At 37.5% G+C, this 72,089-nt stretch overlaps 1 long non-coding RNA gene across 2 annotated transcripts; it reads right to left on the bottom strand.

Moving 5' to 3' along the window:
- Window positions 1-17,515: 17,515 nt before the first annotated feature.
- LOC109098170 lies at window positions 17,516-38,131 on the bottom strand. Of its 2 annotated transcripts, none has more exons than XR_006161467.1 (3): window positions 37,841-38,131; window positions 36,586-36,675; window positions 17,516-18,903 (listed from the first exon to the last, which is right to left on the bottom strand). It is a non-coding gene; the product is annotated as an uncharacterized LOC109098170 (long non-coding RNA). The 2 variants fall into 2 exon arrangements; XR_002019264.2 differs by lacking the exon at window positions 17,516-18,903 and adding an exon at window positions 35,869-36,140.
- Window positions 38,132-72,089: the final 33,958 nt, after the last annotated feature.

The raw sequence follows: 72,089 nt of genomic DNA, 5'->3' as shown, positions 1-72,089 counted from the left end.
TCTTTCATTCAAAAACAGAAAAACTCACTGTATTACTCGCAAAGTGTTTAGGAAACATATGTGAAAACCATTGTTATTCATTCATTCGTTCATTCATTTAAAACTCAAGGTAATTTCTTTTGGTTGTGAGTTTAAGGGAGGCTACCCGGGAAATGTTTGGGAAACCTTTTTGGAAACAATTATCATTGTTGCAATTCCATTTAGAATCACTAATTTATGATATTTGAAACAAACAATTTCATCAATTGTAATGACCAAACTGCATAACCCACTGGTTCAATTTATGATATTTGAAACAAAGTATTTTAGCCAGTGTGATGTCCACATTGCTTTACATTGGCCCACTTCCTATGGACCTACCTGTAGACTTTACTGAAAGCTTGCTATTCTGAGCACCCTTGATTAGATGTGGAGATGAACCTCTACTGACCTCCTGATACACCCCATTCCCCCTGAGGACTTCCGAAGACCTCCTAGTCAATAAACAAACACTGCTGATTGATAACACACACACACACTCACTCAAATAATGCCCGACTGTATCTAACCTTGTTTTGTCTTGGTACTCTATAGTCAGTCCTTCTCACTACAGACAAACACAAACACACAAAAGATCTCTGTATCATGACTGTTGTCATGGATTCCTACTGAGGTACACATAATTACTCTTGTCTTAATCACACTCTTTTGTCTCCAAAGCGCATTCCCCTGATGGGTAATGAGAGAGGGCTGATCCCTGAGTCACCCTCTCTGAGAGAGGGCCTGTAAACTTATATAACTAATAAAGGGCGACTCAAGAAAACACTCGTTGCTCTTAAAGGCTCACTGTGGCTGAGTACTGATGGACAACTTTATACTAAGAGGGTATTGTGTGCATTTTTGGCCACAATGCAAAATGCTTGCAGAGCTCTGGGGATTTAAATACAATCACTTTATGCCATGGTTTATTATGGCCCACATGCACTGAGGAGCAGATGGAAAGGCCTGTGAGCCACCTAGAGCATAAGGAAGACAAGAAGACGAATGGATAAACTGAGGTTTCCCTCTCATACACACATGCTTGTGTTTCTGCCCTGGCACCTGAGAGCGTTTAAAAATTACTATGATTTGTGTGTGACTGCTTAATGTCTTCACCAGCTGCGCGAGCTGCCCAGGGGGTTGTGGGATATTGTGCACCGCTCCACATTCCTGCAGTGTGAACATACGCTGATATAATGGCTCATAAGCATTCACAGGGAATCTAATATCACACATGTCCATTCAGAAGAACAAACAAAGTTTGATTTTACAGAAAGAGAATGTGATATAGACATGGTTAAGTACAGCAAAAATTGTGTGCATGAGGCAGAAAGCTGTGGAGCGACGAGCACATGGAGGTGTAACTGAGAACATTTAACATCAGACTGAAAGTATGTTCGGTTGTATGTGTGTGTTTGAGAGAAAATGACACTTACAAAGTCGTATTATTGGATGTTCACAATAGTCACACTGATATTGCTGTAATGGTGAAAAAAAAGAAAAAAATAATAATAAAAAAATAAGCAAGAGATTTCTATTTGGCCATCAAGTTTCCTGAGACTGTTATTAGACTAAATGTGCAATTCTTTCTTTATCTTGGTGGGGAATTGCCTCTTTGTAAAACTTAATTTTTACACAATTACATTTGAAAAATATAATTTTTATTTATTTATTTTTACCTTTTTTATACAGTTGTATTTTTGATCAAAATGCAGTATTCATAGGAGACTTCTTTTAAAAAAAAAAAAAAAAAAAAAAATTCTTACCAACCCCCATTTTATTTATTTACTGGTCTGTTTATTATTGGTATACTGGTGTAAAAAAAAAAAAAAAAAAAAAAAAAATATATTAACCCTATTGATTATTGTGTTCATTTAGTGAAAAACATTATAAAATATAATTGTATTATTTTTAATTTTATTTAATTCATGATATTATTATTTGTTAAAGTAAAGCATACTTCCACACTTAATTACAACACAGTTTTAACTGCATTTTAGTGTGATAAAGACTTTAGAGAACCCTGTTTTAATCCAGTAAAAAAAAAAAACAATAAACTTTTTTTAAAAAAAAAAAATAAAATTAAATAAAAATAAAAAAAAATCATAAGGTTTTTGCCTGCTTATAAACAAACAGAAACCTTTACAGCACTGACATTCAGACAAAACTTTGCCCTGTGACCCCCTCCTCTTTCCTGTTATTTCCCTGGGTGTCTATCCCACCCCCAAAGTCCAATTAAGATTTCCAAAATCCTCACGAAGGCTCACGTTACCTCAAGACAACAGGACTGTGCTTGAAAACAGGCAGACAGGCAGGGTTGAGAGCACAGGGATGTGATGCATTTGAGGGTAACTGGAGAAGCTGTAGTGTCTTCTGTCCCTGAGCAGAGCCGCTCTGCAGAGTCATGCCCAGCCAGCACTGTTAAACTGAGGATGAGTAAAGGTGATGAAGATAAGCAGCTGACATGACATGTCAAACAGTGACAGCAGTGTTGTGCACTGCATATATCTTTTTAAGCACATTTCAAAATATTTCAATAATACAGATGGATCATTTAAAGGTGAGTGTGTAATTTCTGGGAATACAAAAATAATCAAAGTTTTTAAACAAGTTCCCGTCTTCCACTGGACAGAAAACCAGATTACTCCACCCCCAAACTCACATGATTGGTCGTGCCAATGTTGCTGTGTTGGACTGACATAATGAAATCATTAAGGATTGCAATTTGTATAGCAATGAATTAAGGGTTTTATAATGCACATCAGAAATGAAAGCTCACAATGTGTTGCTGAAATAAGATTAACATACGATGTGTGCAAGCTCAAGTGGTTTGAATGCATAAAGAAACTGAAGAGCACTTGTGTCTCTGATTCCCATTACAAGATTCAAAGCAGCCATTTCCTGGCAATCATGTGGTCAGGCAACCCATTCCTCTTCTCCCCACTTCAGGTGAACAGAATTTCATTCCAACGGCCTTCAGCCCCAGCAACAGAATGGCTCATTTCCAGTTAGGAGAAGAAATTCCGCCACACACAGTTTCCAACGTCACTACACAGAATTCCCACCGCAACCAACAGACAAAGAAGAGCGAATGGTTTTAATAGAGGGCACATATGCAAGGTCAGATATGAGCCAATGTGGCAGTCAGCAGTCAGTTCCAGAAGATGATTATCACTGCCAAAATAATAACATTTAAGATTTCTGTTGGACTTTTGTCATCACCGCATTTGTCCATACATTACTTTTAGAATACATTATTCTAAATTGTCCTTAATTTAGGAAGGAAGGAAGAAATAAAGAATTGAATAAAAGAACAGTATTTCAGACACCACAAATTTCAATTAAGGCTAGAATACACTACACTTCTTTTAAAATGTGAACAGATTTTAAAACCCTAGGCATCATAGACTTTGTAAATAGTCACAGAGGAAAAACTGTCTTTCATACACTAAACAACTTAGGATCAAACACTACCAGACTTTAAAGTCGTTCCGAACACAATAAACTCCTTGTTGTGAGATGATGCATGAAAAATGAAAACAGTGTGTGTTCTAAAACTTGCTCAAAATATCAAACATGTTTGATAACCTCAAACTGCATGCATCCATAGTAAGAATCTATGATGTGACCATCATACACTATGTGATTTTCTATGAAATCTGTCAACTCAAATCTGCAGACTGGCTCTTACTTTCAGCAACAAGCATCAACTTGTCGAGACTATAAACCGGGGCAGAAATCTGGACAAAAGTTGTGTAGTGTATTCCACCCTTTAGGATATAAAAACCTGCTCTGGGTGTTTGTGCACTTGGATACTGTCACTTCACTCACTTCATAAAATTTAGGTCAATTAAGTTTTTATTCCTGTTTTATTTATGTCGATGTCACAACTTGCAGACAACTGCTAAGCAAATTAAAGCTGCACATGCTTGTGGCTCTTTAGCTCCTCCCACGGCACACCTCCAGGAGCTCAACTGTTTTTGAAGAGAAGCGTAAAGCTGTATCTTTCTTTTATCAATATGATAAAACTAAAGACTCTTCGGAAATATGAAGGCTGCAATACTACTTTAGGTACTCAAGATTAACATGAGATTGGCAGAAACTGTGTGTGTTAAGTCCCCTTTAAAAAGCCATTAAAGGGTTAGTCCTCCCCAAAATGAAAATTGTAAGTTATTAATGTCAAAATTTTCATTTTGGGGTGGAGTATCCTTTTAAGATTGTACTAATTGTACTACTGTTATATAGCCAACAGGCAATTTGAGTTGACCAGTATGAGCCTGAACTGATTTTGGCCTGATATGAAATCAAATAATAAAGTAATTTAGCACATACTGTAGATTAAGAATGGCCAGAGTTAAACAATGAATAAATTATTTTATAAAGCACAGAGTTAAATACTGTAAGAATGAATAAAAAAAAATAAAAATAAAAATAACAATCAAGTCTTAGAATGCTACACTAAGCATGCAGTGCTACATTGCTACACTCTGTCACTCACTCCTCTAATTGCTTAACAGCATGCAGTCAGGGGCTATAATTGGCCTAAATGACTATGTGCTCAGCACTAACTTGAAATAGCCCATTAAAGAATGATTATTTGCTAAGCAATGTGACTGACGGTCTACTGTATCTCCATTTATAATGTTCTGCATCTCAGAGTTTGTCCTCAACCCTCTACTGAGATCCACAAAACTGAACTAATTGTCCAGAAGAACTGTTTGTTCCTGACCTCGCCATTTTAGGATCACCAAACTGTGTTTGTGCAACAGGCTGAGAGCTCAGTATGATCTCTCAATCATCATGTCAAGTTTCAATGCTAAGGGTTTAGAAATAGCAACAGCTTTGCAGATTACTCGTACAGTATCAGAGTGCCATCTAGTGGTGGTTTTACCTGTCAAATTCACTCATCTGGTGCTTAATCAACAGAATAGTAGTAGTAGTCCAAGAAGTAATTCTTCAGAAATCTGAAAGTACACATCAAAACCTCTATGGAATCATTTAGAGGGCTCTGTTGTGAGGCAAAAAAGGAGATAAATCAACAGTTGACACAACTCTAAAAAAGAAGGCGCAATAGTGTCTAGATACGGATATTTGAGTAATACATGTCCTAACTGAACCCGGAAAGCATTAACGTGATGGTTTTTGAGGAACTTTTGCAACCAAGATATGTCACCCCTATGAACCATTAATCAGTAAACCATACACAAACATGAGTGATAGGATGCATTAGACAAACTGAGACATTTGGAGCAGTGCTACTTCATTGTTGCTGTGTGTGTGTGTGTGTGTGTGTGTGTGTGTGTGTGTGTGTGTGTGTGTGTGTGTGTGTGTGTGTGTGTGTGTGAGGCGGAGGACAGACTTGTATAAATCCTTCCATTGTAACTATATTTGTTTATGTCACACATACAGAACAGGGTTTGCCACCTTGACCTCATTAACACACGGCAATCAGCAACTACAGCAGCAATGCTGATTGCTGAACACACAGAACACCAAAACAAATAAACCAGCTGATAGTCACAGACAGAGGTGAAACGTGTGGAGGGTCAGAAGGGGCTAGGACTGATGAGTTAGACCCACAGACTCTTGTTACATGTGTTCTTACATTCTAGGCAAACCCTTACTGTGGTGATACCCAGGTACAGATGGTATCAGATGGCCATATAGTGATACTGAATGTTTACCATAAACACAAAACAACAAAAAATAATGTTTTTTTAATGATTTTAACAAAAATAAAATTTAAAATATAAAAATAGAATAGAATAGAATAGAATAGAATAGAATAGAATAGAATAGAATGTTAATTTTACTGTTTTAATATATTTTAAAATTTAAATAACTCAATTTAAAGCATAATTACCACAATCATCACTCCAATTTCACAGGAAAAAGTTACATAAATATAACTATCATCCCAATAAACATTTCTTATTATTATCAGTGTTGAAAACTGTGACTTTTCTTTATCACTTCTTTGATAAGAAAGGGAATTCAAAAGAAAGCATTTATCTAAAATATAAATCTTTTGTAAGATTATTAATGATTTTACTGTCACTTTAATGCATCCTTGCTGAATCAAAGTATTAATTTCTTGAAATAAAAAAAACCTTACTGACCACAAATTTTTGAACGATAATATAATATAATATAATATAATATAATATAATATAATATAATATAATATAATATAATATAATATAATATAATATAATAACGTCTGTGTGTGTGTGTACGATCATTCACCTTCTAGTAAAATATACTGATTCCTCTCTAATTCTTCCATATTTTACCTACAAGAATATCCTGTAGTTCACAATGACAATAACTTTCCATACCAATACCATAAAACAGCACATGCCCACACACACGCTTATTCTTCACCAGTTCCACACTTTACATGCTTTTGACACAAAGAAGCAAAAAGTCGGCCACAAATCACTCTTGCACCCCTCAGAGACAAAACCCCGTCATGCCCTGTCTCCTCCAGTGGCTCTGGAGACCCGTGCATCCTGGGGGTCTTATGTAAGACCTGGCAGCCCAGCGCGGCCAGTCTTCGCAGGCCAGTGTAAGCTTGGCACGGTCCCCGCGCTCCACTGCGGGGGAAAATAAACCATGGATTGAAAGCGCAAACAGTCCAGGTCAGCAGCAGGGCCTGGCCGTTATTAAAGCATGTTTTCCCAGCATTGATGGATGCGGTGCAGTTATTGAATGGAGAACAGCGTCCCCACCCTGAGCTGTGGTTGCCACTCGTGCGCTCTCTCACACACAACCACATGCCACACATGCACTTTATCGGGGCATGAGAGTCAGGCGGTCACCCGACATACATTTTATATACGAGGTCTGGTGTGTGTCTACTCATAAACCTTGGTTACCTAATCTGAGTGTAACAAGTTCCCTCATTGGGCTGCCAAAACCTAATGATTCATCACTACCATTGAAGGATAGGCAGAGATACAGGGAGTCAAGGGGGAGGGATTCTTCCTCTATACGTGTTGGCCAGAACCCAAGAACATTCTGTACAATTCATGAGCGGACAGGAAATGGCGTATACATTTTTACACTCCTTTTGGTTCAAGCCTGCAAACCCGCCTCCCCAAAACACACACACACACACACACACACACACACACACACACACACACACACACACACACACACACACACACACACACACACACACACACACACACACACTATATATTGTACACCACTTACAGATGCTAAACACTACCAGCTGTAAGCCATTAATCCAACTGAAAAGAGAAAAAGAGAAAGCCAGGAGTGAAACGGGAAGAGAGAGAGAGAGAGAGAGAGAGAGAGAGAGAGAGAGAGAGAGAGAGAGAGAGAGAGAGAGAGAGAGAGAGAGTCTGTCACACCCCTAAACCTTCGATCTAAAGCCGTGTTCCTGTCCTTCAGGCAACAAACTGTTAGTTCAACAACAAGTCTGAACTGATTTTTTGTCAGTTCATATTAATGCGCTACACTTCAGGGAACTTTCTTAGAAGCCTCTATTTAATTATACTTGCAATCACACTGAGGCAAAGCACAACTTGTGTCTGAAACACATTCCCATAGGAAAGTATTATGGCTCAGGGTTACTCTTTCATTGCTCTGGAGGGCAGGTGATGTTCCAAGTTATGATTCAGTTCATTTTTGACTGCCCAAAACGCCACTGGATAAATAAAAGTAGACATTAGTAGAAAAAGTAGAAATAAGAAAACAGTTGACTTTAGTGTATAGATATGTATTAAATATTTAGATAAAAATAACTTCTTTTGTTTCCAGAAATAAGATCTTTAAGATCTTTTGTGAAAACTCTAGAGGAGACACATGACATTTTTTTAGTTTTACACAGTCAGATGTCTGATTATCAATATAAAGTCTGGTCCAGTTATTCCAGCCAAAGATCACCAACTTATACACAAAGTAATCGTTTGACCAACTTGCATAAAGCAAAGTTGACCTACATAAAGCAAACCAGTCACAGTTTGTTTTGTTTTTATGTGCCATTTAAAGGCAGGCAAATCTTAAATATGTATCAACTACCACAATAAAAAATCAGTTCAAATCATTAAAACACAGTGTTTAATAAACCACTGTGGACCAGCAAAATTAGTGGGTAGATCTTTCATAATTTCTTTTGAAACAGTTTATGCCATTAACCTGACAAACAAAACAATAGTCCACTAAATAGTCTGGTTGTTATTATTATGTTTTTTCCCCTTTACAATTACATTAATTGCTGCTGAAAAACCATAGTATGATGCAACATTTGAGAAATGAAGTATAATATTTCCCCAAAGCCATAGTAACTTTGTTGTTTGAAGAAAGTTGTTTTGACGGTGTAGAACTCACTCTTCATAAATGGTGCTTTCATTCTCTAGACAGACTAAAAGACGTGGAATGAAATTTGTATGCATATGGAATAAAAGATAAAGAATGTACTGAGAGCTGAAGTTTCAGCCACAAGACTTTGTAATTCTGTTTGTGAAAATTTGTTAAAACTACTGTATGTATTCAAGAATCACAGAATTGTTGAACTGTGTTGGTAAAGACGAAACTTGTAACCACAGTTGACTAATAATGGACAATAACAATGCTTTTTGTATAGACTGTATATTGTATAGTCATAAAGTCTAGGTGTGAGGTAACTAGTGTCTTTTCCCATGAAGAAAATCTGAGAATCAGGAAACAGAGTAAAAAGTCTCAATTTGCTCTCTTTTTAAAGCTGTAAAATCTAATCTCTTTTTTTTTTTCTTTTTTTCTGGAACTTAATATTTATGATAAATCAAAATTGTAATTAACCAGTGATAATAGAACTAATTGTTTTTACAGCATTTTTACAGCCCAGTATCCATGTAAATGCTTGAGGCAAGTCTAGCAATATCTGTGACAAGTTTGGCATGATTTATTGTGTAATTTCAATGAAACAACTTACGCAATTAGGCCTGAAATAAACCCAACGACTACTCCCTTCCACTATAGTCTATCACCAGCCTCCAACAGCACATATGTGACTTAAATGGCATGCATTCCAGTTCCTATAACTACCTAACTTAACTATATTTTCTCTCTCTTTTTATAGGGCAACAGTTATTGCAATCATTCCTGCTCTTCATAAAGGAGCATTGATTTTCAGGCTGGAGTACCTCCTGCTTTAGCTTTTGTCCAGCTTGTAAAAGTCTGTGTTACAGTAAAGCCGAATAATGTGGAGTGTTGTTCAGGCCCTGGCTGGACAAGCCTAAGACAACTGTTCCGACTCCTCAGAGACCAACTCAGCAGAAACCTGAGCAATTAAGAGGGAAAGAGTGAAGTTTGGATCAGGCAAAGTCATAAACTCCACTTATGAAATGTTATGAAGAGCTATGATTCAGATCCAGTATATGAAAATGAACTATATTTTCAGGCCTTGTCAAGCCAGTTGAACGAGGTTGTATAGCTGTGACCCAAGCAGGAGAACGACCAGAAACAGCCTTAGGAAATGAAAAAGAAATTAAAAGTGTGTGTGCTACATTCATTGAGTGCTAGTTTTAATGTATTTGGATTTGCACAGGTTTATTTGTTCCAGTGGAGGCACAATGACTATGGGTTTCTTGGATGGAGCATTTGAAGAGGCAAGAAAACTTCTTTAAGAGCTCTGAGGGCAGTCAAGTACTGAGAACACAATAATGCTCTGTGAAACATCCCGTTCCTGTCCTTCATCATATTCGGCACTCTTTATATTTTCAGTCGTTGACTCAAATTTATATTAATACAGTTAGCACATTCAGGAATGTAACATATGTTATGTTTGATTTGGAGAGCTTCACATCCTTAGGTTCACATTGAAATTGATGTTTATTGAAGGCTTCTTTATAGAGCTGACCTTTTTCCTGGGCTGCAGATGAAAGCTCATGGCAAGTATATGTGTGTCTAACCACATCATACTGTATGTGTTCTGTGGGTGTAAGAGAGAGTTTCAGTCAAAACGTGTCAGTCAAAAGTTGTGCAAATGAAATTGAAAAATGTACGAGAAAGGATTTCTTGGAACCTTAATTTAAAATGCCTGAAACTTCTGTAGTGCTTTACAATTTCCACAACAACCCTCGTTAAAGGATCTATTATAAAACTGCTAGTTTCAACTCTACACTCTTAAAGGTTCCAAAAGTGTTTTCACTGCCATTTCGGGTTCCCCAATGAACAGTGAACAAACAACAGATAATAGTTCTTAAAAGAACCATTATGTATATATATATATATATATATATATATATATAATATATATATATATATATATATATATATATATATAATATATAAAGTAGTCAAATATACACAACATTTATTTTTAAGATTACTATTAGAGTAACTATTTATTGCACAATAGTGTTGCAATATGATATAAGTATTCCTGTTGCAATATGGTTTAGTAATCACTTTGGTATACCACAACTGATATTTCTCCTGTTAAAACTTAAAACAATTAGTTGGGATATATATTACAAATTTATATATTTAAATATTTGCATTGCTGTAAATAAACATATACTGTTATATTTACGTATATCTGTATATTTAAATTTAGTTTCATTTTAATTTTACTTTTTAATCTACGATTCTACATCCTCTTTGTTACCTTAATTAAATCAATTCTAAATGCCACATGAACCTGCATATTTTCACTTTGGTTCCATAATGTGAGGATGTAAGGAATGCTGTACATATTTGTTACTACATAAAGTTTTTTTTTTTTTTTTTTTTTTTCATTCATTCATTCATTCATTCATTCATTCATTCATTAATACATTTAATGGTAAATTTGACTCTGGGGTAAAACTAGTGTGTGTGTGTGTGTGTGTGTGTGTGTGTGTGTGTGTGTGTGTGTGTGTGTGTGTGTGTGTGTGTGTGTGAAAGAGAGGTTAATCATGTTCATGCAGGCCCCATGCTGTGCAATAGAAGTGTGGGTGTGGTGAAAATCATGATTAATTGAGGTTTAGTCAGATAGAACAATAAACATGGGAGGTTGGATGGTTCAGATCACTTCACAAAGAGCAATTCAAAAAAATTTAAACCTTCTCATTTAAGATGGCCAAAAACTCCCTTCACAACATTTGTGTGAGAGACATTGATTTTCCTTCCTCGTAGAGTGTGTTATTTCAACCTGAAGGCTGTTATGGTAGATGACTGTCGTCATTTCGTTTTGCAACAGATAAATATTTGCAAGTGTGCTGTGCTAACACACCATCTCTCGCTCCCGTACTCACACACACACAAATACATTGACAAGCTGATTGCTGCTCTGAGTTATGGCCAGAGAACTTTGAAAGGAACGTCATTTGCTTTTTTCAAAGAGATTATAAAGACATCTTGGCAGATTGTTGGAGAGACATTTAAAGTTCTTCCAGATGGTCCCCTGAAGTCTCCTTAAAAGACCCCATTGTTTTATTGTTGCAAATGAAGTCAACTTCAATTGAATGACACGGTTGATGAGGCGTCACGTTTGTGTGTGTTTATTTAGAAAAGTGGGTAGAAAAGTTAGCTTGTGTTGCTTGTCACATTTGTTACACAACCTTAAATGCCGTTTTTGTCATACCAGTGGAGTTTCACATTTGGTCATGATACACAAATCTGAATAATTAATTACGTTCAAAAGTGATTTTAAGTTTGATATCCTGCCATAGCAGAAAACCACTCCCTTTCTCACTGTTTGTCAGACAGGCTTCAGTTTACCTTTCTTCTACTGTTTGCTTTGGATCAAGAGTCAAATGATTCACAATGTCAGTTTGAAACGTCTAGATTGACAAATGTGTTTAAAGTCTGTTGAACTCACAAACTATCAAATAAACACAATGGACTGGCTAATGACTGATAGGCCAAGGAGTACCCATAATTCAGCTGTGATTTAAACACTTCACCCAGTGGCTTCTTTCACAGCCTGTTATAGTGCCCCAGAGGAATTTTTTTATTGCTCAGAGTTTGCTCTTTCATTGCTCAGGAGACTTAATGGATTTCTTAGTTGTGTTTTAATGATCAGCTTTGTCTTCGATTTTTCATTTTAAGTGGCCTTATGTAAATAAAAAATACAAAACAAATCAGACAATAGTTACTGTATATAGGGCTACACTACCATTCAACAGTTTGGTGTTGGTAAGGTTTTGAAAAATATTTTTAAAAGAAATCTCTTATGCTCACCAAGGCTGCATTTATTTGATTAAAATGCAGTAAAAACAGTCATATTGTGAACTATTATTACAAATGAAATAACTGTTTTCTAATTTTCAACATCATTACTCCAGTCCTCAGTGTCACATGATCCTTCAGAAATCATTCTAATATGCACTTATTTGAAATAGAAATCTTTTGTAACATTATAAATTTCTTTACTGTTGATCAGTGTAATTGTCACAGTTTGATAGTAATGCGTCCTTACAGATTAAAATGTGTATAAATTTAATGTGGATAGAATGGCTCAGAAAATTTGTCCATGGGAGGAATCATGATAAGAAATGTTTGAGTTTATATTTTATTGTGGGTGTTTCACTCTGCAAACTGCAATTTATCACTCATAATTTGTGCAAAAATGACATAAAAAAAGAACTAAACATTAACAACACAAAGTTAACATAATAAAGAGATAAAAGTTATTCCTTATGTGTGTGCCGAAGAATAAACTTTGAATAATTTACTCCCCCATGTTTTTTTTCCTCCATGTTGCTCCTCGGTCGCTGGAGAATTAGAGTGATACAGGACTCTCCCACAGGTATCATTACCACCATACTGACCTCATTACACGCACAAGTTCAGCCCGCTCTCTCTTTCTGCCTGCTCTCTGTCTCTCAGTGCATGTGGAGGGGGTTGACATGTCAGTAGGCCCAGGAGGGGCTTTTGGATAAACCAGAGAATATGGAACAGCTCACAACGTCAGAGACAGTTGTGTCATTGGCCTGGACCTTGTCACATTCACACTGCCTTACAGAACTCACTCACTCACACACACACACACACACACACACACACACACACACACACACACACACACACACACACACACACACACATACAGCTGGTGCATATCACCTCCAGCGCTGTGATTTTCCCACACAAAGAAAAAACTTTTCTTTATCTGTTTACATCTGCCGAGTCAGATGTTATTGTTTCTATCATTTCCATCAATTTCACTGTTGGGTGAAGCAGATATTGCGAAATAATGTTTGAATGTGTTTGCACATGTTCATGTCAAATGACAGTTTCATACTGATGGCCTAGAAAACATCTCAAGATGTTAATCAAATTCAAACACTGCACATTTTAGCCAGTCAAAGAGCAGCAGATGAAGTCACATAATTGACCCTAGGGCAGACGGCGTTTAATTAATTTTAAAATAAATTTTTTTTTTTAATAATCATGGCAGCAATAATTAATTACATGATGGAGAAGAGTGTTATAACAGGATATATATCCAAGGTCTAGTTATGCACATTTTTAACATATCTAAGAGCTGATTCAGGTTTTTTAATCAAAGTGGTGGGTTGATGTTGAACAGTCCCTGTTAAAAGTGGTACTGTAGATAGTGATAGTCTGGCACTTCACACAACATCCATAACCATAACAAGCCTGTAAACTGGATAACAAACACACAAAAAACAAACAAACAACACACACACACACACACACACATATAAACACACACACACACACACACAAATATATATATATATATATATATATATATATATATATATATATATATATATATATAATTATAACAGTGTATTCCATTAAGTTACAAACTCACAACAAGAAGAAACTAAATTATTTACATAAAATATAATCTATATTATTTACTAAATATAATTGTATTGTTTATTTATTTATTTATTACTGGATAAGGTAACAGTTTTACCACCTTTTTTTTCAGTAAAAATTACAAACATTTGCAGTGTACCTAGTAAGTTATGGTGTTTTCTTAAGTAAATAAATAATGTAATTAACCCCAAGGGAGTTTGCAATTTCTTTATTTTCAGTAAAATGAGAGGATTTTAATTGGCCATTGATCAGTTATCAGCCACACACACGCACGCACACACACACACACACACACACACACGCACACACCAAAAATGAAAATAATTATTGGCTTATCAAAATCAGCGAGGATTTTAAGATCTGTGCATCTCTAAAAATATGAATGAATGAATGAATGAATGAAGTGGAAAAATAGCACAGACATGTGCGTGCAAATAAATTATGTTATTAAATCATAACTCATTCTTAGTGAAATTGTGAATAGAATGTATCCCATATGCAATATATCCCCCACAGCCTCATTTTCATTCACATAAAATTAAATATTGTGTGTACCATTTAGAAGACACTTCACCAGCCAAGAGGCTGAGTGTAATAGCACGTTCCCTAAAAACACTGGTTATACAAAAACATACACCAACACAGCCATGCCACATTGTGCTTGTGTAGTAAACAGGAAATGGGTGAATAGCAGTCTATATCACAGGATTCAGGTCTTACTCATTAAGCCTCATACAACAAAGAGGAACAATGAGTCATGAAGGCAAAAGCCTAAAAATAGACCCAATCACATGACTGTGTGTGTCTTTAAAAGCTGCCTCTACTCTCCCCTGGTGGCCTTATGTATCTCTCTGTGTGTGTGTGTGTGTGTGTGTGTGTGAAGCAAACTTGTGGTTTCTCCAAAGAATGGAGCAATATCCTGTGTCTGTGTGGGTGTGTGTGTGTGTGCATGTTTGTTTTTTCACTGTCTGCAAGTAGGGACGCCACAAGCAAACTTGTGGTTTCTCCAAAGAATGGAGCAATATCCTGCAACCCAGCTGGCTAAACCCTGCAACGGGACGGGAAGAGGGCAGCGTGCCTGTGAATTCTGAGAATCCCCAGCTATCACACTCTCATGGCTCTTTTAAACTGAACCTCCAGCGTAGCCTTGACCAGGAGAAATCAACCTCGTCAGATCCATTTCACTATATGAATCCATAGAAACATTTCAGAAAAAAATCCACTCTATTCATATGAAAATTGAGCCTGTTTTAGGACCATTTATTACAATAAAATATTTAGATAGATATGTATTATTGTGTGCATTTGCTGTTTATATAATATTATAATACATAAACCATGTGTTAAATAATATACAAAATTATTAACAGGATGAAGGTTGACAAACTGACACTGAAAAAAAGGCCAAATACTCCATTTGTTTTATTACCAAGGGACAGATAAATTTTGCCCTCTCTTAAAAGTAGAGTTTATTTTGCTATCCTAACTATGCATGATTATACGGTTAGATGAAATTAATTATTAGCATTTAGCTGTGTTATTTCCCTGGTGTTTATGAACCCATCAGAACAAAGATGTGATCCATAGTTAGGTCACGGCCCACTAATTGAGAACCACTGCTCTGTTTTGAACAACATGCCCACTAAAATAACTGCTAAATTCCATTTATTATACGATTTACTGATACTATCTATAATTATGTGTGCAAGTCCAATCAGGACACATCTGCATATGGTTAATGGATTTATTCGGAACTCAACAAACCTCAGAGCATGTCCTAAATATTTATATAGTGGACCTCATGCACCCTGGACCACTTTTTATTTATTATTATTATAATTTTTTTTTTTATTATTGTGAGTATCCACATACACCCACATCACTCACCGTTCACTCTAACAGTAGTGTACGAATAAATAACAGTCTAAAGGCCTGTTCACACAAAGAAGGATGACTATAACAATAACTAATGTCTCCATCCTCTAAAGGAATAGCCGAGTCCAAACCACAACTATAACGATAGTGACAAAGGAACAATATCATTGAAATAACTTTGTGGAATTCATTGGTGTGGATGCTAATACATTTATCATTTTAGTTTTTGTACTTTTGGTCTTTATTCTTTCTTATTCACTTGACATCAATATATTTTGTCTGTATTCACTTGACACTGTATGTGTGTGTCTCTCACTGTGTGAAGCCAGCAAACAAAGGCTTACTCTGATGGAGATAAGCTGAGGTGCATGTTCACATACACCACTCATTAAAGAACAAGACTGCCATAAAACACCTAATCCTCCGGAGATTACATTTGAGTAAACTCCCCGAGCCTTTCATTTCTAGAGCTGTCTGCAATGCAGCACATTTAAAATGTCTTTAAAGCTTTATTTGACCTGTGACTTAATTCACATTAAGTCTTTCATCTAGTACCATAAAAAGTATTTTTTCCTACCTAGCAAAACAAAGAAACCTTTATATTGAAAAAAAAGGAACCTTAAAATGACCCCATTCTGATGGAAAGGGACAGAAATGCTCAAGGGCCTCCAGTGTAAGTGTGAAGAATGGTTGAACAAGAGCCCTGCATTTCAGCCTGAGCCCAATTGGGCATGTCTTATTTATACATCCCTAGGGCTGGGCTTAGGGCCAATATTCACGTCATATGCAGGCCGGTCATTGGGCATGTTTTAGGCTTCTCCTTCTTTTTATATTTTAGACATTCATCAATTAAGGTGATGGAAAAGAAACTCTCAAGACTGGCTCGTATTGTGTTTAGCGTCCCCAGTGAGCGTGCCTGCAGCACAGCTGGTAGAGTTATAGAAGAAAGGAGCACTGGATTAAAATTAGGCTGCCCCCGACTAAAGATTTTTCTAGTCTCGGGCTAGGGTCTACATTTGAGGCCTGTGCAAGGCCGACTGACAGAAGGAGAGACATTTTTGAGAAGGTTGTGCAAGACTATGCAGGAGGGGAACAGATGTGTTCTTTCAAAACAAAAATAAGCCTTCCAGTCCAAACCTAAGCTCAAGTCTGTAAATATTGGTTGTTTGGATTTGTTTATTTTTCTATTTTTTCTGACAGATGTTAATGGAGAGAACAGCCGAGCTACGTACTGATATCTTGTCTGACAATTTTTATAAATAGTTGAGCAATTCATTAAAACCTAATGTGTCCTGCTGATTGTAAAAAAAAAAAAAAAAAAAACTTCCCATTGTTTGCGTATGACTTTTGAGCTCAGCAGAACCTTATTTCAGTGAGATACTAACAATCAGAATGCATACTGGGAAGGAAGAGCACCTTGTCATCTGACTGGGGGACAGTTCCAGTGTTTATCCGCAAGAAACAGTCTACAGGTGATGTGAAACAGCCTGGAAACTTTAATTTAGTTGATCTAGCTATATCATCAGGTCAGAAGATTTTATTTCTCTTCAGCTATTGTAAAAGGCAGAGTATCTGGAATACTAGCTACATAAGGGAGCATGAGCTATAGTGGAGAACATGCAAATTGGCATACAAGATCACAAGGCCTATTTTTTTTTTTTTTTTTCTGTGATTTCTGTCATACAAACTGAAAATCAATCCAACATCATATATATATATATATATATATATATATATATATATATATATATATATATATACAGCTTTTGGGTAAACGCACAAAAATAGACATTTTATTTGAATGGTTATATTTTAAATGTTATGTGCTTATACAGTTTATTCAGTTTTGGCTAAAACAGTGGTTTGATATTTTGTATGTTACCTTTTATATTCTTGTTGTTTCATAATTTTTGTGCTGAATAGCCTGTAGTAGGCAAGTTCCCCTTGTGACCAAATTGGTTTAAAAATATTGCTGACCCCAATTTTTGGAAAGTAACTTTTGATTAAAGTAATACTTCTTTTCTGCAGCGAGTAAAACATAGGCTCTCCCAATTTCACCATTTTATCTTCTTTAAGCATGTTTTTTTATCTCTCTTTTTCTCTCTATCACTCTTGCTCTATGTGACCCCTGACCTTTAATAAACAATGGCTGAACCAGAGTATGTGAATAAGTGCAGTGTGTATGTTTGGCTAGCTCTCGGTCTCTGTTGATACGTGCAGTGCGAGGGGGAACTTGCACAGCTCGGGTCTTGTTTACTCTGAATGTTACCCGCCGCTGACGTTTAATGTCATCAAGGGTTTTCTCTCCTCAGACAGGCTTTACATAATTTGCGAGTATGTGTGCGTCCTTGTGAAAAATGGTGGCTGCACTGTGAGGAAACACAGGCATTTCGCCCACCTAGCATAAACTGGTTTAAGGGTCATTTTTAACATATTAAAGTACCAACCCACTTGAGTGGTTATTGAAGCACTGCTTATATACTGTACCCAAAGGTGAAATTCAATGTGAGATCTATAAAGCATCTGTTAATTAAATTATAGCACACGACAGAGCTGGATGTCTTTAATCTGTTACAGCTGATATAAAACACTTGTGTGATTCATTCTAAACTAAGTCAATGTTCTTGGCCAGGGCGCCCAGTGGAAAACAAAACTTGTTTTATTAGTTTCATCTATGGAGATGTGATCATGTTATATCCAGGCTTAAGAGCCCTGAGAGATAGTTGTTTTATTTCCTTGTCTTCCTTGGGAAGAGGAAAGGTCAAGGGTGCTATAATATATAGCCGAGCAGTGAAGAAAAACAAGAAAGAGAAATTAAACCGATGAAAAACACAACATGTGATGTGAAGCTTCATGGTACAATTCATGTGTGATACATCATTCCATGCAATATACTGTGCTACTTAAAAACTAGTGCAAGAAACAAAACAGTCCCCCTTCACTTTAGTCTCCAACGTTCCTCCACTCCATACTCACAGACTTTGCAAAGAATTTATTCGCTGATCAACATCTGCAAGCAGTTTAAGCTGTTGTTTGAACGGGCAAGCCAGGCGGTGCTCAGCACTGTGTCCGGGTCACATGATGGGGTTCAGAACATTGTTAGGAGGTGCAGAGAGAACCCTGCCGCTGGTGCTGAGACCCATTTCATGCTCTGAAGCATTTTATTGTCCCCTCTGTACTTCTCCAGCTCCCAAGTTCATCAGCATCAGAGACGCTGCCCTGAGAAAGAAATTATTTTTCTTTTAAGAGAGTTTCATTCCCTTTAGTGAATTTGTCATGGCTTGTTCTAAAGCCCAGGATATGTTAGCAGTGGTTGTGATGGTGGTCAGTGCAGCAGTGCTGATGTACTAATGTTTGGATTTGACATCCAACATGACGAAAATGGTAAGGTTGTGCACAGGGAAATATTAAATTTTTTTTAAACAGCTTGCTCTGACAATTTGTTGTCTTCAGTTTGGAGGACATAGTATGTGGAGTCTCTATCTTCTTCTTATTTTTTCTGTATTCCATCAGTCAACAGCTATAAAGTTGGGACTTTTTGTTCGTCTTCACAGTTATACTGTGTTCCGAAGCCACTGTGTTGACAGATCCTATATTTTGCTGCCACACCACACTCTGTTTTTGTTCATAATACACACTAACAAATGGGATATAAGTATGTTTTGAGCTTCTATTTGTCTAAATATATTACATTACATTTAGAATATGCATTTGACAGAGGATTTTATCCAAATCAACTTACAGTGCATTTAAGGTAGGCTGATACATTTTATCAGTTTTTGTGTCCAAGGAATCGTGACTTTTGCATTGCTGGTGACATGTTGAGCTACAAATGTCAAATCTAGTTTAAAATTATTATTGTTTATAATATAGTCGCAACATAAGCTAATTGGAAATACATGCTTATGGCAACGTTTCTGCAAAACTCAAAAAAACTTACCTATACATCAATGCAGTTTCCAGTTGAAATGAACACTAAAGGCAGTAAAACTGATTTTTTGTTCCTAATTTCACTCTCCAATAACACAGAAAACAAACACTCCCCTATTTTCCTAATTAATTTTGGGCTCCAGGAATGTGGATGGGAACCACTGGCCTATAGCACAGAAAACCTACATTCCTGGTTGTCCCCTCCTGAGGACTACACAGACTGAGACCACAAAAAAGTTTAATGGATAAGGTCCCAAGCCTGTCTACATGTGTGATGAATTAGTCACTGCATGCATAAACTAGTGCATGGAAATTTGGCTTGTTTAATATGGACAATGCACGTAAAAAAAAAAAACTAAAAAAAAAAAAAAAAAAACTTATAAAATACAAAATGTAAACATGGTGGAATGTATGGGAGATTTGAAATGTGGAAAGCGAAACTGCAAAATGGACCAACAGGCATTCAATGAAGCAGGTATAGTCATGTTTGCTCACATCCCTGTTGAATAACGTCTGCGTGTGAAGTACAACTGAATCTCTAGGGTTATTACAGTTGAGTCTAACTGCATGTTCTATAATTGCATGTTATGGTATGTACATACAATGAGAGCTGAGTTGTGGCCTGTGGCATGTGGTTATGTGTTTGTGTAAGATGAGGGAGCTTTAAAAAACCTGTTTCAGCAGCCTTGTTCAAATTGTATGCTGCATACTGAATTCCTCTAAATATCGATTCTAAGTGGTGGGATGGTAAGGATGGTGTGGCTTAATGGGTCGCTGTAATGATGAGAATATTGGCACAAATTGTAAAATGTAATCATTGAGTCTTTAAACAAGACTCCAAAGGGACTGTCCCTCTAACAAGTGTACTATAAGTCAATGGTTCCCAAACTAGGGGCGCTAGCCCTGGGGGTTATACAAAGAGGTGGTGTGCAAGACTAAGGGGTAGTGTACTGTCAGCAGCTTGTTCTTCTGACAGTATGAAGCCAAACAAGTTATGCAGAGACTTCACATCACACAAAGAGAAGCCCATTGAAGTTGATTAGTTGTAGTGCTGTATTAATTACAATGTTACAAATAAATACGATTTTGCAAGTAAGAACATAGAGTGTCTTTAGGTGGGTGAATGAAGGTGGGGTCCTTGTAAATATGTTTCCTCTACAAAAGGGGGGCCTGGCAGAAAAAAGTCTGGGAACCACTACAATAAGTTGCTTTGCATAAAAGCTAAATGGCTGCTTACTAAATTTTGTACATTTTAGAGGAGAAAGAGGAGAAAAGTTATTTTTACAAATTAATGTATTGGGCATGCTACTTTCACATCCACTTTAAAACAGGCTTAAAAGCATGGTCACATTAGTGAAAACTTTGGTGAAATTTTGTTGCCGGCAAAAAAGGGTAAAATGTCCATTTTCAGTGGTGTAGCTGTCAGTTTGTCAACATGGCGATACTGTGAGACCAGCTTCACTAAAATTCACGATTGCAACTCTTTAAGCAACCTAATAATTCACAACATCCACACATACAGCCACTTCCTCTTTTCAGTCCTTAGTTACCCCATCCCCCCATACAGCCACTTCCTCTTTTCAGTCGCTTCTTGTTCCCAAAAGACAGAACAACCCATGCCAGCTCACCCAAACCAGCGCCACTGCTCTGCCAAGGAAATCACTGTCAAAACAAGATTCACTATGCACCAGTCAGAGACGTCTTCCCGTGCACACACACAAGTAATTTCACCACAGGCCAAGAGGTCTCAACTTCACACAGTGGGCAACACAAGCTGAGTGATTCTGTGCTGTGCCAAAACTAACCCGTCTTTTCCACTAGACTAGACCAAGCAGTCAAGCAAGGCGCTGCTGTTCCTTTTTTTACATCAGAGACGGGATACCTTGAGTGAGTTCTGGCAATCTCAGAAAAACAACTTCTGTCTAGCAGTCTTTACTTGTTCACCATAAATACATCTAAGTGAGCTAGCAAGTGCTAACACTGTATTTGGTTAGCTTTACACCCTCTGAGAAAAATGTTTAGCTGGATTTGCAGTGGGCTTTCTCTGAGTGCCCAATATTTTCCATTTCTGTTGGCCATGGCGGTCTGAGCTGTTTCATGCTGGTACTGATCTGGTGAAAGTCTTGGTGGGCCAAGATAATCTTTCTGATCTGGTTGACCAAGGGAGGTTTGCTGGTTAAAGTGGTTGAGCCTGGATTTTAATTGTTATCAATTACTCGTTCTCATGTCTTTTCAAACCTTTATGACTTACTTTCTTCTGTGGAATAAAAAAGGAAACTAAATTGACAAATAGATGTTTGAGTTAAATTTATGAACTGAATCAGACCAATTTGGGAATTAATCGGTTTCGTGATCCAGACCAAATGATTCATACAAAAAATATCAGATTCAAAAGAATGATTCATTCATAAATAAAGCATTGCTACTTGTTTCATGAAAAATTTAAGTTCTGTTCTTCACAGTTAGGTAACGTATAATATGGTTTTAGAAGACTTGGACTATTGTAAATTGATTTACTATCCAGCTCCACTTTATATTAGATGTCTTTTACTGTTATGTACTTGTGAAATAATAAAACAAATGAATTTTTAGGGGCCATGCACCAACTCAAGGAGAATGTCTTGAGAATTAACAGCCTGAACTTTCGTAAAATTCTTTACATGCCAAACATGCTCATGTCTTCTAACCAAATGAAGATGGTTTCCTGGGATCTCAGCACATAAAGGGTGAAAACTTTGCTGTTGCCGACTTTGCTGCAACTACCGGTGATGGATTTTCAGGACAGAAAATCTAGGCCTTCTCCTTTGTAATTTCCTCTCTCAAAACTGATACTATAAGCCTGGTATAGACACAGGATGTGTGGGTGAGTCACAATGTACCTGTGTAAACTGTGCCTTTATAGGAGTTTATAGACTGTGTGTGTCTGTGTACCTAATATTCACTTTGTTATGGGGACTAAATGTCCCTACAAGTACAGCAATGCCAGTACATTTTGACCTTGTGGGGACATTTTTTTTTATTTCCCCATGATGATAAAAGCTTATAAATCATACATAATTAAGTGTTTGGCAAATCTGAAATAGCAGAACGTTTTCTGTAAGGTTTAGGGTAAGGGTGTGTGTGTGTGTGTGTGTGTGTGTGTGTGTGTGTGTGTGTGTGTGTGTGTGTGTGTGTGTGTGTGTGTGTGTGTGTGTGTGTGTGTGTGTGCCTGGTGGTGTTGTTAGAGGCCATGGGCAATGGTCAGAAATGTGGTGTCTCATGAATGATGACCCATAAGTAAAAGAGATAGAAAGAGGGCGAGAAAGAGATGGACTTGGGATGAGAAGTAATTGTGGTGAAAGAGTTATATAACAAGAACATACAGTCCATAAACACTTTTCAACACAAATAAAGTAACTATGGACAGAGTAGACATCATATTAAGTAAGTTCTTGTTACATTTTCACAGTATGTGTTTTCCAGAGTTAATATAAATATAAAATGTAGTTATTACATTGAAGTTATTATAGTTATTACATCAACATTGTATTTTAGGAAGGAGACAATCATATTTTGCAGCACTTGGTATTAAAAGGTTTGATAAACCTCCTTTGTAGTTCATAGAATAAGGAGAAGTAGAATAATGGTATTACCATGGTACTGTTTTAATGTCAATGTCAAGGTTGTCATCAGAGGGCACATCATTGACCCAGGTCCATTATAACTACTTGTTGGTCCCAATGAAAAGGTCTCACCAAAGGGGCCATTCACACAGAACATGTTTTTGCATTTAAATGTAATAATAATAATGAAAATAATAATGATAATGATAATGCTATATACATACATACATATAATAATGATCAAACACATATATTAAGTGTCTACAAACATTCATTTTTAATGAACTAAATATTAGAACTTTATATACACCATTTCATTTACACTGTGTCATGAGCGTGAAGCTGCAAAATACATGAGACATAAGTGCAACGATCAAACACATCCGTTTGGCATATGTTTACATAGAAAATTATGTAAACACTCCTAACAGCCCCTAAATGTGAATTTTAGTGACAACCCTGGACATGAATATTGTAGAAAAGAATAGGAAACTCAGCATACTTCAAGCACATAACCAAGTGCATATGATTACTAACTTAGACTGAAGCACGAATAGCTTAACCTGCTAAGAATTCTGTGACAAGATGGTGCTAAAATATCTGTCATTTGGGAGAAAGAGAAACACAGACAGAGTGAGAGAAAGAGAGAGCTATGGAGAAAGAGAGAAAGAGAGAGGTCTGTCTTTAATGAAGCCGCTGAGTTTGTTTGTCCAGCCACCCAGGGGCGAGCCTGAGATTAAATCATGAAGGATGTGGTTGGATGTCTAATTTTACAAAAACAAATGTTCTAGAAGGCTGTGTTTACATTGGGCCAGAACTGGAGAGAGGGAGGACGGGGCAGGACTCCTGACCGACTTCACTCAGTACCAGCAATAGAGGCTTATTAGTCTACTGCTAACTTTAAACCTGCACCAGACCCAGCCACTAAAAACAGTGGAATTAAGTTTGTTGACGTTTTTGTAAATGTGTGTATAGTGCGCACCATGTGGGTTTATAAAGGCATTTTAGTAAGCATGGGAACTGAGAAACCATTTGACAGCTTTTGCATAACTTTTCATCTTAAATGTACATAAATGTGTCCATCACACACACGATAACATAATCATGTTAGGTTGACTTCCATTTCTTTCAGTGTCCTGGTCAGGATGGTTCTGTTTCTCTAAAGCACTTCCATCTTCAATAATATGATTATGTTGGGAGCGATGCAGGTTAGGTAATTAAATAAAAGGACTGTTAAACAGTAAGGGCAAATGTTGAGTCAAATATTGACTTCCAGCTCCAACAAGGGTGTGTTAATCATGATCAGGACCAGGGCTGTGCACAGCGGGGTGGGCCCGGTGGCTAGAGCCACTGCACCTTTGCCCTCATCGGCTGAGGTGCCCCCTTACCAATCCCCCATCACCTAAGCTCAAAGCTCCAATAAACCGCTCCGCTAAACACCAACCCACTCCACCAATCCCCCCCACTCCACACCACCACACAACATCATCACCCCCAACTGGAGAGTGCAGTTTCCCAAAGGAGACCACAGTCCCCGATGCAATACCAGGTAGATGCATTACGATCCACATTAGACAGTGGTTGATCCGCTAAATTAGTAATTAGTTGGTAGTTTATTTGTTTTTGTTTTTGTCAGTAAAGACTCGGCCTTCTATACTGTAAGTGTTGTACAAAATATCCAAGTTTTTAGAATTAGAATGTCTAATCAAATTATTGTACCTGATCAGATCTAATATAGATAATACCAAATTTGCTGTTGTTGGCACACTTGTAGACAAAAAAAAAAAAAAAAAATGCCTTCACAAAAAGAAGACACAGAGAGAGAAAGAGCGAAGGGAGGTTGCTAAAGACAGTTCATTATTGCAAACATGAACACAAAGCTCCAGCAAGTCAGCAGGTAAATCATCATATAGAATATTTAGCAGTCTGTCACACTTTAATTCTTGTAATTAAGTATATTTCTTATTATAATCACTTGTCTTGATACTAGTAATCTATAACACATCATTTTTTTACAATAAAAACATTATAACAATAAACATATAAAAATATAAAAAAAAAGCACAAAATCACTAAATTAATACTTTATAAAGTTGGCTTGAGAAAGCCAACTTACTGATCTACTATTTAAACTTATTAAGTTGGCTTGAGAGAGCCAACTTACTGAAATTGTACTTAAACTTATAGTGATTATTAAGTTGGCTTGAGAAAGCCAACTTACTGAAATTGTATTTAAACTTAATATTATTCTTCTTCTTTTTCTGAGACTAAAATTTCTGACTCTAACTCCTCCTAGAGCTTTAACTCTACAGACTCCAAACTCAGCCCAGCTCTTCAGACTGATCTGACTTAGTGTGCTATATCTTTTCTAACTGATTGGACTTACGGTTTTCATAAAAATGAAGATTAAAAAACATAAAAATCCCATAGACTTTCATTGACGGAATGTTCAGATAAGCCAAGCTCCAACTGTCAAAATTCAAATCTAAACAAACTGAAGCCCATTAGACTCAATCAAGCTTCGCTTCTATGTACTATTTCTAATCCATTTAAACTCATTCAAACTCATCTATGTAATATTTCTAATCTATCTATCTATCTATCTATCTATCTATCTATCTATCTATCTATCTATCCTAGCAACATGCTAATAATGTTATAAAACATGCTAGTCACATGCTAGAAACATGCTAGTGACATGCTAGTAATTTGCTAATCATGCTAGCGACATGCTAGTCACTCACTAATCATGCTAAAAACATGCTAGCGACATGCTAATCATGCTAAAAACATGCTAGTGACATGCTAGTCACTTGCTAATCATGCTAGTAACATGCTAGTCACTCGCTAATCATGCTAGAAACATGCTAGCGACATGCTAGTAACTCGCTAATCGTGCTAGTGACATGCTAGTCACTTTGCTAATCATGCTAGAAACATGCTAGCGACATGCTAGTCACTTGATAATCATGCTAAAGAACATGCTAGTGACATGCTAGTCACTTGCTAATCATGCTAAAAACATGCTAGCGACATGCTAGTCACTTGCTAATCATGCTAGAAACATGCTAGCGACATGCTAGTCACTCGCTAATCATTGCTAGTAACTTCCTAATCATGCTAGAAACATGCTAACGACATGCTTGTCACTCACTAATCATGCTAAAAACATGCTAGTGGCATGCTAGTCACTCGCTAATCATGCTAGAAACATGCTAGCGACATGCTAGTAACTCGCTAATCGTGCTAGTGACATGCTAGTCACTTGCAAATCATGCTAAAAACATGCTAGCGACATGCTAGTCACTCGCTAATCATGCTAGAAACATGCTAGTGACATGCTAGTCACTCGCTAATCATGCTAGAAACATGCTAGCGACATGCTAATCGTGCTAGAAACATGCTAGCGACATGCTAGTCACTCGCTAATCATGCTAAAAACATGCTAGTGACATGCTAGTCACTCGCTAATCATGCTAGAAACATGCTAGCGACATGCTAGTCACTCGCTAATCATGCTAAAAACATGCTAGCGACATGCTAATCGTGCTAGAAACATGCTAGCGACATGCTAGTAACTTGCTAATCATGCTAGCGACATGCTAGTCACTCACTAATAATGCTAAAAACATGCTAGCGACATGCTAATCATACTAAAAACATGCTAGCGACTTGCTAGTCACTCGCTAATCAAGCTAGAAACCTGCTAACGACATGCTAGTAACTTGCTAATCATGCTACCAACATGCTAGTCACTTGCTAATCATGCTAGAAATATGCTAGCGACATGCTAGTAACTTGCTTATCATGCTACCAACATGCTAGTCACTTGCTAATCATGCTAGAAATATGCTAGCGACATGCTAGTAACTTGCTTATCATGCTATTGACATGCTAGTCACTTTCTAATCATTCTAGAAACATGCTAGCGACATGCTAGTCACTCACTAATCGTGCTAAAAACATGCTAGTGACATGCTAGTCACTTGATAATCATGCTAAAATCATGCTAGCGACATGCTAGTCATTTGCTAATCATGCTAGAAACATGCTAGCGACATGCTAGTCACTCACTAATCATGCTAAAAAACATGCTAGTGACATGCTAGTCCCTTGCTAATCATGCTAGAAACATGCTAGCGACATGCTAGTAACTTGCTAATTATGCTAGCAACATGCTAGTAACTAGCTTATCATGCTAGAAACATGCTATTAACTTTGCTAATCATGTTAATGACATGCTAGTCACTTGCTTTATTAACCTTCTTAAACTTTTCAAACTTTTCAAAGTTTTTAAAAAGTTTTCAAACTTTTTAAACTTTCCAAACTTTTCAAACTTTTTGCTTCAGGCTTTCTCAAGCCAACTTAAAGTTTGTCTTGACGAACTTTTTTATCTAGTTATTATTATTCTTCTGAGACTAAATTTCTGACTGCTACTCCTCCTAGAGCTTTAACTCTACAGACTCCAAACTCAGCCCAGATCTTCAGACTGATCTGACTCGAGTTGCTATATCTTTTTAGACTGATTGGACTTACGGTTTTCATAAAAATGAAGATTAAAAATCATAAAACTCCCATAGACTTGCATTGAAAAGCCTCTGCTCACCTGAACATTCCGTAAACTCCAACTGTCAAAAATTCAAATCTAAACACACTGAAGCTCATTGGACTCAATCAGACCTATCCAACCAACCAACCAACCTATCTATCTCTCTATCTATCTATCTATCTATCTATCTATCTATCTATCTATCTATCTATCATCTGACTATATCTATCTATCATCTGACTATATCTATCTATCTATCTATCTATCTATCTATCTATCTATCCTAGCAACATGCTAATAATGTTAGAAACATGCTAGTCACATGCTAATCATGCTAGAAACATGCTAGCGACATGCTAGTAACTTGCTAATCATGCTAGTGACATGCTAGTCACTTGCTAATCATGCTAGGAACATGCTAGCGACATGCTAGTCAATCGCTAATCATGATAAAAACATGCTAGTCACTTGCTAATCATGCTAAAAACATGCTAGCGACATCCTAGTCACTTGCTAATCATGCTAGAAACATGCTAGCGACATGCTAGTCACTCGCTAATCATGATAAAAACATGGTAGTGACATGCTAGTCACTTGCTAATCATGCTAGAAACATGCTAGCGACATGCTAGTCACTTGCTAATCATGCTAGAAACATGCTAGCGACGTGCTAGTCACTCGCTAATCATGCTAAAAAACATGCTAGTGACATGCTAGTCACTTGCTAATCATGCTATAAACATGCTAGCGACATGCTAGTAACTTGCTAATCATGCTAGTGACATGCTAGTAACTTGCTAATCATGTTAGCAACATGCTAGTCACTTGCTAATCATGCTAGAAACATGTTAGCGACATGCTAGTCACTCGCTAATCATGCTAAAAACATGCTAGTGACATGCTAGTCACTTGCTAATCATGCTAAAAACATGCTAGCGACATGCTAGTCACTTGCTAATCATGCTAGAAACATGCTAGCGACATGCTAGTCACTCGCTAATCATGCTAAAAACATGCTAGTGACATGCTAGTCACTCGCTAATCATGCTAAAAACATGCTAGCGACATGCTAGTCACTTGCTAATCATGCTAGAAACATGCTAGCGACATGCTAGTCACTTGCTAATCATGCTAAAAACATGCTAGCGACATGCTAGTCACTTGCTAATCATGCTACAAACATGCTAGCGACATGCTAGTCACTCGCTAATCATGCTAGCGACATGCTAGTAACTTGCTTATCATGCTAGAGACATGCTAGGCACTTGTTAATCATGCTAGAAACATTCTAGTGACATGCTAGTCATTTGCTAATCATGCTAGAAACTTGCTAATCATGCTAGCAAAATGCTAGTAACTAGCTTATCGTGCTAGAAACATGCTAGTAACTTTGCTAATCATGCTAATGACATCCTAGTAACTAGCTTATCATGCTAGCAATATGCTAATCACTTGTTTGATTAAACTTCTTAAACTTTTCAAACTTTCTAAACTTTTCAAACTTTCTAAACTTTTTCAAACTTTTTAAACTTTTCAAACTTTCTAAACTTTTCAAACTTTCTGTTCAGTCTTTCTCAAGCCAACTTAAAGTTTGTCTTGACGAACTTTTTTATCTAGTTAAGTTGGCTTGAGAAAGCCAACTTACTGATCTACTATTTAAACTTATTATTATTATTATTATTATTCTTCTGAGACTAAATTTCTGACTGCTACTCCTCCTAGAGCTTTAACTCTACAGACTCCAAACTCAGCCCAGCTCTTCAGACTGATCTGACTCGAGTTGCTATATCTTTTTAGACTGATTGGACTTACAGTTTTCATAAAAATGAAGATTAAAAATCATAAAAATCCCATAGACTTACATTGAAAAGCCTCTGCTCATCTGAACATTCCGTAAACTCCAACTGTCAAAAATTCAAATCTAAACACACTGAAGCCCATTACACTCAATCAGACATGCCTTCTTTGTACTATTACTAACCCTTTCAAACTTATTCAGACGCATCTATCTATCTATCTATCTATCTATCTATCTATCTATCTATCTATCATCTGACTGTTTCTATCTATCTATCTATCTATCTATCTATCTATTTATCTATCTATATCTATCTATCTATCTATCTATCTATCATCTGACTGTTTCTATCTATCTATCTATCTATCTATCTATCTATCTATCTATCTATCTATCATCTGACTGCTTCTATCTATCTATCTATCTATCTATCTATCTATCTATCTATCTATCTATCTATCTATCTATCTATCTATCGTCTATCTATTCTATCTATCTATCTATCTATCTATCTATCTATCTATCTATCTATCTATCATCTGACTGTTTCTATCTATCTATCTATCTATCTATCTATCTATCTATCTATCTATCTATCTATCTATCTATCTATCTATCTATCTTTCATCTGACTGCTTCTATCTATCTATCTATCTATCTATCTATATATCTATCTATCTATCTATCTATCTATCATCTGACTGTTTCTATCTATCTATCTATCTATCTATCTATCTATCTATCTATCTATCTATCTACCATCTGACTATTTCTATCTATCTATCTATCTATCTATCTATCTATCTATCTATTTGACTATTTCTATTTATCTATCTATCTTAATCATGCTAGCGACATGCTAGTCACTTGCTAATCATGCTAGGAACATGCTAGAAACATGCTAGCGACATGCTAGTAACTTGCTAATCATGCTAAAAACATGCTAGCGACATGCTAGTCACTCGCTAATCATGCTAAAAACATGCTAGTGACATGCTAGTCACTTGCTAATCATGCTAGAAACATGCTAGTGACATGCTAGTAACTTGCTAATAATGCTAGTTACTTGCTAATCATGCTAGGAACATGCTAGTGACATGCTAGTAACTTGCTAATCATGCTAGTCACTTGCTAATCATGCTAAAAACATGCTAGCGACATGCTAGTCACTTGCTAATCATGCTAAAAACATGCTAGCGACATGCTAGTAACTTGCTAATCATGCTAGTCACTTGCTAATCATGCTAAAAACATGCTAGCGACATGCTAGTAACTTGCCAATCATGCTAAAAACATGCTAGTGACATGCTAGTCACTTGCTAATCATGCTAGAAACATGCTAGCGACATGCTAGTAACTTGCTAATCATGCTATTCACTTGCTAATCATGCTAAAACATGCTAACGACATGCTAGTAACTTGCTAATTATGCTAGCAACATGCTAGTCACTTGCTAATCATGCTAGAAACATGCTAACGACATGCTAGTAACTTGCTAATCATGCTAGCGACATGCTAGTCACTTGCTAATCATGTTAAAAACATGCTAGCAACTTGCTAATCATGCTAGAAACATGCTAACGACATGCTAGTAACTTGCTAATCATGCTAGTGAAATGCTAGTCACTTGCTAATCATGCTAGAAACATGCTAGCGACATGCTAGTCACTCACAAATTATCCTAAAAAAACATGCTAGTGACATGCTTGTCACTTGCTAATCATGCTAGTCACTTGCTAATCATGCTAAAAACATGCTAGCGACATGCTAGTCACCCGCTAATCATGCTAAAAACATGCTAGTCACATGCTAGTAACTTGCTAATTATGCTAGCAACATGCTAGTAACTAGCTTATAATGCTAGAAACATGCTAGTAACTTTGTTAATCATGCTAATGAAATGTTAGACACTTGCTTTATTAAACTTCTTAAACTTTTCAAACTTTCTAAACTTTTCAAACTTTCTGTTCAAGCTTTCTCAAGCCAACTTAAAGTTTGTCTTGACGAACTTTTTTATCTAGTTATTATTATTCTTCTGAGACTAAATTTCTGACTGCTACTCCTCCTAGAGCTTTAACTCTACAGACTCCAAACTCAGCCCAGCTCTTCAGACTGATCTGACTCGAGTTGCTATATCTTTTTAGACTGATTGGACTTACGGTTTTCATAAAAATGAAGATTAAAAATCATAAAAATCCCATAGACTTACATTGAAAAGCCTCTGCTCATCTGAACATTCCGTAAACTCCAACTGTCAAAAATTCAAATCTAAACACACTGAAGCCCATTACACTCAATCAGACATGCCTTCTATGTACTATTACTAACCCTTTCAAACTCATTCAGACTCATCTATCTATATCTATCTATCTATCTATCTATCTATCTATCTATCTATCTATCTATCTATCTATCTATCTATCATCTGACTGTTTCTATCTATCTATCTATCTATCTATCTATCTATCTATCTATCTATCTATCTATCTATCTATCTATCTATCTATCATCTGACTGTTTCTATCTATCTATCTATCTATTATCTGACTGTTTCTATCTATCTATCTATCTATCTATCTATCTATCTATCTATCTATCTATCATCTGACTGTTTCTATCTATCTATCTATCTATCTATCTATCTATCTATCTATCTATCTATCTATCATCTGACTGTTTCTATCTATCTATCTATCATCTGACTATTTCTATCTATCAATCTATCTATCTATCTATCTATCTATCTATCTATCTATCATCTGACTGCTATCTATCATCTGACTGTTTCTATCTATCTATCTATCTATCTATCTATCTATCTATCTATCTATCGTCTGACTATTTCTATCTATCTATCTATCTATCGTCTGACTATTTCTATCTATCTATCTATCCTATCTATCTATCTATCTATCTATCTATCTATCTATCTATCTATCATCTGACTATTTCTATCTATCTATATATCTATCTATCTATCTATCTATCTATCTATCTATCTATCTATCTATCTATCCTAGCAACATGCTAATAATGTTAGAAACATGCTAGTAACTTGTTAATCATGCTAGCGACATGCTAGTCACATGCTAATCATGCTAGAAACATGCTAGCGACATGCTAGTCACTCGCTAATCATCTATCATCTGACTTATATCTATCTATCTATCTATCTATCTATCTATCTATCTATCTATCTATCATCTGACTGTTTCTATCTATCTATCTATCTATCTATCTATCTATCTATCTATCTATCTATCTATCTATCTATCATCTGACTGTTTCTATCTATCTATCATCTGACTATTTCTATCTATCTATCTATCTATCTATCTATCTATCTATCTATCTATCTATCTATCTATCATCTGACTGCTATCTATCATCTTATCTATTCTATCTATCTATCTATCTATCTATCATCTATCTATCTATCTATCTATCTATCTATCTATCTATCTATCTATCTATCGTCTGACTATTTCTATCTATCTATCTATCTATCTATCTATCTATCGTCTGACTATTTCTATCTATCTATCTATCTATCTATCTATCTATCTATCATCTGACAATTTCTATCTATCTATCTATCTATCTATCTATCTATCTATCTATCTATCCTAGCAACATGCTAATAATGTTAGAAACATGCTAGTAACTTGTTAATCATGCTAGCGACATGCTAGTCACATGCTAATCATGCTAGAAACATGCTAGCGACATGCTAGTCACTCGCTAATCATGCTAGCGACATGCTAGTAACTTGCTAATCATGCTAGAAACCTGCTAGCGTCATGCTAGTCACTCGCTAATCATGCTAGCGACATGCTAGTAACTTGCTAATCATGCTAGAGACATGCTAGTAACTTGCTAATCATGCTAGAAAAATGCTAGTGACATGCTAGTCATTTGCTAATCATGCTAGAAACATGCTAGTAACTTGCTAATCATGCTAGCAAAATGCTAGTAACTAGCTTATCGTGCTAGAAACATGCTAGTAACTTTGCTAATCATGCTAATGACATCCTAGTAACTCGCTTATCATGCTAGCAATATGCTAATCACTTGTTTTATTAAACTTCTTAAACTTTTCAAACTTTCTAAACTTTTAAAACTTTCTAAACTTTTTCAAACTTTTTAAACTTTTCAAACTTTCTAAACTTTTCAAACTTTCTGTTCAGTCTTTCTCAAGCCAACTTAAAGTTTGTCTTGACGAAATCCACTTCTTACTTAGTATATAATGTAGATTTATGCTGTAAAATATTAAATTGAATGTCTAATACTTATAGGGGAGAGTGGGATAAGATTATCCACTTTTTACTATTGTGGTCCTCAAGATAAGGGAAAGTGACACAGAAGTACAATGAAAGTATATATCCTATCCAAATGAAAGTATTCCTGTAATTTTAAATAATCAGAATGTATCTATGACAAAGGGTTCTAAAAATATGGCTTCTTATAAAAAAGTGTTCCCATGGCTCAGTTTGGGGTGCTGAGTCGAGTCAGTGGGTAAAATGCACCATCTGGGTGTAAAATGACCATCTCACTGAATCTGATTCAAACCCATGTGAAGTAAATAATAATTTAAGAACTAATTTAATAATTTCCTTTTACACACAGCCGTATTTATTTTCTTAAAGTTAACTTTAACAACATAAAACCAATCAAATGAAATTTAAATTTCAGTATTTAACTGTTTGCATTTCTGAAACAATATGTTGAACACCAAAGTTATAGCCTTCCTAAAAACAGACTACACAGAGAGTTTGTTGGCCATTAGTGACTACAGGTGGAAAGATATTTTTATTTATTTATTTTTGTTTGTTTTCATAGCAATATCTGGCAACACTGCCAGAGCTTAAACTGATAGTAATCAAAAGAGCCCACAGACATGTTATTGCAGACAGGATATCACATTCGGTAAGGCAAACACAAATGAAAAAAAAAAAAAAAAAACCCTCATGATATTATCTGTCAGAAACGTTATCAACGCTAGTGCAGAGATCTGTAGAACAAGTATGTTACGTATATGCTAAATTAAATAAAGTTAAAGATAAAGTTAAATTTTCACAAAGTTGTGCATTCATAAGGGCACTAGACAAAGTTATCATCTATATAGACAAATCCGGCGAAACACGGAAGTAAAGCAGCGCCGCCATTACTGCGTGCCTTGCTGCTAAGGAAGTAGCAGAAGTAGCGTTAGTCCCGTAGGCGACTGTAGCAGAATATAGCTGTACAAAAAGTTATTTTTATTTAGTTTTTTTTTTAGTACGTTTGCTGTCCAGTGATGCCGAGAAGAGTGTGTTGTGTGGTTGGCTGTTTTAACAACAGCACAAAACTACAGGCATGGAATAAACCCGTTTGTGAAATCCACGAACCTTTGTTGCACATTGACTGCTTATGTTTACGGCCATACGGATTACACAGAGTTCTTTACTATTAGCTAGAGATGATCAGTTCAGGTGCCGCTAGGGATCTGTCGCGTCACGTTTACAAGCACCAAAACGGTATTCATTGTTTGAATTTCATAATAAAATTGACAGAATCTGAGAGCTGAGATTATCTTTGTCCGTGTCCTCTTTGCTTCGCGATTTTTCTGTGCGTGAGAAAATGGATGTGTGGCGTGAGAGCGTGTGAAAAGCGTCAATTGCGTGTCTCACATTTTATTGCATTTGTATTAGTTTGAAGAGTAAAAAAAAATCTGTGGGTCTTAACGCAATTACAATCGGCAAGTCGGTCGGACAAAAAGGGGAAAAACATAATTAATTGGGTCAGTCCTAAACTGACAGGGTCGGTCAGTTATGGCAAACAAGAATATTTTTAAGGATGGCCTAATAGTTATTTGAAACTTGTGAAGCTTGTGAACATATTAACAACACAGCTAGTAATGACAGCGTTCGGTTTTATTTTTTTGTTGTCATCAATTAATACACTTCTTAATTATAATACATTACATATTTATACATTATTACATTATGTTGTCAATAAATTACCTTTATCAGTAAGTTTTGGCCACTGCCTGACATCATCTACCCAATTTTCCCTTTCACCAGACATTTTCTTTAATGAGCAGGATCCGCTTTCATTGAAATGTCATTAGAGGGCACCGGCAAGTGTCACACCGTCACACCTCGCAGGCACGCAGTAATGGCGGCAGGCAAGAGCCATGTTTAGTTTAATAATAAACACCCGAAAAATACAACAATGGTTATTAATTGAAACTTTAACAGTAATAGGCCTATGTATTTCTGATTGAATAATAAACACCTGATAAAATTATATACCCCTAACCTAAAGTAATAGTGCAATGTGATATAATTGAACAATGCTCATTCCTCCAAAACAGAGAAAACATCTTTCACAAAGATCTACATATCTGTCTCTTTTAAAGTGTTTAGTGTGCATAATGGGGTTATTATAGCACAATTCCCACCTAGACCACATTAATCTGCAAACCCTGGCTACGGCCGTGGTGCCTTTCATTCCTCCAATGTGTTTCTCCCTTTCACAGTCTAACATGGTCACATGACAGTAAAAGTGTGCAGTTCCCAAGATGCAGGGGGTGGGTCAACTTGACATGATAACAGAAAGAACATATAATGTGGTATACATCTAGAATAGCTTTAAATACATAATACATGATATACAGGTTTCAACAGAAATGCCAATATATTTTAATTTATTCAATTGCAGGTAGCATGCAATTGTATCCAAACAAACAAACAAACAAATAAATAAATTCTTTTAAAATATATTATTTTGAAGTATATATTTTTTCCTTAATAAGTATTTAATATATATAATATATATACAGTATACTAAAGTGTACTTCTTTACTTCTTTTTCACAAGTGAAATAACTCAATGAAAAGCTCTTCTACATGACAATATTTAGAATTGTTTTGCTGTGTGTGTGTGTGTGTGTGTGTGTGTGTGTGTGTGTGTGTGTGTGCGTGCACGAAACCGACACCTACGTGTGTTTACTGCGTGTGTTTATGTCCTCTAATGAACAGTTACCTGATCCTGCTGCCAGTTAGTCCTCTACCTCCAGAACACCTCCTGTCAATCATCCACCCATATGATAGACATTCTGACACACCGACTATTCTGGAGATAATGACAGGATATCAGGTAGTAGAAGCACACACACACACACACACACACACACATGCATGCAAATACACACACTCCCATTTTATACACACCAATGCAGCTGCTTTTATAAACTCTCTTATAAAATAGAAATACCTAACTCTGAATTCTGATTGGATGAGTTGGATTTTACCACTGGAAAGGTGATTTTAAGGTCAGTGACACTCATTTTGTATTAATATTTGTTTTGCATTAAAATTAGTTTTAACATTTCGCATTAAAGAGCATAAAAGAAGACTATTCTGACATCGTCAAGAAATAAAGCCTTTATGAAAATATTGACATGTATTTAATTATTTACATCAGTAATGTGTAATATCAGTAATATCAGTAATGTGAATGAACAACATGCAGAAACATCTTAATAAAACTTAGTTCATGTGAGTTTTATTTAACCTTTTGGTCACACTTTAGTTTGGGGACCAATACTCACTATTAACTGGCTATGACTTTTGCCTCAATAAACCTTTAAATTATAACTTATAAAAGTAAGTTTGTAAGTTGTTAAGTTTAGGTGTGGGAATCTAAAACGGCATTAATATGCACTAATACACAGCCAGTATGCTAGTAATATGCTTGCTAATAAGCAATTAATTAATAGTGAGAACTGGTCTTTAAGTTACACCAAATTGTTTAGGTTAGATTTGTTTCCATTTTCAGATTTCTTTATCTTGGATACTTTTCCACCTGAAATGACAATCAAAATGATGAACTTTGCAACATTGACACAGTTGTTGAACTGAACTGTAACAACACTGAATTAAATTGAGCTACATAATGACACTATTTATTTCTGTATAGCTGCTTTTATAGCTGAAATTGATTATAACTGATTGTTTTTACAACAGTAACACTATTATTTATTTTCTGTTTATTAAAGTGAAGCTGCTTTAAAACAATCTGTGTTGTATAAAGCACTGTAAATAAATGTGATGATTTGACTTGACAAATAAGAAAAATCACAGTGTGCTTGAGTAAGAAAATTACGTACATGTGCTGTCAGAATGCTGGACAACTTTGAAAAGCCCAATATTGAAACAGTGAAATCTTCATTCCACTGCCAAACACACAAACTCACCTGAACATTCAAGCTATTTTGACCTGAATTCCCCCCACTCACCATGGTGGTTTGAGTTATATCCACTTGCCCTTTTAGCTCACTTACAGAGATATCTCCAATCAGGCACGACTTGCTGCAGAGCTCCAAAAACCACAAGAGTAATCTGGATCCCTTTCAAGTATTTCTCCACCCCTTAAGTGCTACACAACCTCATACATACACTACGCTCATGCACCCATCTTCATCAAGCATACTGACTTGCACAATATTTTACAATTTACTAGGCCGTTGCTTCAGACACTATGTATTTCAGGGGCAGGGATCTGCAGAAGCCGCAATCCACTGGCAGGTTATGTGAGCATCCCAAGAATGTCACGCACTTGGTTGAAAAAAGATTTATGCACGCTAGTGCACAGGCAGAAAACCAAGGTGCATAAATACAAGCAGTGGCGTAGCAAGTCAGCCCCGGGCCCATATGCAAAAACATCTGTACCCCAAATGTTATAGGTTAATGTGGGCTCCAGCGCTCCTTACTTCTGTCTTTTCTGAGGTAAAAAATAAAAAATAAAATAAAAAATTACATGAATATTCACAAGTTGTTTTATTGACAAATGCTTGGAAATAATATTTAATGTTTTCAAGTCTATTCATTATTTGTAGTGTGCCAGCCACCCAATTATCGCAATAAGTGTGTTTTGTTACTTTTAATAGGCCTATAACACAAATCATAGCCTTTAAATTGTCAATTTTATGACAAAATACAAACAATAAAAGTGTTTTTCTGTGGCGTGAGACCGCTGTATTCACCTCAGTTCAAGCGGCATGTCAATCAATCATCTTGTTCCTCTTTTCTACTAGTTCCAGCACAAGATAAACATTAATTAAAAATGAATTAATAAAACACAAGATAAACTTGAATGAATATCAGAAGACGTGTAGAAAAACTTAATAAAATGAATGTCTCATGTAATTGATCAATCAGTTTTTCAAAAATCATCAATAAAACATCTTGTGAATAGTCATAACAGTCGTAAAATAACATTTACCTCGGAAACGGAAACGATATCACTTTACCAACATTGTTTTATTATTTTCATAAATCAGTCAGGCAACTGCATGCAAGGTCAAAAAACGCTTTTGTTTTCTCAAAATTCATTTAATATCACCACATTTTCCAGCGATTCTCAAACGATTCATTCAAAGCAGTTCAAAGATTCAGTCTCTCTAAACCCCTCCTTTCCGTGAGCCTGCTCTGCTCTGATTGGTCAGATGGCCTAGACTGTTGTGATTGGTCTACGGCGGTGTCGGAAACGATATGCCTACTTCAATAGTTCTGTATTTTGAACGCTCTATAGAAAATATAAACATCTATTTTTTATCATACTTACAGGTTGTGATTCAGTGGAGCAACTGTTCAAAATTAACAGGATACTGATCCATCTTTCAATAGCAAGCGTTTTGTGAATCCCATGTTGAACTCTTCGAGATAAGAGAAACAGTCGTCAGTAGAATGATGTGTTTGTGGGCAGGGTCAGGTTGTTTGTGGCCGGCCAACATAGAACATAGGCGCACATTATGCAAATGTGTTACCCCATGATGTGTAGCCGTCACAGAAGTGGGATTAGAATTACTAATGACTCATCTAGGCGGTACTGAGTCAGTTGTTTATTTTGGGAGACAATAACTTTAATTATCGTGCACTTTCAGCTTTACAACTTTGCAGATCATTTACATTCACATACAGCTACAATAGACACTGCATGAAAGGCATTATTGGAAATGGCATAATAGGGGCACTTTAATGCAAACACACTCTTGGCAAAGCAGCCCAAAACCCACATGGACAGAAAGAAATAAAGAAAAAGAAAAAAAAAACTACTCACTCATTTTAGTTGTTATTAATTTAATTTAATTTAATTTAATTCCCCAGGCCTTTCTTTTGGGAAATTCATTCACAATGTCCTTGGTGTTTAATTTAAGGCTTTGTGTATTCTCAATGAAAAGATTGCCTACTTTCGATAGTATTTCAATAAAAGATAATTAAAATGAAAGAAAGATAATTAAAATGGTGCAGGTGTCGCTGAAGCTAAATTTTATACAGTTGTAATACAGTCTTTTCAACTAGCTAGCTACCAACCTCACACAGGTTTTTTTTATTATTATTATTATTATTATTATTATTATTATAAAACATGTGAGAGTATATATATATATATATATATATATATATATATATATGTGTGTGTGTGTGTGTGTGTGTGTGTGTGTGTGTGTGTGTGTGTGTATATATATATATAGACGTTTACTGGCATGGCTTAAAAAGTACAGATTAATTAAACATAAACACCTCATCACTGTTCATGTATATACAGGAAAATCAAGTCAAATTATTTCATCATCAGGTTTGTTTAAATTAAAGCTAAAATCAACCTGGGGCGATTAATCTTTGAAGTGGATTCTGTCTCTGAAGAAAAACAAGTGATAGAGAGCAAATCAAAGAGAGTTATTAGTGAGTTGCCTCAGGTATGCATTTGCAACCTGTTACTAACTGAATGGGGCTTTTCGTTCTTTGAGATTTTGAAACACTTTGGTTTGTTATGATGATATCCATGAATTGACTGATTGGCCTGTGGACCACCCATTCAACGGAAACCCAAAAGACCAAATTACAGCTGAGTGCTAAGAGATGAATAGGAAGGTTCCTCACATGAGTTGCAGTACATCAACATCCCACAGAGGTTACTGTGGAAACCCGGGCAAAATAAGCGGTTGTATTGCCCACAACAAACAAAATACCACTGAGGGAATCCTGGTGACAAGGATGCTGGGAAAACGATTTATCAGAAAAACAAATATAATACGTGTAAGCAACAAAGGTAAGACTCTCAGCCAAACTTGGTATTAATCTTGATGTTGAAAATCTAGTAACCTATATCCAATAAAATCCTCTCCAAAGCTAAAATAAAACTGAGGGGTGTAAAGCTCAAAGTATACTTCAGTTTTGACATGCGAAGTGTACTTTGGGCTTATGCTTGGCATATGCATGCAGTCGATGTCATGTAACCTTTCAAAGTAGACTTCCTTTGTTAGTATACACACTAATAAGTTTGGTTACACTCTTAGTCCTCTTTATATTCTACTAACTGTAAGTAACTTTGCAACTACATATTAACTAACTCAGGTGAGATGTACATGTAAATGTTACTGTACAGTTTGTAGAATGTCTAAAGTTGACAAAATAAAGTGTAAACCAAAGTTTCATCCTTGTCCTGTGTCTGTGCTATTTCTTTCCAGAGTTTATAAGTGATAAACATGAAAATTTAATACATTTGAAATGCAAACTTACAGTACATCCAAAAGACTCACCCCCACCCCCAAACTCTAATACAATTCCCTGTAACACTAATATGAAAATTATACCCGTGTGAGACACCTCCAGAGGTTCAAACAGACGGGACTGGAAATCACATCACATCACTGCTGTCGCTGTTTTCTCTCACAGATAAGGCAGTTCAAGGATTGCCAATCAAAACACATTTTACAGAGCAGGTCCGACCAGTTTGCTGGCAAATTTTGCTGTTGCGTTTGTCTGTCTTTTCTTTTTGCTTACTTTATTTGTTTTGTTTTTTCCTCTCCGAATGGAAATTTTGAGGTCGATTGGGTTTGCCTGTTCTGCTCCAACAGCTTGAATGAAAAGCGGGGGAGGGGTGGGACACGGTGAGACTTCAGAATCAGACCCATCATGAGGGGCTCCAAACAGCTCCCATGTGTTCCTCGTTGCGGCTGGGCATGAACGGTAAATGGAGCGGGACGAGAGCTGGCGCTGGGGCAGACACACACACACACACACACACACACACACACAGACACACACACACACACACATATGGTCATCACTCCTTGCTTGTGTACACATGAAGGATCGAGTCTCTATACAGATGTAGCCAACATAACACACAACGCACTGCTCACTCATCTCCATTCATTTTATATAGTATTTTATATGAGAATGGCTTTTTCTTTCATGGAACATAAAAGGAGACATTCTGAAGAACTTCTGAGCTGTTCTTTTCCACACATTAAAAACCAGTAACACAGTGTCCAAAACCTTATGTGACAACGCATGCGATAAAAGGTATCTTTTCCATGTTAATCAGAGTTTTTGTTAATCTGATTTTTTTCCCTTTTTGGGTTATAGGAGGTCCTCCAGGTTATTAGAAGGTCATAATGTAATTGCTCATTGGTGTGTGTGTATATATACATATATTTCAAGCTCTACGATAGTTCTGCATAAGGAACAGGCAGTAAAGCTTGTCATTGCTTATTTACATTCAGTAGATGCTTTTATCCCAGAAGTCATTTATAAACTAGAAACATTGAAACAAGGAATTAATCAGAAGAATCAACACTATTTGCAGTACACAATGCTTGAATATAAGCCACATTAGTACACATACTAGAACAAATTAGAGGAGTGAAATGCAGGAAAGAACATAATGAAAGTCAAAGGGGTCCTGTGTTGTTTGGACAGGAGAAGTAAAGTCATATAGGCTTTGAATGGCATGAGGATGAGTAAATGATGAGAGTATTTTACGGAGCCCCTAAAGGTTCCCAGACTAATAGAGTTTGAATAGTTTTTTTGTTGTTGTTGTTTGTTTTAACTTCCCAAATCAGCCTCATTAAGTAGGGTGTTTAGCTTTTCCACAAAGGCAGTCAAGGGAACAAATGTATTACTGTAAACAAAAGAGGTGAACCTTGCCATGTTTGCCCCGCCATGAACACCAAAAACCTTTTGCTTCATGCTGGTTGAATGTGTGTGTGTGAGGGGGAGAGAGAGAGATTGTAAGTATGTGTGTGTGTGTGTGTGTGTGTGTGTGTGAGGGGGAGAGAGAGATATGTAACTAACTTGCAGTGTGGGAAAAAAATAAAATAAATAAAAAACAAGAAAAAAAAAACCTTCCATATAAACATATCCAATCGCTTCATTCTCTCATATTCCCATCATCCATGTGGAATTTGGCTCTGTATGATACACATACACACACTGTCATGACTGGCATATCTGTGCTTTTCAGTGTGTCATGGGACGCTTGGGCTGAACACTCCTATCCTCACCTAGGCTTCATTTATTTAATTAAAATACTGTAAAAACAGTAATATTGTAAGATATTACAATTAAAAAATGAATTTGTTTCTATTTGAACATATTTTAAAATTCATTTTATTCCTGTGATTGAAGCATTTAAGCAAGAGGTCCTGACTCTCTGTGGTCATTAAAAATCCCATGGCACTTCTCGTAAAGAGTAGGGGTGTAACCCCGGTGTCCTGGCCAAATTGCCCCCTTGGCCTTTGTCAATCATGGCCTCCTAATAATCCCCAACCACTTGATTGGCTCTGTCACTTTCTCTCCTCTTCACCTGTAGCTGGTGTGTGGTGAGTGCACTGGTGCCGTTGTCCTGTGGCTGCCGTCGCATCACCCAAGTGGATGCTGAACACTGGTGGAGGTTGAGGAGAGACCACCCACATGATTGTAAAGTGCTCTGGGTGTACAACAATACACAATAAAGCGCTATATAAATGCATCATTCATTCATTCATTCATTCATCATTACTCCAGTCATCAGTGTCACATGATCCTTCAGAAATCATTTGAGTATGCTGATTTGCTGCTCAAGAAACATTGCTTCTTATTATCAATGTCTTTGTTAGTATTCTTAGATTAACAGAAAGTTTAGAAGAAGAGCATTTATTTATTTATTGTTTTCAACAATATAAATGTCTTTACTATCACTTTTGATCAGTTTAACGTGTCCTTGCTGAATAAAAGTATTAGTATTAGGTTTAAAAAAAATGTGTCCATTTACTGTATAAACGTGTATGTTTTCTTATTTATTTAGTTATTTATTTATGTTTACTCCCAAAAACAAAAATTAATCATAAATCATAATCTTTAATCTACCATACAAACCATACAAAAAAAAAAACAAATGGTCACCATGGCTGTCAAGCAAGATAAGTCGTATTGTCGTAATAAGTTGATAAGTCGTGTTGATAAGTCGTATTGGCTATGTTTATGTTTTCCAGTCATGTTCACTGCATAGAAAATAGCAGCAGCTTGTACTTTCTTAAAAATTTTCCTTTTGTTTTTCATGAAAGAAAGAAAAAAACACGTTTGTAATGACACGAGGCAGAGTAAATGATCACAAAACTTTCATTTTAAGGTGAATTATCCCTTTAAATGATTAGAAAAGTTCAAATGAAACAAAGCAAATGGGCCATGTTCTCTGAATTAATTCACTCAGTGGCTGAAATGACTCATAGATCACAGATAGAATAACTCATTTAGTCATTTTTATAAACCACTGAGGTCATTCCAGACAATATCTACAATTCTTTGAAACTTGGCGCATGAAACTCATATATCTCTCTAGGCTTCAGAGAGTTCCTTTGATGTTGTGTTTGCAGAAATATAATCATTGATAAAGTTCATTAGATTGAAAGTGCTTGCCGGAACACTCGTGAGAATGGGACTTTCCAGTGCAGTTTCCAGTCTCCATTAGCACACAACCAACATGCACAGAGCTTGGCTCAGCCAGGTGAGTGGGACACCCGCAAGCTGAGAGTCACACAGATAAGAGCAAGACACTTCTGCAGGCCCCCTCCAAACCTGGGTTTACACACTTTACTCACACTTTCATTTAGCAAACTCTGAATTTTTCATTCATTAAAGGCAGTCTTTGTCTCTTAGGACTCTACAAATGAATAGATTTGTATGATTTAATTGGTTGGTTTTTATTTAGAACAGACATAATATGAAATTATGAAGGGAAACCATTACAAGTTGGATTGAACTCACAGCACCCACATAAGCATCATGCCTCAATTAAAGCACACTGATATGATAATATTGGACAAACTCCTAAATTTGCATATGCCAGTATATGCATATGGTGTTTTCCCTGGAAAAGACTGTAATTTGTAAACCTGTATGTTTGCAAAATGTTACCCTTGTGAAAAACAAGTACACTTTACTTAATGTGGAAATAATGTATGTTAAAAGAAAACGGTAATGTCATGTTATAGGATAATTAATTACATGGTAACAAAAAATGTACTAAAGATTAAATTTATCTTAAATGCAATTAATGGAACTGTAAAGCTTTTTGAATCTTGAGTAGGACGTCAGTACATCTTATATGTAATTTTGTAATTCTATTATTATTGAAATATGGTCAACATGTACTGCCGAATGTACTGACAAGCATTTATGGTGAACTAAAAATACTATAATGTTATTTCTGTTAAAACTTGCATGTCATGCATTCACAATAGATATATTTGTGATTAAATATTTGTAATGATGAAGTTGCTATTAAGTAAATTTAAAATCAATTAACTTTAATTGTAATAACACAGTTAACATTATAATCAAATACTCTACAGTACATGTGCTTTAGTATGTCAGTCATCAATTCAAAATAAGTGTACTTCTTTAAAGCATGGCAAAAGATTAGTACAACAATGATTTAAATGTACTTTAAAACTTGAAATGGAAATATTAAGTAAAAATAGAAATATATACTTGTAAGTTTTGAAGTACACTACACATTACAATAAAAAAAGCTTCTCTTCACAAGGGTGATTTTGTCAACTTTTAAAAGTACACTAGTATGATCTCAAAGCTAATATGCTAAAAGCCACAAAATTGATTCCATTTTGATTTCACAGCATTTTTTATTGTAGTTTTTATTACTGAAGAATATTCTGTACAGGTGTCCTGACTCTGAAATTAATCCTCAGATCTCCTGAATATAATACTTGGGCTTATTATGATCCTTTGTTGAGGTATCTTGTACAGTGCATACTGTATTACATACATGTAATAAAAATTAATCCAAAGGATGAGCCAAAAACCCAAGAGAAATGAATCACACACAGCATGTTATTCAACAGCTGATTGACAGAATGTGAAAGGATTGTGGTTAGCTGACCTGGTTTGATCTTATATCACTGCTTTGCTAAACAGGTGTTTGCACACAACCAGAATTTATTTTATTTACCATGTTTTGTCAAAGTTAGTACAAAAGTGCTGGTGGAACCTGGTTTGATACACAGACTGCTCTTTATCCACATACTAATTCCAATAAATAGGATTAAAACAGTAAAATACTTTACACTGTACCAGGTCTCGACTTTTCTGTACAAATACTGCAAAGATATTAAATATTCAGCTGGTCCATAGATCCTCTTTTTTTTTTACATCTTAAAACCCTCAGACAAATAACTTTTGTAGTCTGGAGGGAAAAATATAGACTAAGCCCTCTTGATTATGGGACAGGCTTTTCCTTCACTTTCCTTTGACTGGCTGGACGCCTTGGGGTCAATCCTTCCCTTTCAAGCTCTTGTTCCCTCAGTTGCAATCCCTCCATGATCACTGTTTGGTAATGGTGCTCAAGAATGTATTAAGCCAGAGGAGACCCAATCAGATTTATTGAAGGGGCCCTTTGATCAAGAGTGGTATCCATGTATGAAAAATCCCAACCAATCAACAGTGATCAATTAAGGAAACAATGGTGAGGTTGAAGGGCAAAACTGCCCGGCAGTAAATCTTTATTGGAAACATTTAGAGGAAAGACTGGTTATGACCCCCTGGGCACTAATCAGCAAAAAAGAACACAGGATTAAGTGAACATTAACTATGATTAATGGGGAAAAAGCAGTGGGGAGCCAAACAAAAGCCGCAGTTACACAAAACAGCCATGGACTGCTTCTGAGCGCAAAACTGAGCCAGGTCCTCTTAACATGGGCCCTTAAACTCCAGGCTTTTTTAATATGGGCCCTGCATATCTGTTTTAAATAAGGTGCAACTCATTTTCATTTTGAGCATGAATGCTGCATGATCTACTACTAATGCATGATGAATACATACAATAAACCCAATGAGTATTTGAACACTTAAAGATATTTGAATGTTATATTGCATTAGACAACAAAATCAAAACAAAATCATTAAAATGTCAAAAAAGGTCATTAACTTACAAACTACTTTTTAAATTATTGTTTTATTTTAACAGAGGCTGATGCAATATTACTTAGACTTAGACTAAGTTCTTTCTCTAACAAGTGGCGAATTGGGCAATGAGTGATCTCCTGTACTTGGTCTACTGCGGTGACTTCAGCTTCATCCCATGATATTCCCACGGCATTCAGGTCTTTGTTGAACGTGTTGCACCAAAATGTTCTTCAGGCAGCCAGGCTTCCATTTTGGCATCCTGTTCTGGTCTTGTCCAGGCGTCCACAACATCGCTGCTTTATGAAGTCAAGTTTGTGGCAGACGGAGTAGATGCCTGGCAAATTGGAACCGTCGCTCACCAACCAAGTCTGCCAGGGGTCAACTTGAGGTGCGGTAATATACTTCTTTGTTGGTTATGTGATCCCTGTACGATATTCGCAGAATTCACCGCAGACAGTGTTGGTGGAAAACATTCAGTGGTCGTTCAATGCTCACTGTCAATTTCAATGTCTCGGAGGTGTATGTTTCCATCGGGATAACAATGGTTTTTAGAAAGCAAATCTTGACTCGCAGGCTGATGGTATTTAACCGCCAGATGGGCAACAGGGATTGGTAGAACGAGAGAGCCTGCCTGATCCTGCAAGAGATGTCATATTCAACGGCTCCGACACTCGTGATTGTACTGCCTAATCAAGTTGTAGTAACTAACTAACCAACTACTTTTTTTTTTTTTTTTTTTTTTTTTACTTGAATAGGGACAGGTACAATATACATTGATAAAACTGAAAAGAACAGCCAACCAATGCAAGTGTCATAGTGTTTATAGCAAAAGTTATAACTAACTTACTAACTAACTAACTATTTATTTATTTATTTATTTATTTAAAACTGAAAAAAATGGTCTTACAATGCAATTATCATTACTGTTTAAAGCAAAAGTATAACTAATCTTTTCAAAAGTTTTGAGAAAAATCTTTAACTAACTAACTTTATTCATAATAATAATAAAAAACAACTAGCTGACTAACTGAATGAATGAATGATCATTCAATGCAAGTTTCATTCATTCATTCATACATACATAATACTAATAATAATATTAAAAATAAAACAAAAAATAATATTAATAATTAAATAATAAAAATTTTAATTAATATTGTTGTTGTTGTTCCTGTTAAATTAAATGCACTCAATTTACATGCATCAAAATGTGTGTGTGTGTGTGTGTGTGTGTGTGTCCATCCATCCACCCACAGTGCAATAAAAAGGCCCAGACATAACCAGTATGCTCCTTTTGCACCAGGATATAAGTGTGTGTGTCCTCTGCACATCTGTGGAGCAGGCAGGATGTTCCCAGGCTGTAGAAGCTAGTTGCTGGATGAACTGCTGCCAAGTCAGTCCCACACCACTGGAGGAAAAGGTATACTCACTGCACAGGGGAGAGAGACAGAGAGATATGCATAAGATACCCTGACAGATGACAAAACCAGACAGGTCTTCTCAGAGAACAACGACTCTTGGGAGAAACCAAGGCCAGGGCCAGTGAGAGAGAAAAGATGAAAGCTCTCGTTTCCTTCAGCCTGCCAAAGTTCTCTCAGTCCCTCAGCCCTCATCCCTTCTTCCTCCCCTCCTCCTTCCCCAATGGGAGCTGGGGATAAAGGGCCCATATGGAAAGCATTTAGCCAGGCATCTGAGACTCATCGTGCTGGGGAATGTTTTGACGTTTATCGAGATGTGAGCTGTGATGTCACGGACCGGCTGCAGAGCACAGGCAGGCAAAGTGCTGTGTCAGGAGAAGGTGGTGGGGTGGGGGTCCGGGTTGGAGAGGAGGAGGGGTCGACAGAGGAGTGGGGGATGAAATGCTGAGCCTCTAGTTTTTCACCACACCGTAATTTAGTGCAATCCTTGATGGAAAACACTCATGCAACTTCAGGCCCCGGGACCTACAAACTCTCTTGAAATACCATGTGTGGTTACGAATGATTTCAATGAAACCCAGAACACAACACCACCATTGAAGTTTCACCAAAAGTCATGATCATCAGGAGCAGATGATATGAGAGCTGGAAATTGTCTAGAACTGGTTTTGATATAAATTCATACATAATTTCAGTCACCGTTGAAATACAAATTAAGCAGAGCAGCAGATCTTCGACTGACTAACAGCAAAGCTAAATTTTCTCCACTTAATTTTCCATTTTTTACATTAGCATCGTGACACCCTTATGTTTTGGCTCTTTAAATATCAATGGGTGTCGTGATGCTGTGAAGAGAGCATCTCTTTTTGATTATATTATTATGAAGAATGGTAGTATAGTTTTTTTTTTTTTTTTTTTTTTTTTTTTTTACAGGAAACTCGCACTGATGTAAATAATCAGGCAGGGGCAGAATGAATGGAATGGAGTTCTTTTAAGCCATGGTTGAAGTAATAGTTCAGGAGTTGCTATTCTATTTAAGCAGTTGACTTTAGGCTTGAAAGCCGCTCTCTCTCCTCCTCTTTTACAGTTTTTGAATTTTATTTTAGAGGGTGGGCCTATACAGTTACCTTTTCCTAACCTAAGTGTGTCACCTGAAGTTTGCCCTGAGGCCTATCAGGTTGGGAAGCTGTTACATTTTAAAAGATTAAAGAGGATACTGTACATTTTCAAACAGCGGGAAAAAAATATATGTATCAGGTCTGTGTAAAAACTTCATGAAAGAAACTATACAAAGTGGAGAGAAAAACTTGCAGTTACAGACTGTATTTTTCCTTCTTGGAGGCTTTTTTATAAAAGTCCTCTTCCAAAACGTTCAGGTGATCTACAGTGGAGAATATTGCATTGTGTGCTAGCCACAAATGTTTTTTGTTTACAAATTTAACTTGAATGTTTTGCCCTTTTGTCAATTCTGTAATAGTCATAAAAAGGTTTTACAAGTTTTCATTGAATATCCAAGATTAGTCCGACTTTTTGCATTGCTGGAAAGGATTATTGAACGATTGGGCTTTGATTTTAACAAAATAATATTTATTTATGGCTCTATTCTAAAGTAAACAAGGAATGATTTTATTTGTTGCCGATTTTATAATTGGGCAAGCAAAATTAGCTATTTCGAAGACTTGCAGACCTGCTTTTGAAGGGCGAAATGTTCTTAGCCTGTTTACAGCATAAGTTGAATCAAGAATAAGTGTAGAATATATATTTTTTTAAAACTACAGGAAACATGGTTGAATTCATGTACAAATGGTGTGTAAATAGTGGTTCATTTGTGTTTTGTGAAGATGACTCTTTATCATTTATTTGGTGAATAACGTTGAAAATCTTTGATATTGTTGTGCCAAGCATGTGTTTTTTTGATTGATTAAAGATTTTTTAAACTTCAAACCCCCACCCTCCCCCTCTCTTTCTTTCTTTCTTTCTTTCTTTCTTTTTCTTTCTTTCTTTCTTGCTTTCTTTCTCATTCCAAACTAAATTTACTAAATTTTTCTTTCTTTCTTTCTTTCTTTCTTTCTTTCCATGTCAACTCTCAGAGTTACAAGAAAATGTCAGAACTGAATTGTGAGATAAAAAGTTTATTTTTATTTTTATTTATTTATTTATTTTTTATCCCAATGCTTTTAAAACCTGTAATTATTGTGCCCCGTTCACTTCCAATAAGTGCCTCAGTCTATCCTACATTTTTGCTCTTTTCTAAAACACAGAAAGTTTAAAATATTTTCTGTGGTAATCAACATTATATCATAAATGCTGCCAAGTGAACTTAACTTGCATTGAACCCAGAATACCCCATGGACACCTTCAACATGCGTGCAAAAAAACTGCATATTCAAACATGCTAGGATATAAGAGTTTGGCTTCCTTCTTCTGCCTTACACACAATTTCACACCTATTATACACTATTAAAACCAATTAAAGCTAATCTTTAGCGAGATCACAGAGCCAGACTCTCTCCTCTAGTGGTCCATAATTCTCAGAGTGAGGAAAAGATGTAGGAACAGGTCTCAATCACATTACTCCCCAACAGTTTCTGGTAAACCCTCCTAAATTTAAACCAGTCTCAGAATGCTTCCTCTAACAAAGGCAACACTGCTGTCGGGAAAAGGCCTGGGACTCTCCAATAGAGTCTGCAACAACAGGAAACACATGTTGGGCAGTGTGATGCAGAATGCGGGGCCCGGAGGAACCTAGAATCATCAATGGGGCAGGTCAGAACAGAGCTTGGTTTGGCCCATCGGCACCACTGACAGTTCCTCATCCTGGGGTAGGTCAGAGGAAAGACTTAAGGGGGTATCGGCTGAGAGAAGGGAAACTGGCAGGATGCTGGATAAAATCCTATCTAAGGGTGGGATGGGAACAGTGGTGATGTTGGCACTGTTGCATCAGACAGTAACGGGCCTTTATTAAAGTCTATAATTATGACTTCCATTATCAGTCTGGCTCTGAGGGAATGGAAAGGAATTGTCATAATATTTTTAGAATGTTCCACTGTGAGTAATCCAGTGCAAGAGAAACAAAATCCGTTACTCACAGGTGTGAGTCCATTTCTTTAGAATCAGAATGGCTAATTTATTTTGTAAACAAGATTAGATGTCTGCCCTGAAACGGAGACAAACATGTCTCTGTTTTAAGACTCACAGATGAAAATTATTATTAGTTGCAGTAAGGTTTTAACAGTAAGGTTTTGTCACGACACACACAAGGATAACCGGAACTAAGGAGCGAGGAGACGAAGAATATAAAAAAAGTCTTTAATCCCTGGATCACAGGGAATATTAACACTGGAAACAGCAGGGAACACATCAACGTAATGACCAGTAGACCCGACAGAGAAAGAATGCAAAAGCACAGACTTATATACTAGTATAATTAATAAACACAGGTGACAGGAATCATAATCAAACTAAGCGAGAAAAGGAACATGACCAAATAAGGAAACACAGGAAGGCACATGAGGAGCAAAACACACACAAAACATGAACCAGAGTCTGACATTACTCCCCTCTCCCAGAAGGTGCATCCTGTGGCATACAACATCCAATGGGGAGTGGGAGTGGGCACTCTGGAGGCCTCTAAGAGCAGGGTTGCTAGATGGAAGGCCTGCAGGGCGGCGCCCGTTCAGGGACCCACGGCGGATCCAACAGCTCTGGGCGCCATGGTGGAGTAGGGAACACAGGAGACCATGGCAGAGTAGGGAACACAGGAGGCCATGGTGGTGCAGGCAGTTCAGGAGGCAATGGCCTACATGAGGATCTGGAGCCCTCCCTAGGCTCGACTTGGTTTCTGGAGCCCTCCCTGGGCTCGATGGGGGATCAGGAGCCCTCCCTGAGCTTGAAGGGGGATCAGGAGCCCATTACTGGAGCAAGCTCTGGGGCCTCCCTGGGCTCAACTGGGGTTCTGGAGCCTTCCCTGGGCTTGATGGGGATCAGAAGCCCTCAGTGGAGTGAGTTCTGGGGCTGGAGCTGACACTGGAGCAAGCTCTGGGGCTGGAGCCGAGACTGGAGGAGCTCTGGGGCTGAAGCCAACACTGAAGCGAGCTCTGGGGCTGGAGCCGACACTGGAGCGAGCTCTGGGGCTGACAGGCTTGTCTTTGGAGCAGCCGGCGAACTTGAATTTGAACACTTAACTATGGTGCAGCAGGCGAACTTGAATTCTGAGTGCGCGGGCTTGTCTTCGGCACAGCCAGTGGGCTGGAGTGAGCCACAGCTGGCAGGCATGACAACGGCACGGCCGGTACGCCTCTCAGGGGCGGTTTTCATACCGCGGGGAACAAAAGTTGTTCTTTTGAACTTTATATTCATAAAAAGGGAATTCAGCTTTGTATAACAGAAATAAATTACATTTTAAAATATAGTAAAATAAAATAATAATAAAAAAACATTTTAAATTGTATTTTTTTACTGTATTTTTGATCAAATAAATGCAGCCATGGTAAGAGACTTGAGATAGACCTCAAACTTTTGAATGTTTGTTTAACTTTAAACAAAAAAAAAAAAAAAAAAAATAAAAATTTTAACCAAAAAAACATATCATATGAATCATTTTTTTTTACGATTTGCTTCTCCCAAATAGAAATGTAGCCACTGTAATTCAGTGTCAATATAATACTTCCCCTTTCTATGTAAAATTAGGTGTTTACTGGAACATTTGTGAGCTATCAATTGGCTATTTTTTTCAAGTTCCAAAAGTGGCAATGTAGTTATTAGGTGTTTCATAATATATGATGGCTCAGAGTGTCAACTCTTTCCTTGAAATCCAGATGCTGCACTGCTCTATCTCCTTACACTGTCATAAGTACAGCCATAAACAGTGAGAGGGTTTAGTCTATTTCTCTGCTGAGTTTAGAGGAAGATAATCTCCTGCCTATTCCAGACAATCAGCACCCTGCCAAAGTCAATGTTTCTACACGACGGTAGATGAAAGAGACTTCCTCCTCTTCAGGCTTCTTGATCCTCCCTGAAAAACAGAAAGTAAAATAGCAGGTAGGGGCTAAGACAGATAAATTATGTCTGTGTTTACCTCAGTCCATAGTGGCTCTGATACATTACATGTCGACTGTGTCTACATATGCCAATCCGTTGCACTAGCAGAACTATGTAAACACACCGAGGACAAACTTTACTTTAAAGGTTTTGTCATGCAGGTCTTGCCGAAACATGCACACAGCCAGTGTTTCTTCCAAAAAAAACATGTTGGAAAGCAGAGGATGAAGCCTGTAAGTTATATGCCCACAGGTGTGATAGGAGATTGAACGTGTTGGCACTGACTTGACTGAGCATGTAAACGCACAGAGGCATTTACTGCAGGCTTTTAGTGGGAAAGGTAATTCAGGATTAGAGGCCAATACCACAGCTTTAACCACAAACAATATGAAAAGAGCAATATAAGTGACTCGTCAATCATCCATTAAGGCAACATCATGAAAGACCTTCCTCATATAGCATCTCCTCCATTATTTCTATCTGACAGGAAACCCTCAAGCTCCTGCAATACTCTTTACAGATCATGGCAGATATGTTCCAGAGAGCCTGAAAAAAAAAAGAAAAAGCTCTGTTGGATGAACTTTACTCTTCTCTTCCCAAAAACTCTTCCCTCTCCCACCCCACACCTACTCAATCTCAGCTTGGATCCGACTACAATGCAACGCTATTCTGAGAGCAGAAATAATAAACACAGTGCTTGGGAATCAACACAATCCAAGAGCAATTCATCTATGAAGCAATCTCACCATTATATAAGACCACTCAGTGCGGAATTCAAATGACCGTTTATTTTATTTGATTTGCTGAAATAGGACATGATTGGGTTGCATAGGGCATGTCAGCATGGGCAGTGATGGTCGCTCAAGTCCATTAAGAGCAAAAATTTCCATTACCTCGCAGTCCCTGAGGTCATGTGATCAGGGCACAGTACTTTAGAAGAGGTCAGGATTGTTTATCTGTTTACTTTTGTACAGAAAGAACTAGGTTCTGGTGTTGCCATTTATTTTAAATCTCTACATGATCCCAGGCGAGGAATAATGGTCTTATCAAGCGAAACGATCCATCATTTTCAAAAAAAAAAAAAACACACCATAATAATAACAACAATAAAAACAACAATAAAAAATAATTAATAATAATAATAATGTATATACTTTTTAACCACAGATGCTTGTCTAGCCCCCTGAAGTTGCACTGACACTGCTATTTGGAGCTTCAACACACTGGATCCCATTGAAGTCCATTATATGGAGAAAAAAGAATGTGCAAAGTTCTAACAAACAAAACCACTCCATTCATAAGAAAATAAATTGCAAAGATTCTAAAAATTATGTTAAATATCTGATATTTTGAGACATCTCTAGAAAATCTTTCATTTCATACCCTTTATTAACGCAATGCCTTTTAAAATATCATGTGGAGTAGTCTTAAGTTAAAATACTGTATGTTGACCTAGACCTTGACACATCTTTCTCTTTTTTATGATATAAATGTTTTTAATGTTAAATATCTGATATTTTGAGACATCTCTAGACCTTGACACATCTTTCTCTTTTTTATGATATAAATGTTTTTATGCATGTTTTTTTTTTTTTTCTGAAAGAATTTGAAATATTAATGAGCTATGAAGCATTGTGTGTAAAAAAAAAAAAAAAAAAAAAAAAACTACCTAAATAATAACAATCATTGCAAACTACTGAATAAGGTTGTCTTTTCGTTTTTATAAGTTGCATCACAATGCAAAATCACAAAAAAACATATAAAACTGAATTAATTAATAATAAATAAAAAAGTAATAAAATAGTATGACTTTGCAAAGGTTTTGAGAATAGTTTTGTCTTGTGAAAAAGGAGAGCCAGGAAGACATACGTCACATTCTCATCTTAAACTTGTTACCTGACATCATGACCATATGAACTTCTTCTCATGAGCCTTGAAATAAAAGTTGTGGGGTCATACATACATTACAGCCATGAAAGCGAAGTGTCACTGTTTCCACTCTGAGCTTGTTTCAATTACTTCACAAATCTTTGAAAGAATACACAACCCCTAGTGGTTCCCGCCTAAACAAAAAATGATGTGTGTGGGCTAAAAGGGAATGAGAGACCCTGCTTTTACCTTAGAGGCTTGACAGGGAGTCATGACTTTCACACATAGCAGCTGACCCCGTTACTCTGGACCATGTTCAGACAGCATTGAGATTAACATGGCTACTCCTAGGATGCCCTGAATGTAGTGATAAATAGGACAACCCAGCCCTGAAAGATGATAGCATGAAAAACAATACTAAAAATTGCATTAGCAATGGCCTCCATCCACAAATTTCTAATTCTTCTGGAATTTTGTCGATCCAACAGCACATGCAACACATTCTATTGACCTGTAACATGGGAAATCGAACAAGGGTATAAATCCTACGTGCATAGCTCAGTAGCATGAACTAGGAAGTGATAGAAATGGTGTGGCACATCAAGCCCCGTCATGTGCGGGTTTGTCTATGGTAAGGGGTTTGTGGCCCGAAACCATTATTAAGGACTTTTCCTAAGAACCTCTTTCCTGTCCACTTCTATTGCATTTCTCGATTCTCATTTGAACAGCTGGTGAGTAACAACATATGCAAGACTTGACCAGACACCTAAAGAGCAGAGAGGAGGAATTAAGCTCAGTGGCATCTGCGAGAGCATTAGCGCCTCTTTGTGGGTGGGTTTGGGGAAATGTTCTTGCCAAAGACACCAAATGATCAGTCAGTTCACATAGTCAATGATATGTTTCAATGTGCAAAGTTGACTTGTGGTAAAGGGAAATGACATGAACCACTTGAAAGTTGTGAGAAAATGTTTCAGCTAGCTCTGTATAAAAACCTGCCTCAATTTCTTGACATGAAACAACACAGGAAAACTTTGAAAACATAATATTTCTACTATTTCTTTCAAGAGTCGTTTTGTATCATTTCTTTGTGAATTGAAAGAAAATTTAGAGTGAAGTAAATGCCGTAAACTGTCTGTGACAGAAAAGAAAAGATTTATTTAAATCCCAAGTGGCAAGGTCTTTGAAATTAGCTTTTTTTTATAAATTTGTATTGTTGATTTTATAGGGTTTTGAAAACTTTAATATCACGTAATGGCTTTAAAATGTCATGTTAAATATCATGTCAACCATTAAGTGAAAAATATAAATAGAGAGAGAGAGAGAGAGAGAGAGAGAGAGAGAGAGAGAGAATTTTAATAAGTATCATTACATTTTTTTTTTTTTAAAGGGTTGTCCAAGATTTAATTTTACAATCTGAACTAATTTAACATCATCATGAAAATATTAAATTATCTATTATTTTTAGAGACTTGCTGAATCTGATACACAGTCATGAGGGTCTGCTGGGGTTTTCTCTATGATATAATTTCCTGTTTTATTTTTTTCCTTGCATGTTTCCTTGCACATTGCTTGAGACATTTTTCTTTATTAAAAAGAGTTTTTTTATTTTCTTTACTCTTAATTTCTTCATTTCATTTCTTTTTTTTATTATGATATTATGATCAATTCTACTTGCTCTAAAATAATAATAATAATAATAATAATAATAAAGAAATGAAAAAATATTTTCATAAAAGAAAAATAACAAATTAATAAAAAAAAAATCTGAAATTAATCACAATTAACCTCACCTAACATTAAAGTTTTTAAATATACATTTATATAGCAATAATTTAATATTCACTCTTCAAATTAATATTTAAACAACACAAAGACGGTTTATACAGTATATATATAATATATATTATATATATATATATATTATATATATATATATATATACACAGTAATATATATATATATATATATATATATATATGTTTAGTGCCATCTTTTTAATGTCTGAAACTATCACTAATTCAAATAATACTGATGTCTATATGAAATAGTTTTTTTTTTTTTTTTTTTCTGCGAACAACCCAGACAGCCGGAGGACCTCCATGGTGTTGCTGGGAGATGGAGGGGTCATTACTGGAGGATTAGCCGAAGGGATCAAGGGCTTACCCAGCAGGCAGCTGTGGACTCAGGGTCCCAACAGTGCAAAAAACTGTGAGAAAGAGGTTCTTGACAATTGCTTTGCATGGGAAGAAAGCCACTGTTTAGTCTAGACCAGCGAGCTATTGGCTAACGGCTATTGTGAGCAAATGTCACCTTAGGATGGACTACATAATACATAGAAAGCACTGAAGTGGTTAATTTGCAACGAACACTTAATAAGATTTTGGCACAGAGATATCACTGCAAGCCTTTCAGAAACAAAAAGAGAAGAATATAGATGCATTTTTAATGCATTCCATTGGGCATCCTAATTAAACTCTGTTTAATTGTTGCCATTTTGAGGTCCCTGGGGCTGGATAATGTGAAAAGCCCAGTTGAGATGCTCCATTTGGAGAGATGAATAATAATATATGCTTGACGTCATATTGACTCCTTTTTCAAGCTGAACATAAGAGACTTCATTCAGATGCTTTTATCATAGTTGCTAGGTGACCAAGGTCAATGTGGAACAACATGAATGCAAATTGATATAATTAAGGGAAGAAGCATGAAGGCTCTTCAGCAATATCTCTTCACATAAGAGAGAAGGAGAGCAAGACACATCACCATCGACTGAAATTCGCAAATGCCATGTAGAGAAAATCTACATGAAACACAGCAAACTTAAACTCGGACTCTGCGGGCCTCTTGTAAACTGCTTGGCTGGACACAGGCTTTTAAAGATTTCCAGCAGTAGGTTCATTAGCGGACAGAATAGGGACTGGCACTATATCTGGAGTATGTGACTGAGTGTCCACAAATATAATGACTATTGCTCTTCTGCTTTCCTGTGCTTTTTAAAAAACAATCTGGCCTCTTCCCTCCATCTATAGTGCCCAGAAAGCTTAAGTGGGCTAAGGCACGTCAACGGAGCCAGCATGACTATTACTCTCCTTCACAATTAGAACAATAAGTATTGGTTCATATGTCCTAATGCCTTGTGAAACAGAAAAATACTTAATTGTATTGAATGTGCACTTCACATCTTAAAAGTATATTTTTAAAAACTGTACTTTCAGATCACTTCATATTGAGTAAAAGGCAGTGCAGAGACCTCTGGAGGGGCAGGTGCTCAAAGTATCAAAGGGGCACATGGAACAAGGCTTTAAATGGGGCTGTGCTCCTTGCTGATGTGTATCCATATGGATGCTTCTGTATTGATACAGCAGCAAATCCTGTGACACAGTTTTGAAAAAGAAATGCTTTGACTAATGAAATGTGAAGACAATAAACACACGATTATGAAATTATATAGTTTATGTGTGTTTTTCAAGTCATCTTTACATAATAAATAAATATATGAACAGTGCAATACTAATTGGCATATCCTTTAGAATAGAAACTATAATATATAGTTTATGCCTTATTCTGTTATAAAAATGTATAACAGGTGTTCGTAATAGCCTAAATAAATCAATCATAAAAATTTCACTAGGAAAATATAGGACAAAATATTATAGAAAACAAATTATTGGTTAATGTCCACCAGTGTATTTGATTTCTTAGCCAATTTAAAAATAAGAGATGAAAAATAAATAAATAAATGAATAAATAAAACAGCTCAATTAGACAAAAAATAAATATAATAATAATAATAATAATAATAATAATAATAATAATAATAAGTAAATAAATAAAATCTGAAATGATGGCTACACCCCATGCTGCAGCAAACATTATTCCACAGACTACACACAAGAATATAAACAACAGCTGTGCGTGCTCTCTTCATGTTGGTCTTGTAAAATAATAATAATTTAATAATAAAAGTATAAAGGCATACCACTATGCTGAGAACTCCACTTACCGGCAGCCACGTTATTGAAGGTATCTGGTAGTGCTAAATTACTAAAGGTGCCTGAACATGAGGGATCGTCCCAGATTAAAATAAAAAAAAAAAAAAAAAAAAAAAAAAAAATAAAATAAAATAAAATAAAATAAAATAAATAAATAAATAAATAGCCTTGACAAAAGGGCACTTTGGGCATCAAGGGGAAAGGGGCAGGTGCTCAAGCACCCGCAGCTACCCCAAAAATATTCTGTCATCATTTACTTCTGTTGAACCCAAAAGGAAACATTTTGCAGAATGGTGGTAAACAGTTGACAGTATAGCCACTGACTTCCATAGTATGGAAAAAAAATAAAAAATACTATGGACACCAATGACTACTGTCAACTGCCGTCTGAGAGCCCCCATAACCACAAGGTAGCCACAAGTACTTAGTACCACGTTTGGTTTGATTTATAAGGTCTGCGGGGTTCTTAATAATCAGGCTTCACCACATCCGTTTGCGCATTTCACCCTCTATTCTTCCTCATTTCCTATTCCAACTCTTTCTGCACTGTCCCAGAGTAAGGGGGAGGATGTGGGGTCTCTGATGGTCCATAACAGGAGCCCTGATGAAAACAGAGGTCAGACCGCCCCTCTGTAGTATAAGAGAGTGGGCAAAGGTGCTGCCACCAAATAAATGGGCTATAAAGCTGTTCCATCTTTGTGAGTTTTGTTTGGCTGTAAGATTTATCACTCTGGCCTTGTTCCAGTTCTCAGCTATTAAAATGGGACTGGGAATGGTCTGTGAAGATAGTTATATGAATATTTACACCACAGGCCTCAAACAATGTCTGCGTCTCATTTGTATTTGAAGTGCCTTCCGTTTACAGCTGGATTTCATTTGGGTCCTGCTCAACTACATAGCAATTCCCTACTGACTAATACACAATAACACACACACACACACACACACACACACACACACACACACACACACACACACACACACACATACATCCGACCTTTCCCTTTTAAACCTAAGCTGATTTGTATTGGAGAGTACAGTTAAGTCTAATCGATTAATACATACAAAGCCAAACTCTTTTGGTTGACACATGAAAACATGGCTAGCATAAATGCTAATATGCTAAAATTAAATTTTTTTTTCCTCCTTAATGTTCAGAATTATTGATGAGTTTGGGAATTATTTAATGCTCTGCTCACTGCCAGTCAGAGAACAACTCTGTTTTTCCTTAAATTATTGGATAAATAAGCAAGTAATCCGTAAACAAACATTACACAAAACTGCTAGTCTTATATTAAATTAAGTCTTAAATTGCCTCTGCTAGTCTTTAATTAAGTCTGAAATTCTTAAGTAGAGAGACTGTATGTGTTATATCGAATAATGTTAAGCAGAAAGTGTGTGTGGATATATATATATAGTACTGTATATAGCTGCTCTAGGTAAAGTGGAGAGATTGAGCATGTATGTTTATAGTTTGTTTATAAATGTATGAATTTAACTGAAATGCTACTTTCAAGCAAAACTGATCAATTTATTTGAATGAGTATTAACTCCTGGTCACCTCATGAAAAAAGAGGGGAGGAAAGAAAAGGACCCTCATAGCAGAGTGCTATGGCGAGGTACAAGAGACATAGCAACTGAGATGAAGGATACGATCTGACACTAATTATGAGGGCGAGATAGAGGCGGGTGTGTTTGTGTCTAGCAGGACCCTCGGGCAGTGATTCATGGCCTAGTCCTCAAGCAAAAGCACAGTGGTGCATGTAGATAAACAACCACAATGAATGATATTAACTAAGGAAGTGCTTCAGCCCGGCTGTTAAACAGCCATATTTTGATGAGTGCTATCCTCCTGGCCATTTTTAGATAATTAAATGGATACTATGTTTTGCCACAGAAGTGCTGACACTCAAGCAATGTATTTGTTTGTGCTAGAGAACTTGGTGTGCTTTATTGCAACATGCAGCACATTACTCATGTGTTGTGACACTTCACTAACACAGCAGCCTTTGTGTAACAAGACAGTTTATGGCTTTCCATGAGAGGTTTACAGAAAGTTCAGTTGGTGAAAGTTTCTGTGAAAACATGTCAAACACATGCTTGTAAATGTTAATTTTCTATTTTACTCCAACATGAGTATCTGATGCAACATGCTAAAAATAATATTTGAAATAGCAAAGTCACACAGTCAAATTATTTACTGCACCATTTCTGACCATTCTCTGAACATATACCAGTGCAATCAACTGACGTCCTCATTTGTTACAGCTATAGGTTTGCAATATATTATGTAGTTTGTGAACACATTTGTATGTATAGTGGGATGTACAATGCAGGAAGTGGGAAAGTTCAGTTGTTCAGCCAATTACTCAAAGCCAGGCATTGGTTGAACAATTGTACATTTACATGCATTTTTGCAGTGTTTTTTTGTTTTGTTTTGTTTTTGTTTGTTTTTGTTTATTTGTTTGTTTGTTTTTTTTAGCACAAAATTGCTTATATTAGAGGAACATAAGCAATTATATCTCAATATTATTATGCCCAACCACACCTCTCAACCCTCCCATTTTTCCCAGGATTTTCCCGTATTCTACCATTCTATCCCGCTATCATCCCGTTTAAATATTTTCCTCTATTTCTCCCGTATTTTTTTATCTTTCTATAAAAAAATCCCACTGGGCGTATCTTATATGTTTGCTACATTCGCCTCCTGTAAAATTCCTGTAATTTTTATGGCCCAAACCTCATTATATGAATAATCACATCAACAAATTCCAAGGTTGCCCAGTTGCCAGATCTTGTATGAAATGGATCATTCTCACACAATCGACGCATACAAATTTAAACCCATCTGTCCCCTCAACTGGGCAACCTACAAAAGTTTAATTGGTTTAATTGATTAAAGGGGTCTTATGATGCTATTTCAATGGTTCCTTTCTCTTTGGTGGGTTACAAGCTCTTGGTGCATAAATAAGATTTGAAAAGTTGCAAAGACTAAAGTCTCAAATCCAAAGAGATATATATATATTTTTTTTATAAAAGTTAAGAGTCAACCACGCATACCTAAAATGGCTCATTCTAACACTCCCCCACGTCTACGTCACGATGTGGGAAGATTTGCATAACGCCGCCCAAATGTTCACGCAAAGAAAGAAGGTGTAACTTTTATTCTCGCTGTTGCCGCCGGCGCCATGTTATGGAAGACACTGTGTGTTTTTGGCCTTCCAAAAGAGGACACAACTAGAAATCAGTGGTTAAGTTGTATCTACAACAATGTTCCAGAACAGTTCAACCTGAATATTCAGATGTGTGCAGCACATTTTATGGAGGATGAGGACTGTTTCCTGGAAGAGTAGCCTAAATTTACAGTGTCTGTTTCTATAAAGTGGGGCAATTCCAACTTTGCAAGGACAGTCTGGCGCTTCTGACTCACAGCCTGTAAGTACATTTACATATTTAAAGAATCTGCCACTGATGATTCAAACGTGAGTTTTGAGCAGTGTAGAGTAGCACTTGTTGTTTGTCGTTTCTCCTACCGCACATGCAGACATGGGTTTTATGTTTATGCGGCGTGATATGCAATGCAATGCATAAACAGACAGTATAAGTCATTATAATCAGTAATTATGTCCCCACTGGATGCTACAAATGCCTCATTTGTAATGGGTTTTATTGGTTTTGTCTCGTTGCACCGGGACACACAGCCTCACAGTACGGTTGTCATGGTTGCCACCTCTCTCTCCGACTCATTCCTGCTGTTCACCCGTGTTCTGTCTCTGTCTGCTACACGTGGTGGTTTGTTTTCTTCCTGTCATCTGCTGGTGTACATGGGGGAGCAATCAGCACTAACTCGCAGCGCTGTGCACTCCATCAGTCCTGCACCTGTTACTCATTTCCCCTTCCTATTTATTCCCGTATGGCTTATCTCTATGTCATTTGTGTTACGTCTGCTCTTACCTTGCATGTTTTGAGATATCCTCTCTGCTAATCAGTTTGTACTATGTCCAGGATCCTCAGCACTTGAGTCTTCTTGTTTTTTTACACAGCATTTTTTGTGTGACAATGGTAAGGTGCGTAACATTTCCGTCACATGCTTGAGGAATTTGGCCAATAACAATGGACTGGATAGCTGGCCAATCAGCATACACCTCACTTTTCAGAACGATGAGCTTTGTAAAAATTGACATGTTTCAGAAAGGCGGGGCATAAAGGAGCAACAATAATGTACAGTACGTGAAAAATAATGTGTTTTTTTAACCTTAAACCACATAAACATTACACAAAATACACAAAATAATGTTCTTTTAAGCAATGTCATATGACCCCCATATTAGTGCTGTAAGTTGCAAATTCAGGTGCGAGAGAGAATGAATTTGCATTTTTCAATAAGCCCTTCTGTTTTTTTAGTCCAAAGCTAAAAATGACCCTTATTTTTACGCAGAAAACACACAGTTTGATGTACACAGTTTAAATAATTGTTTGATAATTATTTAAATTCATATAATAAATTAGTATTATAATAATAATAATAATAATAATAATAATAATATAATTGATACTTTTGCCCCGCTCCTGTCCAAACCCCAAGCACAAATCTTGCACCAATCTTGATAAAAAAACTCACCTGCCTGTAGCTTTCTAGTAACCATTAGACCTTGATTAGCTTCTTCGGGTGTGCTTGATTAGGGTTGGAGCTGAACTCTGCAGAAGTTTGGCTCTCCAGGACCAACATTGGCCACTCCTGCTTTGAAAGAATGGTGGCAATTTCTTAATCTCATGTCACGCAAAACCAGTATTATTTTCTATCTTTACTTACTGAAAGTTATTTACTGAAAATCTAAGCTCTCAAATTTCATTCACTAGTGAGTAAATTTGAACTAGGTGCTTCAAATGGGTTCAAAAGACATCAAACTAATTTGGAAGCTTTCTGTAAGCCTTTTTATTTGTGTTTTACTTGTTTATTCTGGTGAGTGTTGTACATTCCTCCTAACATGTGTGTGAGTGTGGGACTAGAACAGCTGGCTGATCATGTAGCCCACACAGAGCAGCATTACCCAGACTTTTTCATTATCATTCTCTGTGATTTTATTAAGGATACTTTTATCTGCAAACTGCCTACATACAAACAGCACATCACATGCCCCACCAGGGACAGCAATATACTGGACCAGTGGTTCCCAACCCTGGTCCTGGAGGCACCCCAACACTGCACAGTTTGCATGTCTCCTTTCTCTGACACACCGATTTCAGGTCTTGGAGTCTCTGCTAATGAGCTGATGACCTGACTCAGGTGTGTTCGATTAAGGAGACATCCAAAATGTGCAGTGTTGTGGTGCCTCCGGAATCAGGGTTAGGAACCACTGAACCGGACCATTGCTACACAGTTTGAAAGGATGCATACCACTCTGTCCCCTGAGTGGCTCTGGCTCTGGTTGGTTTATCTTCTACCAGCCAACAAGTAGACACTTGAATCACAACAACCTGGTGCTGAACATGCACAAAACTGTGGAGATGATTGTGGACTTTTTGTGAGAACCCCCCTAGCACTTCCCCCACTCACCATCATTAACAGCACTGCAGTAGAGTCATTCAGATTCCTGGGCACCACCATCTCGAAGGCCCTGAAGTGGGACAATCCCATTGACTCCTTTGTGAAATGGGCTAGTAGAGTTTGTACTTCCTTCATCAACTGAAAATGTTCAGTCTTCCACTGGTGCAGATGACACAGTTTTACTCAGCTGAGCCGAGCGGTAGTGCATCACTACTGCTCTCTACTTTGGTGTTGCAGAGAGACAAGTGAGTGCGGGCGTTACGGCACAATAGCGGTGGTCGCGGTGGTCACGGTTTCACGGCGGAGAGAAACAGCCACACCACGCAGTGTGCAGTGGCCAGACAGTGCAGACAGCCACACCAGGAGTGTGCAGTGGCCAGTTTCCCTGCGTGCTTCAGCACAAAAGTGCATTTGATCGCATCTTTTTAAAGACATCTAATCACCCATGCGTTTCTGGGTTTGGTTGCGATCTGGCACCTCGGGACGGTCACAATCGCTGTCTCACATGTCTGGGCGTTGAGCACACTGAGCAAGTGTTCGTGGATGGTGCATGTTCTTTTTGGCGACGCTGTCGAGAGCTTTGCCCAGCAGTTCTCAGCAGCACAGAAGCAAATGGAGGTGACTAAATACATCCTGCGCCAGAGAAAACCTTTTGCTTCCTCCCTGGCTGCAGCCCCTCAGCTTGCTCGTCGCCATGGGTGCCCCACTGTGGCTGCCCCTGCACCCACACAGCAACAGCAGCCTTTCACCAGGCAGCGTTGTGAAGCCGGTCGCAGGCAGGACCCCATCCACAATTTGCCCGCCACCTCCTCCTGTGGAGTCAGAAGCATCTGAGGTTCTTTTGTGCAATTCACATCCCGGGAGTGTTCAATTGGGCAGCCGACGAGCTGTCTCGAGCAGCACATCCAGGAAAGTGGAGACTCCACCCCCAGGCGGTTTAGCTGATCTGGAGACGGTTCGGAGTTGTTTGTATCTCCAGAAACCACCCACTGCCAGTGGTTCCACTCCTTAACCGAGGCAACGCTCGGCCTTAGCGACACACACAAACTCCACCCACATAGTGCAAACCCGAGACCACGGTTTACCAACCGTGACACCCTCTGGGGTAGACTAACGCAGATACGTGTTTTGTGGCATCTTCTCCTGATAGCACCAAAAATAACTTAAATTACACTTTCAGTTTTGATCATACAGATAAGAGCAATACATCAAACGAATCTGTAAAGGGTCTACTTTTATTTGTATACACACATAATAACAACAAAACTTTGTGCATTTATACAATAAAGAAAACAAACAGGGAGTGTTTTCTTCCGCCTTGGTCTGTGGTGATCTTTATTTAGAAATGCGTCATTAAAATGAACTGTAACTCAGCAAATACTCAACACAGAGATATATCCATAGAAAACTTAACATGTCTATTTTTAAACTAAGCAAGTCTTATCGAAAACAAATATTCTGTGATACGGTAATCCATATGAAACCAACTCGATGTCCAGTCTTTCATATCTCCCTATCTAATGCGTCCACACCCACGCACTAAGCGCGCTATTGCTATTACAATCATCCACGTAAAGCTTGCGGCAGGTAACTGCCCACATCAGAGCAAACAAATCAGTGAGTGTTTTAAATTTTACTTTTCACTTCGTGCTGAGAAGAATAAGACAGAATTCCCATCAGAAAAGACTCCCTCACATTCCTGTGATCAAAGCTAAATTTTCAGCATCATTACTCCAGTCTTACTTCAAGTGTAACAATATACACTATACCATTTAAAAGCTTGGAGTCAGTACTCGCTGTGACAAATAAGACAATTCACCACAAGAAGCTTTGGATTACCTTTGGATTATTGTTGCAGCGACTTGAACCAGCAGAGATCATTTTATTGTTAACCTACTTCACATAACTTGTATACGTTACTAATTTGACTTTTTACAAACTATAATTCCTGACTAAATGTATAATCAAGTGAAACATTATAAAGTTTAATTCACAGCATCTAATGTCTTACTATGCCAGTTTTTTTTTTTTTTTTGTCCTGCTGTCTCTAAATGATGCAGCCATGAGACATTTCAGAGACTTCCATGTGCAGTAGGTCCCCTTGGGGTTACTCCACGTGAGTTAATGTCACTTAACCCCCTCTGGTAGGAGGTGACTCCGCAGTGTGTCCTCGCAGTGTGTCAAATGGAAGGGCACACTTTCCCAGTGTTATCTAAGTCCTACTGTTGGGTTGTGAGGAACAGCTGTAGCCGACCTTCTTTGAGTAGAGCCCGGTCCTATCTTCTGCCTTATGGGAAGGATCAGGAGGACTACACAGGTTACTGGAGGGGGCAGCACCTGTGGCGTGTTGGTAGGGATCCCAATTCGTCGGTCATTAACGACGTGACGTTGAAAGTGACCGACTGAAAGGGAACATCTCGGTTACATATTCCCTGAAGGAGGGAATGGAGACGTCACATCCTGTCGCCACAGTTGCTGTACCACCGCTGAGCTGCCGGGTCACCGGCTCGGCTCCTCAGCAAAAGGATGAATGAATGCAGTGCACCTGCTGCCTCTTATACTCACGCTGTGATCAGCGGCAGCTGGATGCAATAATCGCATTCCAATGTGCATTGGCTCGTTTAGTTGACACTCAAAGTGGATTGATCTCTCTGGCGAGATTCCAATTCGTTGGTCATCACCGATGTGACGTCTCTGTTCCCTCCTTCAGGGAACGAGGGTTACATACGTAACCAAAACGTTCTGTGCACTTCTATAACTGTCTGACTTGGATCAGCAAGCAAATCAGATATAAGAGACTGCAACCTACCCAAACTTAAAGCTGAAAGGATAATTGGTGTGCACCTGCCCAACCTTCAGGACTTGTACAGCTCCAGAGTGAAGAAACGAACAGGTAACATCATCACAGGCCCCTCTCACCCACGCCACAACCTGTTTTGACTTCTCCCCTCAGACAGATGTTACAGATCTCTGTGCACTAGAACATCTAGTCATAAAAATACCCCTCCACACACACACCTCTGTTTAAACAGGTAACACAGAAATTACCACCTGTCTTCTGTAATTAATTTTTTAATAACTAATTATTGCTTCTCTTTCAATATCATGTAAAAACATATGCATATTTTTATATATACAGCGGTATATACAGTAAATAATGCACAAATGTGTACAAAATATTATATTCCAGATGTATATTTGTCACATGTATGATCTGTTTTGGTTTAGTGTTCTGTGTTTCCGTTATCCTGTCTAGTTAGTTTCCATGGTTTTTGATTAATTAGCTCCACACCTGTTTCTGTTCTTCTTGATTACATTCACTGTTTATAAGTCCTGTGTTCTCCCCTGATTCCTTTGTCTGCTATTGATGTTTGATTGTTTGGATTTGTGTTTGGTTGTGCCCATTCTCTCCTGTGGATTATTAAAAGAACTCTTTGTTTATACTCCTTCATCGTGCGCTTTGTTTTGCACACCCAACACGTAACAGAATAGCAGGCCCAAAGTGATTAGTTTAGCAGCGTTTTTCTTTCTTTTTTGTTTCGTTTTGTTTTCCTTCCCTCTTCCGGAATGGACCTGTCAGCTGTCCAGCTCCTATGCCTGGAGCAGTTGGACCATTCACTGGAGGATCACACCAAGGACTTTCTCGATCTGGCGTGTCCAGACAACTCACTCTGTGTTTTTTTATTACACCAGCCTGAGCCTTTTGTGGAGTGGGTGCTGGTGAATTGTGGATTTCCATTCACCGTTTGCCCGCTGAGGATATCTCCAGCCCCACTCCCAAACCAAAGACCAGCCAGCTGTCATCCCGCTGCATGGAGCAAATGGCAGACCCCACCGCAGCCGCAGAGCCTGAGCCGGACGTGATTAAAGAGCCAGTGTCATTCAAAGTGACAGAGCCCATCATCGCCCCGGAGCTAGGACTCGAGAGCACATCTGACCAGGTGTGTGAGCCGACAACATTGTGCGCCGTAGGAATACTGGTGGATATAGAGCTTGCATGAAAGAAACCCCCGCACACACACCTGCGACTGAGGGTGAGCTGCATCTGGTTTCTGGGAATTAAATGGATGAACTAATGGACATTTTTAAAATGGACTTAATAGACTGGTTTGGGGAGGTAATTCCCAGTTTACCTGTGTCTTCGCTGGCTCCGTCCAGCTCTGAATCTCCTGTGTCTCCGCTGGTTCCGCCCAGCTCAAGTCCTCCTGTGTTCCCTCCCAGCCTCCCTCTCCCACCTCCTCCTAAACCAGCCAGTTCATCTCCGCTGGTGCCTGTCAGTCCCTCAGCTCACCCTCAGTCAGCACCATCTGGGCGCTCTGATCCACCTTGGGACTTCCAGTCTCCAGCTCCACCTTGGCGTAAGGATCCCATGTCTCCGCTTCCAGCCTTCGAGTCCTGGATTCCATCTCGGTCCTTCAACCCATCGGCTCTGCCTTTGCTCCTAGCTCCCTCGTCTCCACCATGGCCCATCATCCCACCAACTCCACCGGGCTCCCTCGTCCTTCCGGCTCCACCTTGGTCAGTCATCGACCATCTGCTGCCTCTTGACTCCACTCCTCTTGCTTCACTTCACAGTCGTTCCGGCTCCTCCGCGGTCTTTCAGAACCCCGCCACTACCGCGGTCGCCTGAGCCTTCTGCTCTGCCTTGGCCCTCCGGATCTTCTGTGTCACCCTGGCTCTGCAGCTGCTCTGCTCCATCCTGGGCTCCTCATACATTGGCTCAGTCTCCGTCAGTCGGCTCCCTGGTGTTGTCAGCTCCTTCTCCACCATGGCTCCTCCCACCGTCGACTCCACCATGGGCTGCTATCCTGGCTGGCCCCTGGAGTTACATCTGACTCCTCCTGCTCCAGGCTCCTCCCTGGCTCCTCCCATCCACTCCGCCCTGGCCATATGGACTATGCTCCCGTTCCATTGCCCACCCCTTGCCTGCTCCACGCCCCCTCCTGAACCCCCACCCTCCCTCATCTTTTGGACTATTTTTGTCAAGGAGGGGGCGATCTGTCACATGTATGATCTGTTTTAATTAGCTCCACACCTGTTTCTGTTCTTCTTGATTACGTTCACGGTTTATAAGTCCTGTGTTCTCCCCTGATTCCTTTGTCCGCTATTGATGTTTGATTGTTTGGATTTGTGTTTGGTTGTGCCCATTCTCTCCTGTGGATTATTAAAAGAACTTCTGTTTATACTCCTTCATCGTGCACTTTGTTTTGCACACCAACACGTAACAATATTATTATTATTTTCTTATTTAAATGTTCTTAATGTCATATATGTGTGTTTGTACCAAGAGCTCCTAAAAAAAAAAAATTAAAAAAAAATTTCAACACACATGGTGAATAAAGCTCATTTGATTCTGAAGATTTGGGAGCTACAGTATGATAGACAATATAGCATTTCTGAAAATCAAACTAAGTTTTGCACATTTTGAAGCATAAACACTAAAGTTGTCAAAAAGCTTGATTTTTGGTCAAATTTGTGTTAAAATTCAAAAGAATACAAATTAGTATCCATATTCAATCCAAAAGAACTGACGTGAAGGTGAGTAAACTATAGCATATTTCTATTTCAAATAACTTGCATGTCTTCTAGTGCCTTTTTTTGTTTGTTTTTTGCTTCCTTTTTCAATCTTTTCTCTTACTTTCTTGTTTTACGTCTTCCATAAGCCTTCTCTCATAGGAACTATTGTTTTTAGAGACCCATTAGCTTCCCGCTGTGGATGGGGCTCTTCAATGTTTTCCAGCTGTACATATTTTGTGTGTGTGTGTGTGTGGGACTGCATTTAGAGTTGCTACATTCTCACATTGCGTCTGCCTTCAACTACTCTGATTCATCAAAACATCTTAGAGAGGCCTACAGGTCCTTCTCAAAAAATTAGCATATTGTGATAAAAGTTCATTATTTTCCATAATGTAATGATAAAAATTAAACTTTCATATATTTTAGATTCATTGCACACCAACTGAAATATTTCAGGTCTTTTATTGTTTTTAATACTGATGATTTTGGCATACAGCTCATGAAAACCCAAAATTCCTATCTCAAAAAATTAGCATATTTCATACGACCAATAAAAGAAAAGTGTTTTTAATACAAAAAAAGTAAACCTTCAAATAATTATGTTCAGTTATGCACTCAATACTTGGTCGGGAATCCTTTTGCAGAAATGACTGCTTCAATGCGGCGTGGCATGGAGGCAATCAGCCTGTGGCACTGCTGAGGTGTTATGGAGGCCCAGGATGCTTCGATAGCAGCCTTAAGCTCATCCAGAGTGTTGGGTCTTGCGTCTCTCAACTTTCTCTTCACAATATCCCACAGATTCTCTATGGGGTTCAGGTCAGGAGAGTTGGCAGGCCAATTGAGCACAGTAATACCATGGTCAGTAAACCATTTACCAGTGGTTTTGGCACTGTGAGCAGGTGCCAGGTCATGCTGAAAAACGAAATCTTCATCTCCATAAAGCTTTTCAGCAGATGGAAGTATGAAGTGCTCCAAAATCTCCTGATAGCTAGCTGCATTGACCCTGCCCTTGATAAAACACAGTGGACCAACACCAGCAGCTGACATGGCACCCCAGACCATCACTGACTGTGGGTACTTGACACTGGACTTCAGGCATTTTGTCATTTCCTTCTCCCCAGTCTTCCTCCAGACTCTGGCACCTTGATTTCCGAATGACATGCAAAATTTGCTTTCATCCGAAAAAAGTACTTTGGACCACTGAGCAACAGTCCAGTGCTGCTTCTCTGTAGCCCATTTCCTGCACACGCCTGTGCACGGTGGCTCTGGATGTTTCTACTCCAGACTCAGTCCACTGCTTCCGCAGGTCCCCCAAGGTCTGGAATCGGTCCTTCTCCCACAATCTTCCTCAGGGTCCGGTCACCTCTTCTCGTTGTGCAGCGTTTTTTTGCCACACTTTTTCCCTTCCCACAGACTTCCCACTGAGGTGCCTTGATACAGCACTCTGGGAACAGCCTATTCGTTCAGAAATTTCTTTCTGTGTCTTACCCTCTCGCTTGAGGGTGTCAATGATGGCCTTCTGGACAGCAGTCAGGTCGGCAGTCTTACCCATGATTGCGGTTTTGAGTAATGAACCAGGCTGGGAGTTTTTAAAAGCCCCAGGAATCTTTTGCAGGTGTTTAGAGTTAATTAGTTGATTCAGAGGATTAGGTTAATAGCTCGTTTAGAGAACCTTTATCTGATATGCTAATTTTTTGAGATAGGAATTTTGGGTTTTCATGAGCTGTATGCCAAAATCATCAGTATTAAAACAACAATAAAAGACCTGAAATATTTCAGTTGGTGTGCAATGAATCTAAAATATATGAAAGTTTAATTTTTATCATTACATTATGGAAAATAATGAACTTTTATCACAATATGCTAATTTTTTGAGAAGGACCTGTATGTGCTCTATATGCATGGGGATGTG

The sequence above is a fragment of the Cyprinus carpio genome, chromosome A13 (genome assembly GCF_018340385.1).
Source record: "Cyprinus carpio isolate SPL01 chromosome A13, ASM1834038v1, whole genome shotgun sequence".
Taxonomy (NCBI): Eukaryota; Metazoa; Chordata; class Actinopteri; order Cypriniformes; family Cyprinidae; genus Cyprinus; species Cyprinus carpio.
This window is presented reverse-complemented; position numbering and strand designations above follow the sequence as displayed.